Source organism: Lathyrus oleraceus, chromosome 6, assembly GCF_024323335.1.
Source record: "Lathyrus oleraceus cultivar Zhongwan6 chromosome 6, CAAS_Psat_ZW6_1.0, whole genome shotgun sequence".
In the NCBI taxonomy this organism is placed as follows: domain Eukaryota; kingdom Viridiplantae; phylum Streptophyta; class Magnoliopsida; order Fabales; family Fabaceae; genus Lathyrus; species Lathyrus oleraceus.
This window is the reverse complement of record NC_066584.1, coordinates 176,692,918-176,765,006: the sequence shown is the minus strand read 5'-3', so window position 1 is coordinate 176,765,006 and position 72,089 is coordinate 176,692,918. Positions and strand designations below refer to the sequence as shown.

Below are 72,089 nucleotides of genomic sequence, written 5' to 3'. Positions count from 1 at the left end.
TGGTTTGACTTAGGCTTGTTTCACATATGTCATATTTTGATACCTTGTACCATTTTGATTGTGAAATGCACATGCTTATAAATAAATTCTTGGAAATTTTTGTGATGATTCTTGACTGATTGATGTTCATTTCCATGTAAACTTTATGAATTTTTGATGCCTGGCCATTGAGTTATGAATTTTGGAACTTAGGTGTGACAATTTGTGTCACACCTCATTATGTCAATTTGCTGGATTTTTTTGAGTGACCTATACTTGTTGGATTAATGTGAAATTTTGCATGATGTTTCATTAACATGTTAAGATGCTATGTGATTTTTTGTGGAATTTTATGTGGCATTTTCAAATTGATTTCCATTTTTCATCTCTGTTGGTCAATTGTGCAAGCTCATGTGATACATTTTGGTAGATTTAATGTGAAATGCTCATATGGTATTGAATGATCATGAAATTTGATATGCTTGTAATAGACACATGATAGGACATCCCTGTTTTGGTCTCACTCATTTCTTTACTGTTTTCATTGAGTTATGAATTTTTGAAGTGGAAGCATGTGTTGATGTTGTGATTTGGAGCATGTAATTGTGTCTGTTTTTGTTGATTTTTATTGACATGGTTCCCTTTGCCCAATTAAGCTGAAATTTGGTGTGCCATACCTGGATTAGGTCCTGTTTAGGTGTAATTTATTTGAGAATTTTTGAAGTTGTTTTGATGTGGATTTGAATGCAATAGTTCTGTTTGCATGTTTGGTGCTTCGTTTGAACTAGTTTGGATTGTTTTGTGCTTAAAATGAACATGATGAATGATATGGATATGAGACTAATTGTGTTGGCTTTTGTTTGACATTAATTTGAGTTTGGTTAGAGATACCTTGCTGTTTAGGAATTTTTCTTGCCTTTGGACCCTAGGCTTAGCCTAGTGGTCTTGTTGCTAATATTTGCTTGATTTTTCAGGATCAAAAGCATAATGCACATGGAGAATGAATCAAGTTAAATGCAATTGATGTTGTTTGATGTTTGTACACTAACATAACATTGTTTTGTAGGTTGTGAAGTTTGGGTTTGAGCTTTGAACTTGCTTTGTAGTGCATTGATCTGTATAGATTAACTGATTAAACTTTTGCTGTTTAGTTTTGTCTGTCTGAGTACTAACTGTGTTTGACTGTTTCCAGGTACTTTTAGTTGCTCAGTTCCTTGTGAACTTTTGCTTTGCTTTGCTTAAGCAACTTGCATTGAGGTAGGTCCTCTTGACTTCATGTAGTCTGGGAGACCCGGCTGTTACCGGGCCGGGCAAATGTCTGAAGTCCTCCTTAAGAGGCAATGATTGTGGTTGTTTATTTTTCGTGCCAAGCAGGTGAAAGTCCTTTAAATAAGGCAATTGGTGGAAGGTAGGGGTATGCAGTCTACCCCCCACTATTCTGTGAGTCTTCTCCTTGCTCCCATTACATGGTTGTAGCATTGAGATCACAAGCCCAAGATCCGTGCAGTGCACATTGTGTCAGTGTCTCTGAGTATAGAAGGGTTCCCCCATTCTGGACCCATGCTCATTTGTCAGAAGCTCTCCCTGGTCAGGGATAAGAGCTGTGAGGTCTGATCCTCACTTCACCTTTCATCTGCTTCACCTTAGCCTCGTAATGGCAAGGTTAAGAGCAAACACAGCCCGTACATACGACTCGCTTCGGCAGTCAAACCTATTGTGTGAGCCACTTGTTTGGTTATAGTGCGTGCTATATGGACATGTTTGTTTGAGATGCTTGTTCTCATTTGATGTATGCTTGAATTATTCTATATGCTTGTGTGCTTGCTTCTTTCCTGGATAGGAGTAGTTTGCTTATGCAAGTAGGATAGAAAACTGAACTTAGGGTAAACGATGCATGACAACACTAGGCTCGAGTCCAGCTCCCTAGTAGTGTGTCTTTCCCTGGTTTCTGGTTAGCAATGCAGTCCCTTTCAGGGGAACTACATCGCCCTGATCCTCGTTCCAGACGAGGTATGTAGGCAGGTGGTCGTGCGAGACCACTCCGGGCAACCTTTTTCTTATTTTGCGTGTGTTTACTTGTTATCTGATTGTGTGTTTGGTTCGGATGCCGACGTAAGTCCAGTGATTGGCTGTCGGGCTCCACGTTTGCCGTTTGGAGTGTGTTTTGGTTCGGATGCTGAAGAGTAATGTTTCTTGTTTTCAGTTTATATGCATGGAAGCCATATGTGTTGCCCGACACGTAATGGTTCATTGTAAGGGCCACCTCATGTTCATAAATTTGCATTTTCTGCATCATTAATAAATGGATGTTTTTCAGTCAAAAAGCGGTGTTCCCTGTTTTTCATTTATTTTTGCAGTTTTAAAAACAAATAAAAATGGCAATGTTTATTTTCATTTTTATCTTTTTTTGATTTGTCTCGTCCCAAAGTCGAAAAATAATTCTCCGGATCTCGTTGATAACAATTTGGTTACACCTCATATGACTTCGACAAACCGATCTATCTTGCTGAAGAAGAAGGCGAAGAAGATTGTGATCTGCTGGAAATTAGCCAGGTTGTCAAGACAAGAGGAGAAGGTGATTCAGCCGCACGAGGAGCGGGTTGAGGTTGTTATTCCAAGCACTGCTGAGGTCAGGAAAGAATGAAAATTGGAGCCGCTTCAGAGGCAAGTCGAGAGCAGAATGGTAGCCTTGTTGAAAGAGCATGTGGATGCCTTCACCTGGTCATGTCAGGATATGCCAGGGTTGAACACCGATATCGTTGTGCACAAGCTACCATGGAGAGAAGACTGTCCTCTAAAGAAGCAGAACGCCAGTGCCTGTATCAGAAAGCTATGGTGACTTTGTTTCATGAGATGATTCATCGTGGAATCGAATGCTATGCTATGACATGATAGCAAAGTCCCAGACAGAAGAGGGGCATCTGGTGGCTCTGGCCAAGTTGGTTAACTGGTTGAGACAATTCAAACTGAGGTTGAATTCAGACAAGCGCACTATCAGAGTGCGGTCCGGTAAGACGCTGGGGTTCATTATAAGAGAGGAATCGAGGTTGATCCTGCTAAAAAAAAAAAAAAACATGCCTGAACCGAGAACATAAAGGAGAGGTTCGTGGTTTCATAGATAGATTGAACTACCTGTCATGGTTCACATCTCATCTAACAGCCACGTGCGAACCTATACTCAAGCTGTTGAAAAAAAAAAGATCAAACGGTCAGGTGAAATAATGATTGCCAAGGGGCATCGAAAAGATAAAAGAAAGTTGCAGGAACCTCTGATTCCGATGTCTCCTGTGGAAGGAGCGATTGTTAATCTGGTACTTGACGGCCTTCGAGGGGTCTATGAGGTGCATTGGGTCAGCATGACAAGTCTTGTCGAAAAGAGCATGCAATTTACCTAAGCAAAAAGTTTACCGACTGTGAAACAATACATTCACTGCTTGGGAAACTTGATGTACTTTGGCATAGGCTGCTCGCCGACTGAGACAGTATATGCTGGTTCATACCACTTTGTGGATTTCCAAGATGGATACGATCAAGCATGGGTTTGAGAATCCAACATTGACCGGACGGGTTGCGAGAAGAGCGAAAGAATGTTGACTGATTTGGGATACTCTCAGAAAGCAATCAAGGGGTGTATTACCTGATTACATCTCTCAACAACCCGTGGAGGATTATCAACTGATGAAGTTTGAGTTCCCTGATGAGGACATCTCGAGGTGCTCCAATCGAAAGATTGAGAGTAACCGATCCCGGAGGAGGGGCCTGACCCCGAATCCGAACGGATTCTGATGTCTGATGGGGAGGTTAAGGTGAATAAGCTTTTATTTCCCGGCTAACGTTTGAGTGTACCCACAGTGGTGGCTGAGTACGAAGCTTGTATCCTGGGTGTCGAACGTCGGTACGTACATCTACTGGGGCAACTCCTTTCTCATTGGTATATGGAATGGGGGCGGTATTACCGGTTGAGGTTCAGATTCCCTCCTTGAGAGTCCTGATGGACGCGAAATTGCAAGAGGCTGAATGGGTAAGGACCCGGTACGAAGAGTTAAGCCTGATAGAGGAAAAGAGGCTAGCAGCCATCTGTCATGGGCAGTTATACCAGCAAAGGATGAAGCGTGCTTTTGACAGAAAGGTACGACCTCGGGTATATCACGTGGGTGATATGGTGCTGAAAAGGATCCTTCCTCCTCAAAACGATCGAAGGGGCAAACGGACACTCAGTCATGAATCCCCAGCATGGTCAAGAAGGTTTTCTCTGGTGGAGCCTTGTTGATAACGACCATGGATGGCGAGGATTTTCCATCCCCTGTGAATGCGGACGCAGTTAAAAAATACTTCGTGTAAAGAGACCCGCTGGACGAAAAGAACAAAATAGTCCAGGCAAAAATGGGCATCCTGGCGAACCAAAAACAGAAAGAAAGGTTCGGGCAAAAATTAGGGATAAAATGAGAAAATGTACACCCGGCAAGTCGAAAACCTGAACAGGCGACTTGGGCAAAAAGGGGTATCCCGATGGACTGAAACCCGAAAGGGCGGTCCAGGCAAAAGAGGGATTGAAACGAACAACTGCGTCTAGCATGATCGTTTGCGCTTTAGTTAAGGCATCATGGATAATACCCGGTAGGGATCAATCAGAAACGTCTTGTTCAGAAGGCAGAAAGCATGGAGAGTCTGAGGACATATGGGGTGTAACCGAGTTGGAACTCGATGAGATCACGGGTTTCACATTGCCATTAGGATAGATTTTTCCTTTTGCGCAATTACCTCTTTTCAGGAATTGCTTCCTTTGTATTGCTCATTTGAGCCACACATTTTTCAGTCAATAAAATGCAAATTCAGTCAAATAATTTTGTTTTTGTTTTTCATAACCACTTTGATTGCAAAAACATCCAGATATTTTTGATAAAGAATCTTGCATTTTTAATACATACAGGTCCCTTCCAATGCATGTTTATAAGATTGAAAGCTTGAAATCTTATTTGGAAGGTTGAGTGACCCAAGTGTTGAAATCTTGACACGCCTGGGGCACGGTTTTATCTAACGATCTGTTTTGCAGGAACTGTTAGATATTCTTCACTCACTTGCAGGTTGTGATGTGGAAGCTTGGTAACAAATCCCCAGAGAGTTCGCTCAGGAACGAGTGTATGAAAGAATGACGAAGACGTTGAGACGTACGACGATCCTTGATGGTAATCAAGAAGACTCTTCAAAGTCGGAAGATTGGAAAGTCTGTAGAAATTTCCCGCAGAGTTTGACCAGAAACGAATGGATGGGTAGAGAAGCAGTGAGAGACGTCGAGACGTCCGACGACCTTTGGAATTAATCAAGAAGACTCTTCAAAGTCGGAAAATTGAAAAATCTGTATAAAACCCAGGAGTTCGCTCTCCGTCGAGCGCGGAGCGGTTGGGAATACAAGATGATGGAGCAGAAAAGGTCCAGACGAGTCTGGGAATTCTCAAGAGTGGAAAGTCGGTACGAGATTAGGAGGTGGATACCATGGTTCGACGAGTCGACGGGTGTTCTGTACCAACTTTTCTCATTTCCCAGCGAGGTCCCCAAGCAGGAGTAAAGGACCAACTCCCTAGCAGATCCGAGGTCTGTGACTTCTCCAGCCGAGTCAAGATGGTTATCCCCGGCAGGTTTACAACGGAGTTCCTCAGCAGCCAGGTCAGAAGGTTGCTACTCCCCGAGTGGAGCGGGTTTCAAAGAAATATATCTCCAGCAGTTCCCCGAGTGGAGCGGGTTCAAAGAAATATATCTCCAGCAGTTCCCCGAGTGGAGCGGGTTCAAAGAAATATATCTCCAGCAGTTCCCCGAGCGGAGCGGGTTTCAATGAAATATATCTCCAGCAGTGTTCATCCTACCAGTGGATTGAACAAGTTCCCGTAGCGGACGAATTTTGCATCCTCAGCTGAGTTGATTCTACCTATGGGTTGGATGGGTCTTCCCCAGTGGAGTAGCATTCGTTTCCCTAAGCAGGGTCAGGATGGTCATCCCCAGCAGGTGTCAAATTGATGCTTTCCCCAGTTGCCAGACCTGGAGGTTGCTGTTTTCCCAGCAGAGTATCTGTGAGCATTTTCCCAGTAAAGTCGTCGGGTATTTGTGATGGTTTCTCCGAAGCAGAGTCGGGATTGGTATCCCCAGCAAGTCAAAGACCGATGTATCCCCACAGAGTGTTGGTGGTGCTTATCCCCAGCATTTCCTCGAGCGGATTGGGCGCAAAGGAGGTGTTTCCCCAGCAAGGGTTACCTTTTCCCAGCAGCAGTGGTATTCCCCAACGGGGTGGAGATTGGAGTAATGACGAGTTCCTCAACGGAGTGTCTCGTGCTCCCCAGCAGAATCCCTTGAGGGGGACGTTTTTATGCATTCATCATGTAGCGTAAACATGGCATATTGCATAGAAAAATAATAATCGCGTAGCATTTCCATAATTTTGGAGCATTACGCAGAAAAAGACCATGCATCATTGTTGCAAGCATAGAGCTAGTCTCAAGCCGTGGTTACCGTTTGAGAAGTGGTTGTGTCAGACAGTGAAGGTGTTACTCCGAAGAGTTTAGCCTCATGATTGGATCAGAGATGTACCCCAGTAGTGCGATACTGGAGGAAATTTTTCCGTCGAGCAGAGATGGAAATAAAATCAGAGAATGTTACGCGATCAACGCGATTCAAGCCGTGGTTACCGCTTGAGGATTGGTTTTTCCGGATAGTGAAGACGATACTCCGAGGAGTTCAGCATTGTGAGCAGCAGTATTTCCCAGTCATCAGTAAGTGTCTGGTCGAGCTTTCTTTGGTGTCAGTAAACATCATCATTCGATGTCCAGTAAACGTCGAGTTATTTCCCAGTCATTGTTTAATGTCTGGTCGGTCATTGTTTGATGTCCTGTCAACATCCTTGTTTGATGTCCTGTCAACATCATTGTTTGATGTCCTGTCAACATCCTTGTTTGATGTCCTGTCAACATCCTTGTTTGATGTCCTGTCAACATCCTTGTTTGATGTCCTGTCAACATCATTGTTCGATGTCCTGTCAACATCATTGTTTGATGTCTTGTCAACATCCTTGTTTGATGTCCTGTCAACATCATTGTTCGATGTCCTGTCAACATCATTGTTCGATGTCCTGTAAACATCATTGTGCGATGTCCTGTCAACATCATTGTTCGATGTCCAGTAAACGTCGAGTTTTCTCCCAGTCATCAGTCAGTGTCTGGTTGAAAATGTTACTCTGAGGAGTGTGGTACCATGACGTCAGATCAGCAGTGTTCCCCAGTAGTGCGATATTGGAGGAAATGTTTCCGTCGGACAGAGATGGGAATGATATCAGAAGACGTTACGCGATCAGCGCGATTCCAGGGTTCAAATGAAGAAAGGGAAGTGTTGCGACATTTTCTGGAGATCGGGGTTCAATCAGAGAAGAGTATATGCTGAGGCATTTTCTGGGGTTCAAATGGAGATGGAGTTGAAGATTATATCCAGGATGAGGTCCGCAGGATTATCTTCTATTCATGTGTTACCTTAGACTCTGGCCGAGGCCAATGGAGGTCGTTAAAGGTGTCTTCTGAGGAAGAGTTACACATGTTACCTTCTTTATGAAGGTGTACCCTCTGACATGTCGCCCTCAGAGTGGTTTGGTGTTATTTCCGACGTTGCCAGCGGAATTATCACGAGAGATTGGAGAAAAGGATATGCTGAGGCATGTTCTGGGGTTCAAATGGAGAAAAGAAATGCTGAGGCATGTTCTGGGGTTCAAATGGAGAAAAGAAATGCTGAGGCATGTTCTGGGGTTCAAATGGAGAAAAGGAGATGTTGCGGCATTTTCTGGGGAACGGGGTTTATATTGACGATTGCGAGTCATCGTCAGGCGACTGGGGTTCAAATCGGAGAATGGGGTTCATTATTTGGCAAACAGGAGAGCGGGGTTCAAATGCAGAGATCCGAGGGTCGTTTGCGCAGAGAAAATTTCGGGGTTCAAGAAAATGAAAAAAAGAGCAGAGAAAAATTGCGGGGTTCAAGAAAAGCATAAAAAGAAGAGAGAGTGATAATCCCGAGCGGATGTGGTTTTTAGGCCATGGTTATCCCTGTGTTACCATCTATTTTGGTATCCAGGTCGACGTTTTTCGAGATTGTTTCTTCGCCGATGCTGACGGGCGTTGTTAATTATATCCCGATCGGAGTGCAAATTGTTCGTCTGTTCTTAGTATTCAATCACTCTTCATCCTGATCATCCGAAAGCCGAGGCTATTTCGTATCGACAGGTTCATAGTGGATTGAATAGGGGCAGTTGTAACACCTCAAAATTTGCCCTCCTCTCTTGGGACTAGCATCTATTGCATTACATTTTTAGGTCATTAGGCATTGCATATTGCATATCATGTGGTTACATTGTGCAAGTCATCCTCTCAAGTCTTTGTTGGAAGATGAGAAAGTCAAAGTGCAAGCCTAGGGTTTATTGACTGATCATGGCCATCTGAGGATTGGGCTGTGAATTAGGGTTTTATGATTTTCAATGGATGTTGGTCTTCATCTTGATTGCAATGATACATCATCATCATCATGGTTGGTTATCATCAGAAGAATCAAGTGTTGAAGCAGATTCCTTGAGATTAGGGTTTTGACCACTGGTCAACCCTAATCAGTAGTTGCATTGGGCCAGTCAGGGCATAATCAGGAGATGGGGTCTATGATGGATATGGGGTTCATTATGTGATTATATTGTGTTACTTGAGGCTAGGGTTTCACCCTTGAGCCATTTCAGTTGAAGATTGAAGCTCAGATTGATCTATGCATTGCCTGATTCATCTGTCAAATGAAAAAGTCAACTGTGGTCAACTGTACATGATCTGATGAATTTGGAGGTGGAAATGAGTTGGATACACTTCATTCATGTTGGAACAAGTGTTATTTGACATCTCAAAGCTTAAGAATGAAGAAAATCAAGTCAGAACAAAAACTGCCAAAAATAGAAAGTGACTTGCAATTGAAGTTTCCAAAAATGGAAAGTTTTGACCTCAAGACCACGTGTCCAAGGAAGCTTCAAATTAAAATTTGTTCAACATGAAAGTTGTAGATCTTGTTCTCACCTTTCCAAAATGTCCAAGAACTTGAAAATCCCATGTATGGTTGGAAAGTTATGGCTCAGTGGAATTCAAAAATGACCCATAATCAGGAGGCCATAACTTCCACATGGTTTGTCCAAATTGCAAGTTCTTTATATGCACAAACTCCATTTGACAAGTACTTTCATGGTGCATAATTGGATTTTTCCAAAAGTGGTCAATGCAAAAAGTCAATTTTCAACTGGACAGTTAAATTGGACCAAGGGCAAAATTGTCCAACTTTCAAAATAATTGGAATTTTTGAGTGGGGATTTTTGCAACACCTCATGAATGGTATTTAAAATTTGTTGGAATCATCATTTCATGGCTAAGGCTTGTAATTTGAGATTTGGCTTGAAAAATGAAATGGCAAAAATGGACAAAGTGGCATTCACATGTGATTTTGCAAATTACACAACCAATGAGAGTGAGACAAGTTTCAACAGCTCACACATGGCATTTGGAAGTTGTGTGAGCTGTCAAACAGGTGGCAATGAGCTGGCATTGGAAATTCCCATTTTGCCCTCACTTGAAAAATTACCATTTCACTAATCAAATGCATTTGGCTAATTAGATGGATTAAGTGGTAATTAAGCTTGAGTATATAATCCTAATCTCATTCTAAGCATAACAGAATTTCACATTCACCAAAACCAGATCTGAAAACTCATCAAATTCTCTCAAAATCTCAAGAACACAAAAAACCTTCAAACTCATCAATCTTCCTCAATCTTGGATCAAACTTCGAATTTCTTTTTGCATTCAACTCCTCTCATCATCTTCTCAAACTGTTTGTGGAATTTGGAGTGGAAAAGGCTTGGATTCGTGACTGTCCAACATTGCATCTTCAATGGTGAATTCGAATTGCAAGCATTAGGGACCACTACAATTGAACCTGGGCGCATTAATCAACTTCCTCGAGGTCAGGCTGCATCTGTTTGGAGCTAACACGCGCCAATTCGTCCAATTTCCTCGCTGCCATAACAGGTACTTCGAATTTCGATCGTCGCGATTCTCTGAATACTTATAGGAGTTTTGTAGTCCATTGTTTGTAGATTACAATGATGCTTGTGGTTTAGCAAATGGTTAACTATAGGAGAAGAAATCTGGATTCGAATTTTCGTGACAAAACCCTAACCTCTTCGATTCGCATGATATAGGAATAATTAGGTTGAAATAAGCTGATATTTGGATTGTAGATGATCATACGGTTCGAACGGTTATAGGCTTGCTCATTTCCATGAAGATTTTGTGTTCTTCGATTTTTTGAGTTCTGGAAAATTGTTGAATGAAAACGATGAAGTTAAGGTGTTTGATCTGAAAAACCGTTTGAAAATTTAAACACGCTGTTTCCCGCTCCCGCCATCTTTATTTACCATTATGCCATTGTGTAATTCCAATTATTTTAATTAATTCATAAAATTCATTAATATGTTAGAAAATCAATAAAAAATTATAGAAAATTCAGAAAAATGTGGAAATTTTTGTGTTGACTTTGTTGTTGAGTGTAGAATTTGTTTGACCTATTGGTCAAAGTTGTGCATGGTAGAATATTGGTTTGACTTAGGCTTGTTTCACATATGTCATATTTTGATACCTTGTACCATTTTGATTGTGAAATGCACATGCTTATAAATAAATTCTTGGAAATTTTTGTGATGATTCTTGACTGATTGATGTTCATTTCCATGTAAACTTTATGAATTTTTGATGCCTGGCCATTGAGTTATGAATTTTGGAACTTAGGTGTGACAATTTGTGTCACACCTCATTATGTCAATTTGCTGGATTTTTTTGAGTGACCTATACTTGTTGGATTAATGTGAAATTTTGCATGATGTTTCATTAACATGTTAAGATGCTATGTGATTTTTTGTGGAATTTTATGTGGCATTTTCAAATTGATTTCCATTTTCCATCTCTGTTGGTCAATTGTGCAAGCTCATGTGATACATTTTGGTAGATTTAATGTGAAATGCTCATATGGTATTGAATGATCATGAAATTTGATATGCTTGTAATAGACACATGATAGGACATCCCTGTTTTGGTCTCACTCATTTCTTTACTGTTTTCATTGAGTTATGAATTTTTGAAGTGGAAGCATGTGTTGATGTTGTGATTTGGAGCATGTAATTGTGTCTGTTTTTGTTGATTTTTATTGACATGGTTCCCTTTGCCCAATTAAGCTGAAATTTGGTGTGCCATACCTGGATTAGGTCCTGTTTAGGTGTAATTTATTTGAGAATTTTTGAAGTTGTTTTGATGTGGATTTGAATGCAATAGTTCTGTTTGCATGTTTGGTGCTTCGTTTGAACTAGTTTGGATTGTTTTGTGCTTAAAATGAACATGATGAATGATATGGATATGAGACTAATTGTGTTGGCTTTTGTTTGACATTAATTTGAGTTTGGTTAGAGATACCTTGCTGTTTAGGAATTTTTCTTGCCTTTGGACCCTAGGCTTAGCCTAGTGGTCTTGTTGCTAATATTTGCTTGATTTTTCAGGATCAAAAGCATAATGCACATGGAGAATGAATCAAGTTAAATGCAATTGATGTTGTTTGATGTTTGTACACTAACATAACATTGTTTTGTAGGTTGTGAAGTTTGGGTTTGAGCTTTGAACTTGCTTTGTAGTGCATTGATCTGTATAGATTAACTGATTAAACTTTTGCTGTTTAGTTTTGTCTGTCTGAGTACTAACTGTGTTTGACTGTTTCCAGGTACTTTTAGTTGCTCAGTTCCTTGTGAACTTTTGCTTTGCTTTGCTTAAGCAACTTGCATTGAGGTAGGTCCTCTTGACTTCATGTAGTCTGGGAGACCCGGCTGTTACCGGGCCGGGCAAATGTCTGAAGTCCTCCTTAAGAGGCAATGATTGTGGTTGTTTATTTTTCGTGCCAAGCAGGTGAAAGTCCTTTAAATAAGGCAATTGGTGGAAGGTAGGGGTATGCAGTCTACCCCCCACTATTCTGTGAGTCTTCTCCTTGCTCCCATTACATGGTTGTAGCATTGAGATCACAAGCCCAAGATCCGTGCAGTGCACATTGTGTCAGTGTCTCTGAGTATAGAAGGGTTCCCCCATTCTGGACCCATGCTCATTTGTCAGAAGCTCTCCCTGGTCAGGGATAAGAGCTGTGAGGTCTGATCCTCACTTCACCTTTCATCTGCTTCACCTTAGCCTCGTAATGGCAAGGTTAAGAGCAAACACAGCCCGTACATACGACTCGCTTCGGCAGTCAAACCTATTGTGTGAGCCACTTGTTTGGTTATAGTGCGTGCTATATGGACATGTTTGTTTGAGATGCTTGTTCTCATTTGATGTATGCTTGAATTATTCTATATGCTTGTGTGCTTGCTTCTTTCCTGGATAGGAGTAGTTTGCTTATGCAAGTAGGATAGAAAACTGAACTTAGGGTAAACGATGCATGACAACACTAGGCTCGAGTCCAGCTCCCTAGTAGTGTGTCTTTCCCTGGTTTCTGGTTAGCAATGCAGTCCCTTTCAGGGGAACTACATCGCCCTGATCCTCGTTCCAGACGAGGTATGTAGGCAGGTGGTCGTGCGAGACCACTCCGGGCAACCTTTTTCTTATTTTGCGTGTGTTTACTTGTTATCTGATTGTGTGTTTGGTTCGGATGCCGACGTAAGTCCAGTGATTGGCTGTCGGGCTCCACGTTTGCCGTTTGGAGTGTGTTTTGGTTCGGATGCTGATGTAATTCCATCCAGGGGTTGTCGGGCTCCATGTTTGCCACCCTTGCTTGTTTGTATGTTTCGTGTTGTTTGGCGTGCGTAAGCCGAACTACAGTGGCTCTGATTCTTGTTCCAGACAAGATATGTAGGCATAAGACGCGACGTCTTATCGAGCTCCCTTCTCTTAACCCCACCTGCGTTCCCCGTGTGTGTGTGTGATGTTTAGCAACCTATTCTTTATTCTAGGACGTGGATCCCGTCGAGTACGACGGACGTGAGGGGTGCTAATACCTTCCCCTTGCGTAACCGACTCCCTTACCCTTTCTCTCTGGTCGCGAGACCATTTCCTTTCCAGGTTTCTCTGAGCGTTTCCTTTCCCTATCTTGGGATAAATAACGCGCAGTGGCGGCTCTGTGTGTGTTATGTTTTTATTCGAGCTTCGCCGGTTGATTTTTCGCAGGATGCGACAGCTGGCGACTCTGCTGGGGGAACTGAGATGTAGACCTATGCTGGTCCATCGTCCCTAAGCGAGTCCTTCCTAGCGTTTTAGGATAGTTTAGGTTGCTTGTTTTGTGTTATTTATTGCGTTTATTATTCTAACCATTGTATATATTTGCATTAATGTCTGCATGCATCATACTATCATGTTGTTGCCGTCCTCTGTGCAGGTGGTTCCTCTGTTTGGGGTGGGTGTTCTGAGTGGGGCTAAAACCCAGGCCCGAGTATACACCTAGGACTAGTGTGGTCTCATGTTCCTCATTTGCTGGATCAGCATATTGTTGCAACGTGACATACCACAAGCCAGACGAGGTTCATTTGATAGTGCTTTCCTCTGTGGGGTACTCCACTTTGGTTGAGTTGCTTCATCTGAACTATTGACTCTGGTGACCGATCATTTCCCGGATCTTTGGTTTAGACGATCTCAGGAGAGCTGCAATGGCACACCCGAAAGGGCAAACCCATTGAGTATCTCTGCCCGATTGTCGTGACTATTATCCGCCTTAGGATGACCTGTTTAGAATTTACCTGTGAGGGGAGGGTGATTCTTTCAGATGCATGTTCAGATGTATGCTCAGATGGTGACTTTTTGTTCCGTGGATCAGAGTCCTATTTATAAGTCGGATTTATGGCCGTTTATTTCAGAGACGCCAGAGTGCTGTCCGTGATTTATCAGTGGGGATCCATTTATTTCAGGATTCCCCGGGCCGAGATATTTATCAGTGGGGATCCGTTTATTTCAGGATTCCCCGGGCCGATTCAGATGAAGGTGGTGTGTCTGCTCAGAGATTGTCAGATGATGATGATGATGTATCTGTCTTCCGTTTATTTAGGAACCCGTGGGCCAGATTGGTGGTTACATATTCCCTCAGATGGTTATGATCAGTTCAGAAATCAAGGCTGTGACTCAGAGCAACAAATGATCAGATGACTTGGAGGATGGCCCAGTGCACTGCATTCATTCATCTGCATCATTCTCATTTTGCATTCATCTGCACCTAAACTACGTCTGGCCATATGGGGAGCATTATGGATTGAGAATCTGGTTGAGAGACATCTGGATGTCAAAATGTTATTGTCAAAATACTATCTGTCTCGATGAAACCAGAATCAAAGGGCAGAATCTTCCTCATATGGATAGATGTTGCATTCATGCATATTAACCCATTTGCTGTTTTGTAGGTGTCAACCGGTGCGCATAGCTTGTTTGCTCAGATATCCTGCTGGGGGCAACAAATCCAATCTGATGGGTCCGTCCAACGCTGACATTCTCGAGCCGAAAGAGAAGATGGGAGAGCTGATCAGTGTCATGCAAGAGTTTGCCTTGGGGGAGAAAGTAATTGCCGAAAAGGTGAGGAGGATTGAAGACTGGCTGAAGATGGGGAACATGCAAGGAAACGCTTCGTCGTCTGGACCGAAGAAATCTTTTGGTAATGACCGGCACAAGGATGAGGGTGAATCGAGTGCTGTGTACGCCCAGAGAGGACACGGTAGGGGTCGTTACTACCAGCACACTGCTGCAATAACCATCCCTGCTGGTAAACAGTCAGTCCGACAGCAACCTCAGACAACTCCACAGAAGATACAGGGAGCTGGGAGTCAAGTGAAAGGAAAGGGGGTTGATCTTCATTTTGACAAGCCACCCATGACGTATGCTCTTCTGTTTAAAAAGTTGATGGATCTGGGGATGGTTCAGCCAAGGATGTTAGCTCCATTGAGATCAGATCAGAGGCCACCTAACTATAATGAGAACGCCAGGTGTGAATTTCATTCTGGTACACCGGGGCATAATATCGAGGGCTGTAGAGCATTCAAGAATGTTGTCCAGGATCTGGTAGACTCCAAGGCTATCAACTTTGCACCATCTCCGAATGTTAATGCCAATCCCATGCCGGCACATGGTCAAGCAATGGTGAGTGCAATTGCTGAAGATTCAGGTCACGCCTATACAGTGGGTGAAGAGACTGATGGTAACTGCAGGTTTGATGGTTGGATAAAAGCGTGCGTACCAGGAAACTGGAAGGCCTAAGAAGATCAGCACTGTTACTCAGCCTGAAGAGTAATGTTTCTTGTTTTCAGTTTATATGCATGGAAGCCATATGTGTTGCCCGACACGTAATGGTTCATTGTAAGGGCCACCTCATGTTCATAAATTTGCATTTTCTGCATCATTAATAAATGGATGTTTTTCAGTCAAAAAGCGGTGTTCCCTGTTTTTCATTTATTTTTGCAGTTTTAAAAACAAATAAAAATGGCAATGTTTATTTTCATTTTTATCTTTTTTTGATTTGTCTCGTCCCAAAGTCGAAAAATAATTCTCCGGATCTCGTTGATAACAATTTGGTTACACCTCATATGACTTCGACAAACCGATCTATCTTGCTGAAGAAGAAGGCGAAGAAGATTGTGATCTGCTGGAAATTAGCCAGGTTGTCAAGACAAGAGGAGAAGGTGATTCAGCCGCACGAGGAGCGGGTTGAGGTTGTTATTCCAAGCACTGCTGAGGTCAGGAAAGAATGAAAATTGGAGCCGCTTCAGAGGCAAGTCGAGAGCAGAATGGTAGCCTTGTTGAAAGAGCATGTGGATGCCTTCACCTGGTCATGTCAGGATATGCCAGGGTTGAACACCGATATCGTTGTGCACAAGCTACCATGGAGAGAAGGCTGTCCTCTAAAGAAGCAGAACGCCAGTGCCTGTATCAGAAAGCTATGGTGACTTTGTTTCATGAGATGATTCATCGTGGAATCGAATGCTATGCTATGACATGATAGCAAAGTCCCAGACAGAAGAGGGGCATCTGGTGGCTCTGGCCAAGTTGGTTAACTGGTTGAGACAATTCAAACTGAGGTTGAATTCAGACAAGCGCACTATCAGAGTGCGGTCCGGTAAGACGCTGGGGTTCATTATAAGAGAGGAATCGAGGTTGATCCTGCTAAAAAAAAAAAATGCCTGAACCGAGAACATAAAGGAGAGGTTCGTGGTTTCATAGATAGATTGAACTACCTGTCATGGTTCACATCTCATCTAACAGCCACGTGCGAACCTATACTCAAGCTGTTGAAAAAAAAAAGATCAAACGGTCAGGTGAAATAATGATTGCCAAGGGGCATCGAAAAGATAAAAGAAAGTTGCAGGAACCTCTGATTCCGATGTCTCCTGTGGAAGGAGCGATTGTTAATCTGGTACTTGACGGCCTTCGAGGGGTCTATGAGGTGCATTGGGTCAGCATGACAAGTCTTGTCGAAAAGAGCATGCAATTTACCTAAGCAAAAAGTTTACCGACTGTGAAACAATACATTCACTGCTTGGGAAACTTGATGTACTTTGGCATAGGCTGCTCGCCGACTGAGACAGTATATGCTGGTTCATACCACTTTGTGGATTTCCAAGATGGATACGATCAAGCATGGGTTTGAGAATCCAACATTGACCGGACGGGTTGCGAGAAGAGCGAAAGAATGTTGACTGATTTGGGATACTCTCAGAAAGCAATCAAGGGGTGTATTACCTGATTACATCTCTCAACAACCCGTGGAGGATTATCAACTGATGAAGTTTGAGTTCCCTGATGAGGACATCTCGAGGTGCTCCAATCGAAAGATTGAGAGTAACCGATCCCGGAGGAGGGGCCTGACCCCGAATCCGAACGGATTCTGATGTCTGATGGGGAGGTTAAGGTGAATAAGCTTTTATTTCCCGGCTAACGTTTGAGTGTACCCACAGTGGTGGCTGAGTACGAAGCTTGTATCCTGGGTGTCGAACGTCGGTACGTACATCTACTGGGGCAACTCCTTTCTCATTGGTATATGGAATGGGGGCGGTATTACCGGTTGAGGTTCAGATTCCCTCCTTGAGAGTCCTGATGGACGCGAAATTGCAAGAGGCTGAATGGGTAAGGACCCGGTACGAAGAGTTAAGCCTGATAGAGGAAAAGAGGCTAGCAGCCATCTGTCATGGGCAGTTATACCAGCAAAGGATGAAGCGTGCTTTTGACAGAAAGGTACGACCTCGGGTATATCACGTGGGTGATATGGTGCTGAAAAGGATCCTTCCTCCTCAAAACGATCGAAGGGGCAAACGGACACTCAGTCATGAATCCCCAGCATGGTCAAGAAGGTTTTCTCTGGTGGAGCCTTGTTGATAACGACCATGGATGGTGAGGATTTTCCATCCCCTGTGAATGCAGACGCAGTTAAAAAATACTTCGTGTAAAGAGACCCGCTGGACGAAAAGAACAAAATAGTCCAGGCAAAAATGGGCATCCTGGCGAACCAAAAACAGAAAGAAAGGTTCGGGCAAAAATTAGGGATAAAATGAGAAAATGTACACCCGGCAAGTCGAAAACCTGAACAGGCGACTTGGGCAAAAAGGGGTATCCCGATGGACTGAAACCCGAAAGGGCGGTCCAGGCAAAAGAGGGATTGAAACGAACAACTGCGTCTAGCATGATCGTTTGCGCTTTAGTTAAGGCATCATGGATAATACCCGGTAGGGATCAATCAGAAACGTCTTGTTCAGAAGGCAGAAAGCATGGAGAGTCTGAGGACATATGGGGTGTAACCGAGTTGGAACTCGATGAGATCACGGGTTTCACATTGCCATTAGGATAGATTTTTCCTTTTGCGCAATTACCTCTTTTCAGGAATTGCTTCCTTTGTATTGCTCATTTGAGCCACACATTTTTCAGTCAATAAAATGCAAATTCAGTCAAATAATTTTGTTTTTGTTTTTCATAACCACTTTGATTGCAAAAACATCCAGATATTTTTGATAAAGAATCTTGCATTTTTAATACATACAGGTCCCTTCCAATGCATGTTTATAAGATTGAAAGCTTGAAATCTTATTTGGAAGGTTGAGTGACCCAAGTGTTGAAATCTTGACACGCCTGGGGCACGGTTTTATCTAACGATCTGTTTTGCAGGAACTGTTAGATATTCTTCACTCACTTGCAGGTTGTGATGTGGAAGCTTGGTAACAAATCCCCAGAGAGTTCGCTCAGGAACGAGTGTATGAAAGAATGACGAAGACGTTGAGACGTACGACGATCCTTGATGGTAATCAAGAAGACTCTTCAAAGTCGGAAGATTGGAAAGTCTGTAGAAATTTCCCGCAGAGTTTGACCAGAAACGAATGGATGGGTAGAGAAGCAGTGAGAGACGTCGAGACGTTCGACGACCTTTGGAATTAATCAAGAAGACTCTTCAAAGTCGGAAAATTGAAAAATCTGTATAAAACCCAGGAGTTCGCTCTCCGTCGAGCGCGGAGCGGTTGGGAATACAAGATGATGGAGCAGAAAAGGTCCAGACGAGTCTGGGAATTCTCAAGAGTGGAAAGTCGGTACGAGATTAGGAGGTGGATACCATGGTTCGACGAGTCGACGAGTGTTCTGTACCAACTTTTCTCATTTCCCAGCGAGGTCCCCAAGCAGGAGTAAAAGACCAACTCCCTAGCAGATCCGAGGTCTGTGACTTCTCCAGCCGAGTCAAGATGGTTATCCCCGGCAGGTTTACAACGGAGTTCCTCAGCAGCCAGGTCAGAAGGTTGCTACTCCCCGAGTGGAGCGGGTTTCAAAGAAATATATCTCCAGCAGTTCCCCGAGTGGAGCGGGTTCAAAGAAATATATCTCCAGCAGTTCCCCGAGTGGAGCGGGTTCAAAGAAATATATCTCCAGCAGTTCCCCGAGCGGAGCGGGTTTCAATGAAATATATCTCCAGCAGTGTTCATCCTACCAGTGGATTGAACAAGTTCCCGTAGCGGACGGATTTTGCATCCTCAGCTGAGTTGATTCTACCTATGGGTTGGATGGGTCTTCCCCAGCGGAGTAGCATTCGTTTCCCTAAGCAGGGTCAGGATGGTCATCCCCAGCGGGTGTCAAATTGATGCTTTCCCCAGTTGCCAGACCTGGAGGTTGCTGTTTTCCCAGCAGAGTATCTGTGAGCATTTTCTCAGTAAAGTCGTCGGGTATTTGTGATGGTTTCTCCGAAGCAGAGTCGGGATTGGTATCCCCAGCAAGTCAAAGACCGATGTATCCCCACAGAGTGTTGGTGGTGCTTATCCCCAGCATTTCCTCGAGCGGATTGGGCGCAAAGGAGGTGTTTCCCCAGCAAGGGTTACCTTTTCCCAGCAGCAGTGGTATTCCCCAGCGGGGTGGAGATTGGAGTAATGACGAGTTCCTCAACGGAGTGTCTCGTGCTCCCCAGCAGAATCCCTTGAGGGGGACGTTTTTATGCATTCATCATGTAGCGTAAACATGGCATATTGCATAGAAAAATAATAATCGCGTAGCATTTCCATAATTATGGAGCATTACGCAGAAAAAGACCATGCATCATTGTTGCAAGCATAGAGCTAGTCTCAAGCCGTGGTTACCGTTTGAGAAGTGGTTGTGTCAGACAGTGAAGGTGTTACTCCGAAGAGTTTAGCCTCATGATTGGATCAGAGATGTACCCCAGTAGTGCGATACTGGAGGAAATTTTTCCGTCGAGCAGAGATGGAAATAAAATCAGAGAATGTTACGCGATCAACGCGATTCAAGCCGTGGTTACCGCTTGAGGATTGGTTTTTCCGGATAGTGAAGACGATACTCCGAGGAGTTCAGCATTGTGAGCAGCAGTATTTCCCAGTCATCAGTAAGTGTCTGGTCGAGCTTTCTTTGGTGTCAGTAAACATCATCATTCGATGTCCAGTAAACGTCGAGTTATTTCCCAGTCATTGTTTAATGTCTGGTCGGTCATTGTTTGATGTCCTGTCAACATCCTTGTTTGATGTCCTGTCAACATCATTGTTTGATGTCCTGTCAACATCCTTGTTTGATGTCCTGTCAACATCCTTGTTTGATGTCCTGTCAACATCCTTGTTTGATGTCCTGTCAACATCATTGTTTGATGTCCTGTCAACATCATTGTTTGATGTCCTGTCAACATCCTTGTTTGATGTCCTGTCAACATCATTGTTCGATGTCCTGTCAACATCATTGTTCGATGTCCTGTAAACATCATTGTTCGATGTCCTGTAAACATCATTGTGCGATGTCCTGTCAACATCATTGTTCGATGTCCAGTAAACGTCGAGTTTTCTCCCAGTCATCAGTCAGTGTCTGGTTGAAAATGTTACTCTGAGGAGTGTGGTACCATGACGTCAGATCAGCAGTGTTCCCCAGTAGTGCGATATTGGAGGAAATGTTTCCGTCGGACAGAGATGGGAATGATATCAGAAGACGTTACGCGATCAGCGCGATTCCAGGGTTCAAATGAAGAAAGAGAAGTGTTGCGACATTTTCTGGAGATCGGGGTTCAATCAGAGAAGAGTATATGCTGAGGCATTTTCTGGGGTTCAAATGGAGATGGAGTTGAAGATTATATCCAGGATGAGGTCCGCAGGATTATCTTCTGTTCATGTGTTACCTTAGACTCTGGCCGAGGCCAATGGAGGTCGTTAAAGGTGTCTTCTGAGGAAGAGTTACACATGTTACCTTCTTTATGAAGGTGTACCCTCTGACATGTCGCCCTCAGAGTGGTTTGGTGTTATTTCCGACGTTGCCAGCGGAATTATCACGAGAGATTGGAGAAAAGGATATGCTGAGGCATGTTCTGGGGTTCAAATGGAGAAAAGAAATGCTGAGGCATGTTCTGGGGTTCAAATGGAGAAAAGAAATGCTGAGGCATGTTCTGGGGTTCAAATGGAGAAAAGGAGATGTTGCGGCATTTTCTGGGGAACGGGGTTTATATTGACGATTGCGAGTCATCGTCAGGCGACTGGGGTTCAAATCGGAGAATGGGGTTCATTATTTGGCAAACAGGAGAGCGGGGTTCAAATGCAGAGATCCGAGGGTCGTTTGCGCAGAGAAAATTTCGGGGTTCAAGAAAATGAAAAAAAGAGCAGAGAAAAATTGCGGGGTTCAAGAAAAGCATAAAAAGAAGAGAGAGTGATAATCCCGAGCGGATGTGGTTTTTAGGCCATGGTTATCCCTGTGTTACCATCTATTTTGGTATCCAGGTCGACGTTTTTCGAGATTGTTTCTTCGCCGATGCTGACGGGCGTTGTTAATTATATCCCGATCGGAGTGCAAATTGTTCGTCTGTTCTTAGTATTCAATCACTCTTCATCCTGATCATCCGAAAGCCGAGGCTATTTCGTATCGACAGGTTCACAGTGGATTGAATAGGGGCAGCTGTAACACCTCAAAATTTGCCCTCCTCTCTTGGGACTAGCATCTATTGCATTACATTTTTAGGTCATTAGGCATTGCATATTGCATATCATGTGGTTACATTGTGCAAGTCATCCTCTCAAGTCTTTGTTGGAAGATGAGAAAGTCAAAGTGCAAGCCTAGGGTTTATTGACTGATCATGGCCATCTGAGGATTGGGCTGTGAATTAGGGTTTTATGATTTTCAATGGATGTTGGTCTTCATCTTGATTGCAATGATACATCATCATCATCATGGTTGGTTATCATCAGAAGAATCAAGTGTTGAAGCAGATTCCTTGAGATTAGGGTTTTGACCACTGGTCAACCCTAATCAGTTGCATTGGGCCAGTCAGGGCATAATCAGGAGATGGGGTCTATGATGGATATGGGGTTCATTATGTGATTATATTGTGTTACTTGAGGCTAGGGTTTCACCCTTGAGCCATTTTAGTTGAAGATTGAAGCTCAGATTGATCTATGCATTGCCTGATTCATCTGTCAGATGAAAAAGTCAACTGTGGTCAACTGTACATGATCTGATGAATTTGGAGGTGGAAATGAGTTGGATACACTTCATTCATGTTGGAACAAGTGTTATTTGACATCTCAAAGCTTAAGAATGAAGAAAATCAAGTCAGAACAAAAACTGCCAAAAATAGAAAGTGACTTGCAATTGAAGTTTCCAAAAATGGAAAGTTTTGACCTCAAGACCACGTGTCCAAGGAAGCTTCAAATGAAAATTTGTTCAACATGAAAGTTGTAGATCTTGTTCTCACCTTTCCAAAATGTCCAAGAACTTGAAAATCCCATGTATGGTTGGAAAGTTATGGCTCAGTGGAATTCAAAAATGACCCATAATCAGGAGGCCATAACTTCCACATGGTTTGTCCAAATTGCAAGTTCTTTATATGCACAAACTCCATTTGACAAGTACTTTCATGGTGCATAATTGGATTTTTCCAAAAGTGGTCAATGCAAAAAGTCAATTTTCAATTGGACAGTTAAATTGGACCAAGGGCAAAATTGTCCAACTTTCAAAATAATTGGAATTTTTGAGTGGGGATTTTTGCAACACCTCATGAATGGCATTTAAAATTTGTTGGAATCATCATTTCATGGCTAAGGCTTGTAATTTGAGATTTGGCTTGAAAAATGAAATGGCAAAAATGGACAAAGTGGCATTCACATGTGATTTTGCAAATTACACAACCAATGAGAGTGAGACAAGTTTCAACAGCTCACACATGGCATTTGGAAGTTGTGTGAGCTGTCAAACAAGTGGCAATGAGCTGGCATTGGAAATTCCCATTTTGCCCTCACTTGAAAAATTACCATTTCACTAATCAAATGCATTTGGCTAATTAGATGGATTAAGTGGTAATTAAGCTTGAGTATATAATCCTAATCTCATTCTAAGCATAACAGAATTTCACATTCACCAAAACCAGATCTGAAAACTCATCAAATTCTCTCAAAATCTCAAGAACACAAAAAACCTTCAAACTCATCAATCTTCCTCAATCTTGGATCAAACTTCGAATTTCTTTTTGCATTCAACTCCTCTCATCATCTTCTCAAACTGTTTGTGGAATTTGGAGTGGAAAAGGCTTGGATTCGTGACTGTCCAACATTGCATCTTCAATGGTGAATTCGAATTGCAAGCATTAGGGACCACTACAATTGAACCTGGGCGCATTAATCAACTTCCTCGAGGTCAGGCTGCATCTGTTTGGAGCTAACACGCGCCAATTCGTCCAATTTCCTCGCTGCCATAACAGGTACTTCGAATTTCGATCGTCGCGATTCTCTGAATACTTATAGGAGTTTTGTAGTCCATTGTTTGTGTAGATTACAATGATGCTTGTGGTTTAGCAAATGGTTAACTATAGGAGAAGAAATCTGGATTCGAATTTTCGTGACAAAACCCTAACCTCTTCGATTCGCATGATATAGGAATAATTAGGTTGAAATAAGCTGATATTTGGATTGTAGATGATCATACGGTTCGAACGGTTATAGGCTTGCTCATTTCCATGAAGATTTTGTGTTCTTCGATTTTTTGAGTTCTGGAAAATTGTTGAATGAAAACGATGAAGTTAAGGTGTTTGATCTGAAAAACCGTTTGAAAATTTAAACACGCTGTTTCCCGCTCCCGCCATCTTTATTTACCATTATGCCATTGTGTAATTCCAATTATTTTAATTAATTCATAAAATTCATTAATATGTTAGAAAATCAATAAAAAATTATAGAAAATTCAGAAAAATGTGGAAATTTTTGTGTTGACTTTGTTGTTGAGTGTAGAATTTGTTTGACCTATTGGTCAAAGTTGTGCATGGTAGAATATTGGTTTGACTTAGGCTTGTTTCACATATGTCATATTTTGATACCTTGTACCATTTTGATTGTGAAATGCACATGCTTATAAATAAATTCTTGGAAATTTTTGTGATGATTCTTGACTGATTGATGTTCATTTCCATGTAAACTTTATGAATTTTTGATGCCTGGCCATTGAGTTATGAATTTTGGAACTTAGGTGTGACAATTTGTGTCACACCTCATTATGTCAATTTGCTGGATTTTTTTGAGTGACCTATACTTGTTGGATTAATGTGAAATTTTGCATGATGTTTCATTAACATGTTAAGATGCTATGTGATTTTTTGTGGAATTTTATGTGGCATTTTCAAATTGATTTCCATTTTTCATCTCTGTTGGTCAATTGTGCAAGCTCATGTGATACATTTTGGTAGATTTAATGTGAAATGCTCATATGGTATTGAATGATCATGAAATTTGATATGCTTGTAATAGACACATGATAGGACATCCCTGTTTTGGTCTCACTCATTTCTTTACTGTTTTCATTGAGTTATGAATTTTTGAAGTGGAAGCATGTGTTGATGTTGTGATTTGGAGCATGTAATTGTGTCTGTTTTTGTTGATTTTTATTGACATGGTTCCCTTTGCCCAATTAAGCTGAAATTTGGTGTGCCATACCTGGATTAGGTCCTGTTTAGGTGTAATTTATTTGAGAATTTTTGAAGTTGTTTTGATGTGGATTTGAATGCAATAGTTCTGTTTGCATGTTTGGTGCTTCGTTTGAACTAGTTTGGATTGTTTTGTGCTTAAAATGAACATGATGAATGATATGGATATGAGACTAATTGTGTTGGCTTTTGTTTGACATTAATTTGAGTTTGGTTAGAGATACCTTGCTGTTTAGGAATTTTTCTTGCCTTTGGAACCTAGGCTTAGCCTAGTGGTCTTGTTGCTAATATTTGCTTGATTTTTCAGGATCAAAAGCATAATGCACATGGAGAATGAATCAAGTTAAATGCAAGTGATGTTGTTTGATGTTTGTACACTAACATAACATTGTTTTGTAGGTTGTGAAGTTTGGGTTTGAGCTTTGAACTTGCTTTGTAGTGCATTGATCTGTATAGATTAACTGATTAAACTTTTGCTGTTTAGTTTTGTCTGTCTGAGTACTAACTGTGTTTGACTGTTTCCAGGTACTTTTAGTTGCTCAGTTCCTTGTGAACTTTTGCTTTGCTTTGCTTAAGCAACTTGCATTGAGGTAGGTCCTCTTGACTTCATGTAGTCTGGGAGACCCGGCTGTTACCGGGCCGGGCAAATGTCTGAAGTCCTCCTTAAGAGGCAATGATTGTGGTTGTTTATTTTTCGTGCCAAGCAGGTGAAAGTCCTTTAAATAAGGCAATTGGTGGAAGGTAGGGGTATGCAGTCTACCCCCCACTATTCTGTGAGTCTTCTCCTTGCTCCCATTACATGGTTGTAGCATTGAGATCACAAGCCCAAGATCCGTGCAGTGCACATTGTGTCAGTGTCTCTGAGTATAGAAGGGTTCCCCCATTCTGGACCCATGCTCATTTGTCAGAAGCTCTCCCTGGTCAGGGATAAGAGCTGTGAGGTCTGATCCTCACTTCACCTTTCATCTGCTTCACCTTAGCCTCGTAATGGCAAGGTTAAGAGCAAACACAGCCCGTACATACGACTCGCTTCGGCAGTCAAACCTATTGTGTGAGCCACTTGTTTGGTTATAGTGCGTGCTATATGGACATGTTTGTTTGAGATGCTTGTTCTCATTTGATGTATGCTTGAATTATTCTATATGCTTGTGTGCTTGCTTCTTTCCTGGATAGGAGTAGTTTGCTTATGCAAGTAGGATAGAAAACTGAACTTAGGGTAAACGATGCATGACAACACTAGGCTCGAGTCCAGCTCCCTAGTAGTGTGTCTTTCCCTGGTTTCTGGTTAGCAATGCAGTCCCTTTCAGGGGAACTACATCGCCCTGATCCTCGTTCCAGACGAGGTATGTAGGCAGGTGGTCGTGCGAGACCACTCCGGGCAACCTTTTTCTTATTTTGCGTGTGTTTACTTGTTATCTGATTGTGTGTTTGGTTCGGATGCCGACGTAAGTCCAGTGATTGGCTGTCGGGCTCCACGTTTGCCGTTTGGAGTGTGTTTTGGTTCGGATGCTGACGTAATTCCATCCAGGGGTTGTCGGGCTCCATGTTTGCCACCCTTGCTTGTTTGTATGTTTCGTGTTGTTTGGCGTGCGTAAGCCGAACTACAGTGGCTCTGATTCTTGTTCCAGACAAGATATGTAGGCATAAGACGCGACGTCTTATCGAGCTCCCTTCTCTTAACCCCACCTGCGTTCCCCGTGTGTGTGTGTGATGTTTAGCAACCTATTCTTTATTCTAGGACGTGGATCCCGTCGAGTACGACGGACGTGAGGGGTGCTAATACCTTCCCCTTGCGTAACCGACTCCCTTACCCTTTCTCTCTGGTCGCGAGACCATTTCCTTTCCAGGTTTCTCTGAGCGTTTCCTTTCCCTATCTTGGGATAAATAACGCGCAGTGGCGGCTCTGTGTGTGTTGTGTTTTTATTCGAGCTTCGCCGGTTGATTTTTCGCAGGATGCGACATATACAAAGTATTTTTTAACTGCGTCCGCATTCACAGGGGATGGAAAATCTTCGCCATCCATGGTCGTTAACAACAAGGCTCCACCAGAGAAAACCTTCTTGACCACGAATGGACCTTCATAATTCGGTGTCCATTTGCCCCTTCGATCGTTTTGAGGAGGAAGGATCCTTTTCAGCACCATATCACCCACGTGATATACCCGAGGTCGTACCTTTCTGTCAAAAGCACGCTTCATCCTCTGCTGGTACAACTGCCCATGACAGATAGCCGCCAGCCTCTTTTCTTCAATCAGGCTCAGCTCCTCATACCGGGTCCTTACCCATTCAGCCTCTTGCAATTTCACGTCCATCAGGACTCTCAAAGAGGGAATCTAAACCTCAACCGGTAGCACAGCTTCCATTCCATATACCAATGAGAAAGGAGTTGCCCCAGTAGATGTGCGCACCGACGTTCGATACCCATGCAATGCAAACGGCAACATCTCATGCCAGTCATTATAGGTTACCACCATCTTTTGCACAATCTTCTTTATATTCTTGTTGGCTGCCTCAACCGCCCCATTCATCTTCGGACGATAGGGAGAAGAATTGTGATGTTCAATCTTGAATTCCCGGCACAGTTCTGCCATCATCTTATTATTCAAATTAGAACCATTATCAGTAATGATTCTCTCGGGAACCCCATATCGGCAAATGATGTCTCTCTTGAGAAATCTGGCAACGACCTGCTTCGTCACGTTCGTATAAGAGGCCGCCTCAACCCACTTGGTGAAGTAATCGATAGCCACTAATATGAATCGGTGCCCATTCGAAGCCGTAGGCTCTATCTTTCCAATCATATCAATGCCCCACATAGCAAACGGCCATGGAGACGACATTAAGCTCAACGGATTTGGAGGCACGTGCACCTTGTCAGCATAAATCTGGCATTTATGACACTTCCACACGAAATTGAAACATTGGGCCTCCATTGTCATCCAATAATAGCCTGCCCTCAGCAGCTTCTTCACCATCGCATTCCCACTGGCATGGGTACCGAACGATCCTTCGTGAACCTCTTTCATCAATTGGCTTGCTTCTCTATCATCGACACATCTGAGCAAGACCCAATCGAAATTCCGCTTGTACAAAACCCCATCCTTATTCAAATAGAACACCATGGCCAACCTCCGCAGAGTCTTTCGGTCCTTTTTAGATGCTCCCTCAGGATACTCTTGAGTCTCCAGATAGCGCTTGATATCGTAATACCACGGCTTCTCATCATCAGGTGTTGTATCAACAGCAAACACATAAGCCGGTCTATCCAGACGTCCAACTTCAACACTGGGGAACTGATTCCACCATTGTACTTTAATCAAGGCAGCCAGAGTAGCCAAAGCATCTGCCAAAGGATTCTCTTCTCTGGGCACATGATGCAACTTCACCCTGGTGAAAAACGTCAACAATCTCCTCGTATAATCCCGATACGGAACTAAATGAGATTGATGCGTATACCATTTTCCGTTAACTTGATTTACAACCAGAGCTGAATCTCCATATATGACGAGGTTCTTGATCCTCAAATCAATCGCCTCTTCAATCCCCAATATACAAGCTTCATATTCAGCCACGTTATTGGTGCACTCAAATGTTAGCCGGGCAGCAAAAGGAATGTGGGATCCTTTCGGCGTAACCAAAACAGCACCAACACCGCTTCCATTCACGTTAACGGCCCCATCAAACATCAGAATCCATTTGGATTCAGGGTCAGGCCCCTCTTCCGGGATTGGTTCCTCACAATATTTCGATTCGAGAAACATGATGTCCTCATCAGGGAATTCAAACTTCATCGGTTGATAATCATCAATGGGTTGCTGGGCGAGGTAATCAGACAATACACTCCCCTTGATTGCTTTCTGAGAGGTATACTGTATATCATATTCCGTCAAAATCATCTGCCACCTCGCAACCCGTCCGGTCAATGCTGGCTTCTCAAAAATGTACTTGATTGGATCCATCTTGGAAATCAATAAAGTGGTATGAACCAACATATACTGCCTCAGTCGGCGAGCAGCCCAGACCAAAGCACAACAAGTTTTCTCGAGCAGTGAATATCTGGTTTCACAGTCGGTAAACTTTTTGCTAAGGTAGTATATGGCATGCTCTTTTCGACCAGACTCGTCATGCTGCCCCAATACACACCCCATAGGCCCCTCGAGGACTGTCAGGTACAGAATTAACGGTCGTCCCTCCACAGGAGGCATCAGAATCAGAGGCTCCTGCAAATACTCTTTTATCTTTTCAAATGCCGCTTGGCAATCATTATTCAACCTGACCGTTTGATCTTTTCTTAACAACTTGAAAATCGGTTCACACGTGGCTGTTAGATGAGATATGAACCGTGAAATGTAGTTCAATCTACCTAAGAAACCACGAACCTCTTTCTCCGTTCTCGGTTCAGGCATTTCTCTTATTGCTTTTACTTTTGCAGGATCAACCTCGATTCCTTTCTCACTTACAATGAACCCTAGCAATTTACCGGACCGCACCCCGAAAGTGCACTTGTTCGGATTCAACCTCAGTCTGAACTGTCTCAACCGGTCAAACAACTTGGCCAGATCTACCAAATGCCCCTCTTCTGTCTGGGACTTTGCTATCATGTCATCAACATAGCATTCAATTTCATGATGAATCATATCATGAAACAAAGTCACCATGGCCCTCTGATAAGTAGCACCGGCGTTCTTGAGACCAAATGGCATCACCTTGTAACAAAAAGTGCCCCATGGTGTGATGAACGTTGTTTTCTCCATATCATCTGGCGACATTTTGATTTGATTATAGCCAGAAAAGCCATCCATGAAGGAAAACACCGAGAATTGAGCTGTATTGTCTACCAACACATCAATGTGAGGTAGCGGAAAATCATCCTTCGGGCTAGCTCTATTCAGATCTCGTTAGTCCACACACATTCTCACCTTCCCATCTTTCTTCGGGACTGGCACGATGTTCGCGACCCATGGCGGATAATTAGTGACAGCAAGGAAACCAGCATCCCACTGCTTCTGTACTTCCTCTTTAATTTTCATTGCCATATCAGGTCGAGTTCTGCGCAATTTCTGCTTCACTGGAGGACAATCTGCTCGCAACGGTAGCTTGTGCACAACGATATCGGTATCCAACCCTGGCATATCTTGATAAGACCAGGCAAAGATGTCGACATACTCTCTCAACAGCACCACCATTCTGCTCTTGACACTTTCCTCCAAAGCAGCCCCGATTTTCACTTCTTTCTTGACCTCGTCGGTACCCAGATTCACAACCTCGATCTGCTCTTCATGCGGCTGAATCACCTTCTCCTCTTGTTTCAACAACCTGGCTAACTCCCCTGGCAGTTCACAATCTTCTTCGTCTTCTTCAGCATGATAGATCGGATTGTCGAAGTCATACAAGGGTGTAACAGGATTGTTATAAATGAGATCCGGAGAATAATCGCATCTGCATGAATGTTGATTCATGCATTGCTTAGAACCGGTGTGAGACAAATTAAAAGGAAAAAAACATTGCCATTTTTATTTTGTTTATATTTTTAAACTGCAAAAATAGATGAAAAACAGGGAACACCACTTTTAACTGAAAAACATTCTTTTATTGATGATGCAAAACTTGCAAAATTAAACATGAGGTGGCCCTTACAATGAACCATTACGTGTCGGGCAACACGTATGGCTTTCATGCATATAAAATCAAAACAGGAAAAATATTACTCTTCCAGCAGAGTGACCCGGATGATCTTTTCAGCCTTCCAGTTCTGGATTCCCATCCCTGGTGCGCACAGCTTTATCCATCGGTCAATTTCACAGTCACTATCAGCTTCATCACTCATCATGCAGATGTGATCCGGATCCAGCATTCCGGCACTAGTGAAGGTGACCGACGTACGGCGTCCTCTGCCTTGTCCTGATGAGCCTCTGCCAGGCTGATACCCCACTCCGAAGCGGTCTTTCTTTGCGGAGATATCCATCATCCTGCCCCAACCAAGAGCCTCTCCATTCTTCACCACCTCAGCGGCCTGCTTGTACGAAGCAATGGACGGTTTCTCCTCCTCTTTGGCAAATAGGGCATTCTCCACCTTAACGGTTTCGAAAGCTTGACTCGGCGTCTCCCATATTTCGCCGTCCATTTCAACGTATTTGAATGAGGACAGGTGGCTGACAAAGATGTCCTCTTCTCCGCACACGGTGACAACCTGTCCTTCCCAGATATATTTCAACTTCTGGTGCAAAGTCGAGGTCACTGCCCCAGCAGCATGGATCCATGGTCTACCCAACAAGCAACTGTATGCCGGCTGAATATCCATGACATAGAAAGTCGACTTAAACACCTCCGGGCCTATCTTCACTGGCAGCTCAACCTCTCCGAATACGGCCCGCTTCGACCCGTCAAATGCCCTCACTATCAGATCGGTGGGAGTCAGAATCAACCCGTCACAATTCAGCTTTGCCAGAGCCTTCTTCGGCAACACATTCAATGAGGAGCCGGTATCAACCAGCACATGCGAAAGCACAACTCCTTTGCATTCCATTGCTATGTGTAACGCCCGGTTGTGATTTCTCCCATCCACAGTCATGTCCATGTCTGTAAAACCCAACCCATGACTGGCATGCACGTTAGACACGACCGTCTCCAACTGGTTTATCGTTATCTCCTGAGGAACATAGGCCTTCTTCAAAATTTTCAATAGAGCCTCTCTATGCCCCTCAGAGCTTAACAGCAAAGATAGGATCGAGATTTTGGAGGGAGTCTGCTGCAGATGGTCCACTAACTTGTACTCAGACTTCTTGATGATCCTTAAGAATTCTTCTGCATCATCATCAAGTTTCTCTCCCGACCCCACAGGCGCCGGTGTCACATCAGGAGTACCATTATTCACTACTGCTTTCCCCTTTGCCCTGGATAAAGCCTCGGCCTTTTCTTTTTTCTCTTTCTCTCCTTCTCCTCCCCTCAAGGCATCAGGAGCAAACAATCTGCCACTACGAGTGAAACCGCTGGGACCGGCATTATCCACCTTTGAAACGGTGGTTTCATCCGCAGTCTGCTCTTCCACTTTCTCCCCATTGCAATATACCTCCCCACCATAATGCCATGGCATGACATCATCTTTGTCATATGGAATTGGTCCAGGTACCGTGATGGTAACTGGAGCCGCCTCAGCTAGATTTGACAAATCCACCGGATCAAAATAAATTGTTATGGTGGAGACCTCTTCTTTTCCCATATCAGCCCTCTCAATCAGAATACACCCGTTGTCCATCAGACCCTGAACAGTCCTCCTCAATAATTCACACCCATTCTGAACAACAGTGCACTCAGCATAATCAATACCACAGCCCGGGTGAACCCCATTCAGCAACAACTGCCGTTTAACCTCAGCCAACGGAGTCTTCAACTGATCAACAGTAGACAACCCAACCCTACTCTCCTCAGAAATAGCATTCACCCCCCTTTGACCATGCACGGGCATGGGATTAGCATTGACATTGGGAGATGGTGCGAAGTTGATTGCCTTCGAATCCACCAGGTCTTGAACTGTGTGCTTAAAAGCTTTGCAGTTCTCTATATTGTGTCCGGGCGCACCTGAGTGAAATTCGCATTTTGCATTCTCATCATAATTGGCTGGCCTCTGATCAGGTCTCAAAGGTGCCAGAGTCCTTAGCTGTACTAACCCCAGATCCATCAACTTTTTAAACAGAAAAGAATAAGTCACAGGCGGCCTGTCAAACTGCCTATCATTCATTCTTCCCCTCACCTGATAACCAGCCCTCTGAGGCCTCTGCTGAAACGGTTGTCTTTGTTGTTGAGGTTGTTGCTGTTGCTGCTGTGCAGGCTGATTATCAGCAGGAATGGTTACCGCAGTAGTGTGCTGAAAGTAACGATCCCTACTGGGTCCTCTCTGAGCATAAACCGCACTGGTATCGCCCTCCTTCTTCCTCTGGCCATTACTGAAGGGCTTCTTTGACCCTGACGAAGAAGCATTACCCCCCTGAATCTTTCCGAGCTTCAGCCAGCTCTCTATTCTCTCCCCTGCTACAATAATATCTGAAAAGTTCGTCACCGGACAACCAACCATCCTCTCGGCGAATGCCCCCTGCAAGGTCCCCATGAAGAGATCAGACATCTCTCTATCCACAAGTGGAGGTTGCACTCTGGCAGCCAATTCCCTCCATCTCTGAGCGTATTCTTTAAACCCCTCATTATTCTTCTGAGACATACCCTGCAGCTGGGTACGACTCGGAGCCATATCAACATTAAACTGATACTGTTTAAAGAATGCGTCCCCAAGATCCTGCCAGTTCTTGACATCTGAGGACTTGAGCTTGGTGTACCACTCAAGTGAGCCTCCGGACAGACTGTCCTGGAAGAAGTACATCCACAGCTTTTGGTCCATGGTGTATGCAGAGATCTTACGGACAAATGCTTGCAGATGAGTCTCGGGGCAGGAGCTCCCATTATATCTATCAAATGTGGGCGCTTTGAATTTCTGCGGAATCACAATCCCCTCCACTAGCCCCATATTCGACATGTTGACCACCCCAGGAGTGGCATAACTCTCCAAAGCTCGGATCTTTTCAGCCAGCAGCTGGATCTCTTTGTTCTGTGGTGGGGCACCGTACTGTCCGAACGGTTCGTTGTGCATAGAGAACTGATCAGCCTCTCGGTCTTCCTCTCTGTCGTCCTCAACCCCGAAGAAAGGCGGGAACAGAATGTCCTTCATATTCTGACCCGGTTGACCACCCGCAGCACCAAAACCAGCGGCATTATTCACTATACCCACTGTCGTTCTCTTGCCACCATCTCGAGAACCACCCAGCCCCTGGTTGGAGACACCATCCAGGTTCACACCACTGTTTGCCGCTGAAGCCCGCTCGAGCTTCTCGACTTTGTCAGCTAGAGCTTTCTGACCAACTGCAAACCCTTGCATGATGTTGATCAATTCGCTCATCTTGTCTTTCAGCTCGAGGATATCTGTATTCGGGAGATCCATTAGTCTGGGAGTATTGCGTCGCGTGAAGTATCTGTGAGGACGTGTTGAGTGCAAAGGTACAACTCTGCGAGCACGAGCAATGATTCCTGAAACAATCAAGCACGTTAGAACGGATACCTGCAAAATAAAACACAAGTTATTATGATCATGCATGAATGCAGTGTTTATCCACATGAGGAACACTTTGTCTCTCGATCCTGGCTTCATCGAGACATAATCTGGCAGCAATATTCTGATATTCATCATTCGATTTCATCATACAGATCAGAGATATATGATTTAGCAAAATACCCCCAACCATGTGTGTGTGCTGTGTGAGTGCATACAGTAAAGCAAATAAAGCTTGGAGATCAACCACTGAATGAAAACAATCATCACATAGCAAAATGCACAATAAGTTCCATAGTCATACATCACAACTGATACAAATCAGATATAAATCCAATACAATCTTCCAGAATCGGGAAAGAAATACAAGCAAAATGAATTCCGTCAACAAGCCTGACGGTAATGCACACAAATGATAAAGATCTATCCTGATGAGGGTCCCCCAGACGGCCCTATCTCATCAACCATCTTCGCGAACTCTGCGGAGAACCTGAGCTCGGTGTTCTCCTGCTGTAATCTCCCCACCTCCTTCTGGTGAATCTTCATCTGCCTGAAGTAATAATCTCTCTCAGCCATGTAATGATCCCTCTCGGCGATGTAATGATCTCTCTTAGCGATGGTCTTCACATTCTCCGCTTCCTTGATCTTCAGCTTTGCCTCCCACTCAGCAATGAGAACTCTGACTCTGTCATCCCTCTGATCCCTCACGAGGATTTGCCTCCTCTTCTCATCTTCAATGACCTTTGAAGCCCTAGCCAATCTCTCTTTGGTGATGTCGTGCTCCTTTGTTGAAGATGCCAAAGCCTGACTGACCTTCCCATAGTAGGCAGTATCCATCTCAAAGCGCTTTACCTCCAATGCATGTCGCTTATCTTGATCTTCCATCCTCACTCTGATCTCCTGGTTGGCCGTCTGAATCCGAGCAACACTCATCTCCAATTCAGCTTTCTCCGCAAGCAACTGATCTCTGGCTCTCTTCATCTCGAGGAATTCTTCCATACTGACAGAAGAACACGGACCCTCAATCATAGGACACCAAGGATCACCTCCCGGAAATGGTAGATGTGTGATCTCAATCCTCTTCCGAAGCCAATCATCGAATAGAGGAAAATACCGGCTGTTGACCTTGCCAAACGGAACCTTGCCCTTTCTTTGAATGTTACGCCATGACCCAGACACCTGCATCAGCTTGGCCTGATTACCCTCAACTGGGAAGTAAAAGGACTCCTGAGTCTCACACTCAAGGGGAGGAACTTCCATAGCGAACCCCATCTGTCTCCTAAGAAGCGTTGGGTTGTAATTAATGCAACCCTGAACTCCTATAAGAGGCGCATTGGGAAAATCCCCGCAGCTATATATAAAATTCCGTCCAGCCAAACCATTATGAGTCCATGCTATATCAGTAGCCCGCAAACCCATCAATCTGACCGACCACTTGACCGTAGGATCGAGATGAGCAAAAGCACCTCGGGAAGGCAAATACCCCATAAACCACCTGAATAGCATCTGAGCACAACATCGGATCAGACCACCGCGCCGCTTCTCATTCCTGTTATGAACCGAATAATAGACGTCTCCGATCAGAGTAGGAATAGGGTTCCTCTATATGAACAATCTGATAGCATTATGGTCGACAAAGCTCTTCTGATTAGGAAACAGAATGATCCCATAAACGCTCACAGCAATCAAAGCACAGACCGTCTTCCAATTACCCATAGCAGCATGTTCCTTGGCCTTAGCCTCCAAGAAACTCAAATGAAATCCAGGTAATTTTCCTTTCTCCTTCAAACCCTCCTTGGTCATCTCCGGACTCAAATAAAGAGCACGAGAAATCCCAAGGACATCAGGCTCTCCCCTAATAGCACAGAAAGGAATCTGATCTCGGATCGGAATACCCAAGATACTAGCATAATCCTCCATCAGAGGCCCCAACAAGTAGTCCGGGAACACAAAACATCTCAAACCCGGGTCATAGAACTGGAGAAGAGTATGAATGGTGCTTCTGTCACTGTCAGTGAGTCTGAAAACCATCTTCAGAATACCACCGTATGCCTCTCTGAACATCCCCACATGGTCGGGTGTAATCAATGTTATCATATCTCTCAACTCGTCGATCTCTGGGTTGAAGAAACTGTAGGCAACATCATCTTTCAAACCGGGCCTCATATCTGAGCAGAAAGTCTCTCAACCAGGATCTCGATCAAAATGTCCCTGCATATGGATAAACATGTGTTAGATGCAGGTAAATGCAAATGTTAATGATGCTGATGAATGAATGCAATGCATTGCCATCCTCCAAGTCATCTGATCAACTGTTGCTCTGAGTCACAGCCCTGATCTCTGAACCGATCATAACCATCTGAAGGAATATGTAACCACAAATCCCACTCAAGGGTTCCGAAATAAACGGAACTGAAAGATATATCATCATCATCACCAGACAATCTCTGAGCAGATAACCTCAATCCTCTGAATCGGCCCGGGGAATCCTGAAATAAACGAATCCCCACTGATAAATAACACGGACAGCACTCCGGCGTCTCGGCAATAAATGACCATAAATCCGACTTATAAATATGACTCTGATCAACGTAACCAATAGTCACCATCAAAGTCACCATCTGAACATGCATCTGTAAGAATCACCCTCCCCTCACAGGTAAACTCTAATCAGGTCATCCTAAGGCGGATAATAGTCTCGACAATCGGGCAGAGATACTCAATGGGTTTGCCCTTTCGGGTGTGCCATTGTAGCTCTCCTGAGATCGTCTAAACCAAAGATCCGGGAAATGATCGGTCACCGAAGTCAATAGTTCAGATGAAGTGACACAACCAAAGTGGATACTCCACAGAGGAAGGGCACTATCAAATGAACCTCGTCCGGCTTGTGGTATGTCACGTTGCAACAATATGATGATAAAGCAAATGAGGAACGTGAGACCACACTAATCCTAGGTGTACACTCGGGCCTGGGTTTTAGCCCCACTCAGAACACCCAACCCAAACAGAGGAACCACCTGTACAGAGGACAGCAACATGATAGTATGATGCATGCAAACATTTATGAAAATATATACACAGTCAGAATAATAAATGCAATAAATAACAGCACAAGCAACCTAAACTATCCTAGAACGCTAGGAGAGACTCGCTTAGGGAAGATGGACCAGCACAGGTCAACATCTTGTAAAATTCCCCAGCAAAGTCGCCAGCTGTCGCATCCACGAAAAACAACCGGCGGGCTGAAACAAAAACAACACATAGCCGCCACCGTGCGTTATTTATCCCAAAAGAGGGAAAGGAAACGCTCGAAGTAAACCTGGGAAAAAGCATGGTCTCGCGACCAAAGAGAAAGGGATCGGGAGTCGGTTACGCAAGGGGAAGGTATTAGCACCCCTCACGTTCGTCGTACTCGACGGGATCCACGCTCTAAAAGAAAGAAAAGGTTGCTAAACAAACATCACACACACACACATCGAAGATAACACAGGTGGGGGAAAGGAGGAGAGAGCTCGCTAGGACATCGCATCCTATGCCTACGTATCTCGTCTGGAACGAGAATCAGAGCTGTCGTAGTTCGGCTCACGCACGCCAAACAAGACACACACAAACACAGGCAAACATGGAACCCGAACGCCAATCGCTGGACTTACATCGGCTTCCGAACGAAACAAACACACTCAGGATACGGACAGCCAATCGCTGGTCTTACATCCATATCCTGGCACACAAGAGGGCTAACAAGCAAACACACACAAACAGAAAAAAAAGTGCCCGGAGAGACCTCGCACGGTCTCCTGCCTACGTACCTCATCTGGTATGAGGATCAGGGCGACGTAGTTCCCCTGAACGGGAAAGAAATTCTAACCAGATACAAAGGGAGACACACTACTAGGGAGCTGTACTCGAGCCTAGGTGTTATCATGCATCATTGCCCTATGTTATGGTTTCTATCCTAACTTGCTCAACAACAAGCTAATCCTAACCAGGAAACACAAAACACACATGCTCAATAAAAATAAAGCAAACATTTCATATCCTACACACTATATCCAGTCAAGTGAGGCTCAAACAAAGGTGAGACTGCCAAGGCAAGTCAACTGTACAGGGTAGTGTTCGCTCTTAACCCTGACATTGAGAGTCAGGGTGAAGCAGATGAAAGGTGAGTGAAGATGAGACTTCACAGCTCTTATCCCTGGCCAGGGAGAGCTTCAGACAAAGGAGCGTGGGTCCAGAAAGCGGGAACCCTTCTACACTCAAGACTCTGACTCAACTGTACAACAGTACAAGATCTTGGGTTAATGTCCCAATGCATCAACACAGTGGTGTGAGCAGAGGGACGACTCAATAGAATAGCGGGAGATAGATTGCATATCTCTTTGATCCGCCAATTGCCTCATAGAGGTCTTTACCTGCTTGGGGACAAAGTTAAACAATCACAAACATCGCCTCTTAAGGAGGACTTCAGACAGTTGCCTGGCTAAATAACAAGCCAGGTCTTCCAGACTACATGGAGACAAGAGAGTCTACCTCAACTGGTTTATACAACCAAGCAGCAGCACAGCAAGTTCTTAAACAACTAAAGCGACTATGGTACCTGAAATCAATCAAGTACAGTCAGTATACCAATCACACAGTCAAAACAGACAAGTTAAGAATCAACAGTCAATACAATCAACCAATGCAATGTGCAAAGCACAATCAACTCAAGTGAGCCAAGCATCCTACAAAATACCGAGTTAGTTCACAACAATTAGCCAAATCAAACTCAATTAACTTGCATCATTCTCCTTTAAGGCATTTGCATCTCAACCTGTAACACAATTCAAAAGTGAGAAACAAGACCACTAGGACAAGCCTAGGGTCCAAAGGAGATGAAAAATTCAAAACAGCAAGTGAAAATTAACCAAAACCAAAATTTATCAAGCAAAAAGAGAATCCAATTGGTCTCACACCAAAACTATGCACCAAATCCATTTCATACACAAAACATGCCAAACTATGCATTTTGGAAACATATTAGAGAAAACAGAATGATCACAATCAAATCAATATCAAAACAGCTCAATAAATTCCACAAAAATTCAAGCTTAAACAGAACACATTCAATGAGTAGGATATAAAATTTCATGCCATTTGGACCAGAGGAAGTATGGAAATTAAATTCATAAAGTTCAGACAAGTTCAAGCAAGCCAACACAAGTCATCAAAACAATCATCAACTTCCATCAATCATAAAACAGTGACAACATATGATAAATGAATGGGATCAAAGCCAAAATGACCTATAATGTGTCTAGAATTCACATGTCAAATTTCACATTCCTCCAATCAATAACCAGAATTTCACAAATCAAATGCCAACATGTGTCACAAAAAATCAACAAATGACCAAACAGGGGAGAAAATTCCAACCAAATAGGAAATGCCATCAATAAATCCAGAAAAATTCACCTGTATTCTCAACATCCATATGCTCAATCATGCAAAAATTTAGCTCAATCCAATGTCCACAAGCATGGAAAATAAAATCATGAAATTCACCAAGCATGGTGTGACACAAATTGTCACACCTCTAATCAAAAATTCATATCTCATCAACCAGGGATCCAAAAATTGAAACCTATACATCAAAATCACCAGCAAAGAGTCCAGAACATGCACAAAAAATTTCAAGCATTTCTATGGAAGCATCATCATTTTATGAATGAAATGGCATGGCATACACAAATTGGACACATTCAATCAAACCCTAGGCAATTTATTTTTTCACACGTGCACAAAAATAATAAAAACCATCATAAAAAACTACACATCACAAGGAGAATAATGCAAAAAGTCTCATCAAATTTGGACAAAAAATGAATCACTTATGAATTTTTGAAGTTATGAATCAAAATGAAATGAAAAATGAAAAAGAAAATGAAATGAAATGAAATAATGTGGAATAATGGCATAATTGTAATTCTGGCAACGAAATCCAAAACGCGGTCATTTAACTAAATGCAATGGCAGCACGCGATTGGTCAATGGTGGCAGTAAACATAAAATTCAAACACAGCCAAGGCAGCGAAGATCAAACTGATTCTGAAACGCGTTCTTGCTCAAGAACAACAACAAAATTCCAGAAATCACATATAAACAAATCTTCACCAAATGCAACAAATCATATATCACTGTATTCGTCTTTCAACCTAGATCATGGATATGGCAAGCATTTGACCTAACTCTAAACATATCAACCGGATCGAGCAAAAGAAGTTTCCTAGGTCAAAGTTCAAATCATGATATCTCATTCAAAACCTAACGAAAATCAATGATACAAGTTGCATCGTGTTCTACATCACAAGATCTACCTAAACCACATCAAGATTTTGAGAATCATTGAAATCGAGTTCTAACCTCTTGATGGAGCAGCTGTTGGAATCGCGAGCTTCAAGGTCTCTAATGCCAAAACAGTCGTGGATTGATGTTCTAGGAAGTGAATGAAGCAAGTCGTTCAGCTCAAAGGTGCTTCAGATCCAAGAACGAGCAAAAAGCCATGGATGAACTTGAATGCAACAGTTCCAATTCTTCACTCCTTTGCCACGATTTGGATGAAACAGTTGTGCACCAACACTTGTAGAGTGTGGATCAAACAAAAACAAGCATAATTGATGAAGAATTTGATGAGAAATGATGAAAAATGTGTGGAAAAAGTTTGGAGAATTGAGAGGTTTTTGGAGGGAAAATTGGTTAGATATGAAATTGTGAAGTGTGATTATGATTTTCTGTTATAATTATCCTTTTATACCATGCCTTAATCCATTTACTAATCACAATTAGCAAAATCAAAATGAATTAGTGAAATGCATTTCCAAGTGTAATGTCCAAAATGTCCTTTTGCAAAACCAGTCAATGTAACAGTACCAAGCCAATGCAAACAAGTTCTAAATGACATTTGTGATGTGTAGCAATTGGCCTTGTATGCAAAATCCATGTATTTCACAAAATCACCTATTTTCCCACCAATTTTCAAATAATCCACTTGAAAAATGACTTTTTGCCATGATGATTTTTGATGAAATGTGATGATGCATCATGAAAGTACATGTAAAATGTGGTTTTCTCAAAGAAAGATCACCCAATTTTGGCCATTCCATGTGAATGTTATGCCACTTTGAAAATCAACATTTTTGGAAAATGATTTGATCATAACTTGCCAACCACACATGAGAAATTCATGTTCTTGGACTTTTTGGAAAGGTGAGAGCAAGATCTACAACTTTCATGTTGGACAAAATTTCATTTGAAGCATTTTTGGACACGTAATTTTGAGGAGAAAAACTTTCCATTTTTGGCAGTTTTCAATTACAGGTCACCTGCCATTTTTGGAAACTTTTCATCTGACTTTATTTTCTTCATTCTTAATCTTCGAAATGCCAAATGAAACTTGTTCAGACATGAATGAAGTGTATCTAACTCTCTCCCACCTCCAAATCCATCATTTTAGGCACAGTTGACCACAGTTGACTTTTCTAACTGATAGACGAATTTGGCTATGCACTGATCAAGTTGAGCTTCAAACTCCTGATGAGATAGCTCAATGATGAAACCCTAGCTTCCATAAGCTCACTACAATCATGAAATGATCCCCATATCCATTGTAGACCCCATCTCCTTGCCAAGCCCTGACTGGCCCAATGCAGATGATTCAACTGATTAGGGTTGACCAGTGGTCAAAACCCTAATCCCAAGATATCTGATCAATCTCTTGGTGATGACAAAACCATGATGATGATGTATCATTTCAACCAAGATCAAGCTCAATCCCCTTGAAAGTCAAAAACCCTAATTTGAATCACCAACCCTCAGATGATTAGTGATCAGTTCAATGAAACCTTAGCTTGCATCTTAACCTCTGTATCTTTTGATCAAGACTTAGGAAGATGACTTGCTTGTTGTTACCACATGATATGCAAATATGCAAATGCCTAATGACCTAAAAAATGAAATGCAATATGTTAAGCTAGTCCCAAGAGAGGAGGGCAAATTTTGAGGTGTTACACTACTACATTAATCCACTTACCATTGCTTAACATAGCGCTAAATTGTCTCATGACAAGCTAACATAACTATACTAACTACTAACTTTAATTTGAGCATTTAGTTTCTTGCACTTTACTTTAATGCAATTTACTTTCTTGCTCATTTATTCATATTGCTTTTCATTTTGCTCACTTGAGCACATATTGTATGTTTATGTCATTTTCCTTTTGCTCATTTGAGCTTATTATTGTATATAAATATATTGTTGTCTTGTGTTGGTTCTGTGTTTGTTTGTGTGAACCCAATGCAAAAAGGAGAAAGGATTTAGAATTAAGATATACCTATGCTTAAAGGAGTTCAAGAGCAACTAGGCCTCATGCCTTTAGAATGCTAAATTTGTTGAAGAGCAACTAGGCCTCATGCCTTTAGAATGTTAAGATCTCAAAGTTGACTTCAAAGGACTTCCTTTCCAAACTCATTCTTTGTCCATTCCTCTTATTGTGTTGTGAACTTTTGATGTTTGCTCTTGTGTGATAGGGATTCCATCTTGAGATAGTAAAGAGGACAATTGTCATGAGTAGCCAAGTTAAGAGAGACAAGCCAAATGGAGATCCTAGGAGCTTGAATCTAAATTTGTTTGATTGCTTGATTGTGTGCTAAGTCCAAAGGAAAGGAGCATCTTGAATCATCTCTATGATTTCAAGAAGAGGAACTCCAAGGGTTTTATCTTCTCTCTTATCTTTGTATGCTTTAGGACTAGCCCTTCTCTTCTTCTCCTCACTCTAACCCAAGCCAAACTCTTTTTGTGCAAACTTTGGCATTGTTTCAAACTGGAAACCTAGGCCTTATGCCTCTGACTCTTCAAAATCTTTTCATTAATACTCATTGTGAATAAATCTTAACCATACTTTGACCTCATTTTATAAATACACTTAACTTGTAAATACAACTCACTTCAAGTTGTTTTTATGGTTCCAATGGCCACCTTTGTTAAACCTTTTCATAAACATTAGTCATAGGTTTGAGTTATCATAGTGGTTGATGTAAATCTCACCTCATCCTTAGTGATTGGATTGTAAGTCTTCCATACTTATTATAGGGTTAACCCTTCACTAGTATGTTGAAGCCCTCCTCACATGGTAGATTGTTGGTTTAGGTTGAGTTTTCTCCCTTTGATAACAAAAGACCTTTAGGCTTTTGATCAAATCAATTCACCAATCTTTGTGATTTTTTACCCCGAACTACGAGGTTTTGATCCTACCTTTGTGATGGTACGTAGGCAATGGGTTCATCCATTCAAACAACAAAATTTGTAAATACAATCTATTCTCTTCTCATCCCCCCCAATCTTTTGCACATATTTTCACAAATACCAACCTACAACACACACTTTGCAAAAAGAGATTCCCTTAGAGTACTAAGGATGTTTTGGGTGCGTAAAACCTTCCCATTTCATAACCAACCCCCTTACCTAGATCTCTGACATTTTTATTAGTTTTTGATTTGATAAAACTTCTTACTTGGTTTTGTTCGCTTTTTAACCTTTCCTTTGGATAAATAAAAGTGCGGTGGCGACTCGAATTGTATGTTTACTTTTGGTTTAGTCAATAAACCTAAAGGTAACAAAAACCCCGCTACACCAGGGAATTGTCCTCCACGTGTAGTTTGTGGGGCTTGGTTTTGTGCTACCTATGAGATCTGGGTTTCAAGCATCTTGTTGTGAGTGATTATCTGATCAACCTTGGTCCCTAATTGCGTTATCAGTTCATTTACGTGAATGTTCTGGTTTAGGAATTCTTTGTTTTGTTGAGTCTGGCCTGATATAAAGTTCTCCATGATCTTCTCAAGGTTAGACTTCTGGGGCACAACTTGCATAGGTTGATTTGGTTTTTTGGCTTGATAACCTTGTGGTCTTTGAGGTGCATAATTTTAGATAGGGTTCTGGTTTTTATAGGAAAAATTCAGGTGATTCTTCCATCTAGGATTGTAGGTGTTTGAACATGGGTTACCTTGGGCGTAATTCACTTGGTCAGTGTTCAGGTCGTTCAAAAGGTTACATTCCGCCGATTCGTGTCCTTTAGATCCACAAAGTTCACACTCTGTGTGGATTACCGCTGCGGTGTTAGTGTTTATAGAAATATGTTCGACCTTAAGGGCTAAAGTGTCCATTTTCTCATGCATCATGTCCATAGAGCTTATCTCATGTATTCCACCTTGGGTCTCCTTTTTCTCTACTGATGCTCGTTCAGTTCCCCATTGGTAATGGTTTTGGGCCATATCCTCAATTAGGTCACAAGCTTCAGGGTAAGGTTTGTTCATCAACGCGCCACCAACGGCAGCGTCGATGCTCATATTTGTGTTATAATGGAGTCCACTATAGAAGGTATGAACGATCAGCCATTGTTCTAGGCCATGGTGTGGACAGACTCTTAATATCTCTTTGTATCTCTCCCAAGCTTCAAAAAGTGTTTCTCCTTGGTTTTGAGTAAATCTAGTTATTTGGTTTCGAAGAACAACAATCTTACTAGGGGGAAAATATCTAGCAAGGAATACTCTTCTAAGGTCTTCCCAGGTAGTTATTGAGTTAGCTGGAAGTGAATCAACCCATGAACATGCTCTATGTCTGACGGAGAAAGGAAATAATCTTAAACGAATCGCATCAGGTGAAGCACCGTTGGATTTAAAGGTGTCGGCTAGTTGGATAAATACTTTTAAATGTTGATTTGGGTTCTCATTAGCGAGACCCGCGAATTGGCTCTGTTGCACTAATTGCAGTAAAAATGGTTTTAGTTCGAAATTGTTGGCAGGAATGAGGGGGTTTACTATACTAGAACTAGGTTCCTTGTCAGAGGGTTGGGAAAATTCCTTAAGAGGTCTCTGATCGCGATTCATGGCCATAGCTTTCTTAATTCGGATGAGTAAGAGGCGTGTACGAGTGTAACGTTCGGGTTCCACTAAGGGATCTACTAAATTTCCGGTACTACGGGTTCTTCACATTTACCGACTAATAATGCCTTAGTCTAGACAGTGTAACGACAGGGTATGAAATTTGACGAAGTTGGTCCCCGACAACGGCGCCAAAAACTTGATCGCTATATTCGCAAGTGCACGAATCACGTCAGAGTAATATAAAAGAATATCGATCCCACAGAGAGCAAATCGTCAATTTATTGATTACTATTATTACGATGTTTATCTAAGGCGGTACAAAAGAGATATTGATGTCGTAAAATAAAAGTAAATAAAGGAAATGATAAATACAGTGCAGATAAAGATAGGCTTGAATGTAATTCACGTCAATTAAACGATGCTTCGATTGTCTAAATAGAACTACTTATGGGGCAATATTTTCTACTCTTGAAAATAATCCATTTAACAGGAACTGTCGCTTTCGCATATTCAGAACCGAGTTTACCCTTAAATTAAGGCCTTTTATTGTCACTTTATAAAAGGTGCGTAGAACGCTAAAGTAGTAAACTTATTTTTAAGAAATAAGACTCTTAAACTTAGTTGAAAAGTGATTTTGATTTGGAAAGTTTTACCTAAGGAGTTTTGATCACACTAAAATTTACGTATTTTCGACTCCGATTTCACATGCATTCTAGTTATTTTATTGTCATTTTGTTGTGTTATTACTGTGTTTTCCTTTGTTTTCAGGTTTTTACTTTAATCGGAGCCCCGATCGAGAAAAGGAGTGAAAAAGGGCTAAAAAACCTAAAATTCAGCATTTTGTGCTTATGGCTTACCCCATGGAGGGCGCCACAGACCAAGCCATGACGTGTCCAAGTCCAACTTCCTCAACTCCCACGTTTACCCACTTCATCCACTAAGGCGCCCCACTTTGTGCTTGTGGCGGGCGCCATAGCCTTGTGGCGGGCGCCACAAGAAGGAAACGGTTTCCTCTATTTTCAAGTTGAAGGGCATCCAAGTCAATTCCACCTTTTTTATTTTCCTATAAATAGAAACGCGAATTCAGTTTTACAACCATCCAAACTTAGAACAGAGATGCAAACTCATAAGCAAATTTGTTTCACTTAGGCATATATTCAGTATTTTATAGTGGTAGTCGCTTCGCATTGGAGTGTTACCACAATTGTGTCATCAAGTCTGTGATAGAGTCTGTAATCGAGTTTGGAGCACTTTGGAAGGAAGTTAATCCTGCCGCCATTTTCTTTTTCGCATTGCAATTTACTCAGCCTCCGATTGGAGCAGGTTTTTATTACTCGCCTTTACTTTATTTATTTCCCGCACTCGCTTTACTTTATTTATTTCCCGCACTCGCTTTTACTTTATTTATTTCCTCGCACTCGCTTTTACTTTATTTATTTCCTCGCACTCGCTTTTACTTTATTTATTTCCTCGCACTCGCTTTTACTTTATTTATTTCCCGCACTCGCTTTAAATTATTTACTTTCCGCACTCGCACTACTTTTATTTACTTTTCGCACTCGCACTGCTTTTATTTAAATTAATGCACTTTTACTTTACCATGTCTAACTAAATCTAAAAGGTTAGAATGTAAGGACCGTAATTAAACCAGTAATCCATACAATTGTTCGTAGAAACACTTAAGGGTTATTTTAACTTTCAACTTAAGTTTTCCCGCACTTCAATTCCGTTGGGTAAGATCGAAAGCCGTCCAACGTCTTTATAAACTTAATTGTTTTTAACTATTTCAAAAACAGCGAAAGCGCTTTGTCTAGTTCATTAGGAGTTTTTAACATCAAGAAGAAAAGAGATTTTAAAACTATTTTCGGACGCGTTTATAAGTTTAGAGTATGGTTCGTAAGAACCTCTTTTGGTTAAGAAATCCAGGTTATAATACTTTTCAACTTAGTTAAGATACTATATTTCTTAAAAATAGGGTTACTACTCTAACGCAATGCGCGCCTTTTTATAAGTGACAATAAGAGGGTTTGATTAGGGAGTACAACTCGGTTCTGAATACGCGAAAGCGACAGTTCCTGTTAAATTAGTTCTTTTCAAAGTAGGAAACATTGCCCATAAGTAGTTCTATTAGCAAGTACTTGGATTATCAGCTGATTATGTGAATTACATTCGACCCTGTCTTTATAAATTATATTCTATTTTCAATACTTTACTTTTCATTGCACACTACAAAAACACCTATTTTGACTGCCTTTGATAAACACCATAACAACAGATAACGATAGATTGACACTTGGTCTCTGTGGTTCGATAATCTTTTATATTACTCTGACGCGTTCGTACACTTGCGAACACCAAGTTTAACAACGCACCAAGTTTTTGGCGCCGTTGCCGGGGATTTGTTTCGTCAAATTTCATTTTTCTGTTGTTATATCGTTTAGACTTAGGTTATTTCCCGCCGGTCAATGCGAAGAACTCGCAGTACCGAAAGTTTAAGTTTAGTAAATCCTCTGGCGGAACCTGAATGTTACGCTCGCGCACATTTATTCTTTCATAGAATTAAGAGAGCTATGGCCGAAGATCAAAACCAAAGACCTCTTAAAGATTTCGCTCAACCATCTAACGAAGAACCTAGTTCTAGTATAGTAAACCCAATCATCCCAGCCAATAATTTTGAACTTAAACCATCCTTGTTGCAATTAGTGCAACAGAGACAATTCACGGGTCTCGCTACCGAGAATCCTAACCAACATTTAAAAATATTTCTTCAATTATCAGATACTTTTAAAACCAATGGAGCTTCTCCTGAGGCAATACGTTTAAGATTATTTCCTTTTTCCCTCAGAGATAAAGCCCTATCATGGTTAGATTCCCTTCCACCCAATTCCATTACGACTTGGGATAACCTTAGAAGAGTTTTTCTTGCTAGATATTTTCCCCCGAGTAAGACCGCCGTTCTTCGAAACCATATAACTAGATTTACCCAAAACCAAGGAGAATCGTTGTTCGAAGCTTGGGAGAGATATAAAGAGTTATTACGAGCATGCCCACATCATGGTTTAGAAAATTGGTTAATCATTCAAACCTTCTATAATGGAATTCATTATAACACAAAGATGACCATCGACGCTGCCGCAGGCGGTGCTCTGATGAACAAACCTTACCCTGAAGCTAGTGCCCTCATCAAAGACATGGCTCAAAACCATCAATCATGGGGAGTCGAACGAGCGACAGTGGAGAAGAAGGAAGCCCAAGGAGGAATGCATGAACTAAGCTCTATAGACATGATGCAAGCTAAAATGGACGCATTAGCTCTCAAAGTCGAGCATATGTACACGAACCCGAATACTGTAGCCGTAGTTTCGTCGGATTGTGAGATATGTGGAACCCAAGGACACCAATCCGCTGAATGCAGTCTATTAAACGAAACCCACTCCGAGCAAGTGAACTACACCCAAGGGAACCCATATTCAAATACCTATAACCCTGGATGGAGGAATCACCCTAACTTCTCTTATAGAAACAATAACCCAATTCAAAACAATGCACCTCCGAGACCTAGTTATCAAGCCCCTAGATCAAATCAACCTATGCAACCTGTACCACCAAAGCCGAGCCTTGAGAAAATTATGGAAAATTTTATCACCGCTCAAACCCAACAAAACAAGGAGTTCACGAACCAAAACATTCATGTTAATGAATTGATTACTCAGTTAGGAACCAAGGTTGACCAAATAGTTACTCATACCAAGATGATTGAAACACAGATCTCTCAGGTAGCTTTAAACCAAGCCCCTCAGACTACACCTGGAGGACAATTCCCTGGACAACCTCAACAAAATCCGAGAGGACAAGCCAATGCCATTACCCTAAGAAGTGGGAACGCTTATGATGAGCCACCAAACCCAAGACTGAGTGAACCCGAAACTTCTAAGGAATGTACCAAACCCCCGGACGAAGTAAAGGAACCAGAAGAATCTGAAAACCAGGATGGTCGAGAGAAAGGAGAAGAACCTAAAGATAAAATTTACGTACCGCCCCCGCCATATAAACCACCTATACCATATCCGCAAAGACTCAAACAAACCCAGATCAATAAACAGTACCAAAAATTTATTAAAGTTATAGAAAAACTTCATGTAGAAATCCCTTTCACAGAAGCCATCACCCAAATACCTTATTATGCAAAGTTTCTGAAAGACATCCTTACCAACAAATGTAGACTTGACGATCCGAAGCCTTTGGGATGTAATGCTATTTCCGAGGACAAATTAGCAAAGAAAGATAAAGATCCTGGAAATTTCTCCATTCCTTGCCTTTTGGGTAATCATGTCATCGATAAAGCTTTTCTAGACTTATGAGCTAGTGTGAGCTTAATGCCTCTAGCAATTTGTGAGAGGTTAAACTTAGGAGAATTACAACCCACTAAGATGTCACTTCAGTTAGCTGATAGATCTGTCAAATATCCGATAGGCATTTTAGAAGATGTCCATGTTAGGATATGTCAACTATTTATCCCTACTGATTTTGTCGTCATGGACATCAAAGAGGACAATGATATACCAATTCTTCTAGGTAGACCATTCTTATCGACTGCAGGAGCCATAATAGATGTCAAGAAAGGAAAGTTGACATTTGAGGTAGGTGACGAGAAAATAGAATTTATACTTTCGAAATTTCTTATGGCACCTGTGATGGGAGACTCGTCTTATGCCTTAGATATCATTGATGAATGTGTTAGAGAATTAGAACAAAAAGAAATTATCAAGTTACCATCAACCCCCATAAAGGAAGATGATGACTTTAAAGAACCTTACATCGATGATAACCTTTACGAATGTTTATCCCTTACCCCAGATCCTATGCCATGGCCTAAGAAACCAACCTTAGAACTTAAGGAACTGCCTAAGAACCTGAGATATGAGTTCCTCGATGAAAAGATGAACCGTCCAGTTATAGTCAGTGCTACCTTGAGCCAAGAGGAAACGAACCAACTTTTAGACGTTTTGCGAAGACATCCCTCAACCTTAGGATATAATATCTCTGACCTGAAAGGTATAAGCCCGTCCGTATGCATGCATCGGATTTCGTTAGAAGAAGATTCAAAACCCTCTAGGGAGCATCAGAGAAGAATAAATCCTATAATGAGTGATGTTGTTAAGAAGGAAGTTCTTAAGTTGCTTGAGGCATGTATAATCTACCAGATCTCGGATAGTAAGTGGGTGAGCCCTGTGCATGTAGTACCTAAAAAGGGAGGCATCACAGTCGTGCAAAACGATAAAGGCGAACATGTAGCAAAACGTTTAGAAGGAGGATGGCGGATGTGTATAGATTATAGAAAATTAAATAAAGCAACTAGGAAGGATCATTTCCCTTTACCATTTATAGACCAGATGTTGGAGCGTCTAGCCAGACACTCTTACTTCTGTTATTTAGATGGGTACTCTGGATTCTTCCAAATACCTATTCACCCCGAAGATCAAGAAAAAACTACTTTTACATGCCCCTATGGAACCTTTGCCTACAGAAGAATGCCTTTCGGCCTCTGTAACGCCCCAACTACTTTCCAACGCTGCATGATGTCAATCTTCGCAGATTACCTTGATGGTATCATGGAAGTGTTTATGGAAGATTTCTCGGTTTGCGGATTCGATTTCCACAATTGCCTTGCTAACCTTGAGAAAATCCTGGAGAGATGTGTGGAGGTAAACCTCGTGCTAAATTGGGAAAAATGTCATTTCATGGTGACCGAAGGAATAGTTTTAGGACATATAGTTTCCGAAAAAGGTATAGAGGTAGATAAAGCTAAAATAGAAGTTATAGAGAACCTAAAACCACAAAAAACAATCAGAGAAATCCGAAGCTTTCTTGGACATGCTGGATTCTACCGGCGTTTTATTAAGGACTTCTCCAAAATAACTAAACTGTTAACCGGACTTTTAATGAAAGATGCTGAATTCATTTTCGACGAAAAATGTAATGATGCATTTAATCTCTTAAAGCAAGCATTAATCTCTGCACCTATTATGAAACCGCCCGATTGGTCGGAACCTTTTGAGATAATGTGCGATGCTAGTGATTATGCAGTTGGAGCCATTCTAGGACAAAGGAAAGATAAAAAATTACATGCCATTTATTATGCCAGTAGAACCCTAGATGCTGCCCAACTTAACTACGCAACAACTGAAAAAGAATTACTCGTTGTAGTTTTCGCTATAGACAAATTTAGATCTTATCTAGTAGGAGCAAAAATTATTGTTTACATCGATCATGCTGCCATTCGTTACCTATTAAGTAAAAAAGATGCCAAGCCCAGGTTACTCCGATGGATTCTATTACTACAAGAGTTTGATTTAGACATAAGAGATAAAAAAAGGCACTGAAAATGTAGTAGCCGATCACCTTTCTAGGCTAGAACATCTAAAACCTGAACTAGTTCCCATAAACGATGATTTTGCCTATGATAGACTGATCGCTAGAGTAGAAACCATTGAAGATAATAACCTAGACCTTTATGAGCACTCCCAAAATTCCTTAGCAATAAGTAACGTTCCATGGTATGCAGATTTCGTTAATTCCCTAGCTGCAGATATAGTACCCCCTGATCTTGACTACCACCGCAAGAAGAAATTCTTCCACGATGTGAGAAACTTCTACTGGGACGAACCACTCCTTTTCAAAAGGGGTAAAGATGGCATTTTTCGCCGTTGCGTTCCAGAAGAAGAGGTAAATAATATTATCGAGCATTGTCATTCTGCACCTTATGGTGGACATGCGAGCACCTCTAAGACATACGCCAAGATTCTTCAAGCTGGTCTATTCTGGCCTACCATGTGGCGTGATGTCTATGCTTTCATTGTCAAATGTGATAGATGCCAACGCACTGGAAACATTTCAAGACGTGATGAGATGCCTCTAAGAAACATTCAGAAAGTAGAACTCTTTGAGGTATGGGGTATAGATTTCATGGGACCTTTCCCACCATCCTTAGGGAACAGGTATATCTTAGTAGCTGTAGACTATGTGTCTAAGTGGATTGAAGCTATAGCCGCACCCACAAACGACACTAGGGTAGTAATCAAATTATTTAAAAACTATATATTCCCTAGATTTGGAACACCATGTTTGGTCATAAGCGATGGAGGATCACACTTTATATCGAGAATATTTGACAAACTTTTAAGAAAATATGGAGTTAGGCATAGAGTAGCAACACCATACCACCCACAAACTAGTGGCCAAGTAGAAGTATCTAATAGGGAGATAAAACAAATCCTAGAGAAAAATGTTTCTATTTCTAGGAGAGACTGGTCTCAGAAGCTTCAAGAAGCATTATGGGCCTATAGAACCGCTTTCAAAACCCCTATAGGAACTACTCCTTACCAACTAGTTTATGGAAAATCTTGTCACTTACCATTCGAGTTAGAGCATAAGGCCTATTGGGCCATTAAAACTTTGAATTTAGACTACTTAGCCGCTGGAGAAAAGCGTATCCTGGACATTCATAAATTAGAAGAACTTAGGCAATCTGCCTACGAAAATGCAAAAATATATAAAGAGAGGACAAAAGCCTATCATGACAAAACAATAGTAAAGAAAAACTTCAATGTAGGCGATTCTGTTCTCCTTTTCAACACTAGGTTACGACTTTTCCCTGGAAAGCTACGTTCAAGATGGACTGGCCCCTTCGAAGTATCCAAGATTCTGAGATCCGGAGCCGTAGAAATCAAGAACGATACCTGTAGTCCATTCATTGTAAATGGACAAAGACTGAAGCTCTATGAAGGAGGAGACATTCCATCATACTACTCAAGCCACACCCTGATTGATCCACCGATTCATACTATTACAGGTGTATAAGTTCTAACCGTCAAGCTAATGACGTTAAACAAGTGTTGCATGGGAGGCAACCCATGGTTTTTCTTTTAATTTTATTTTATTTATTTTTTTCGCATTTATTTACATTTATTTTTATCTTTATTTTATTTTATCTTATTTTGCATTGAGACTAAAGTTTGAATGGTTTGTATTTTCAGGATCACTTTCCTAACTTTTACAGGATGCAGGGTTTTGATGACATGCATGTTGCCTATAGAGACAATGCTCAGAGGGAGCGCTACATTGCTTTATACCAGCGCCCTATGGCACCCACACGTTACCCTGATCAGCATTGTATGGAGGCACTGGGTATCGAGCCTAGTATCAGATTCCTTAGCCACCAGCTCCACTGGGACGAATTTGCTGATGACTTGAATAACACATATAGGAACCTGACTTTGAAGTTCCTGAGTTCATTCGACTACGACCCATATTCTGGACCAGATGGGTATGCTGCTTTCAGACTTTTTGGAGTTGAGTACTCCTTCAGTCAGAAAGAGTTCGGCGACTTATTGGGTTTCCAGACCACTCCTGATGCTATCCCGGAGACACCTTTGGGATGTTTTCTGGGTAAGGAGGTGGAGAAGTTTTGGAGTGATATATCAGGTGGCGGAAGCCAGGATCCATCTACACAGTTATCTTATGTCATACATAACCCGACCTTCAGATATTTTCAGATGATATTAGCACATTCCTTCTTGGGAAGACAGGATGCAGAGACTCTACTAAGTGAAGAGGATATCTTCCTACTATTTTGCGCATCCCAGTCTCGCCCAGTAGCATGTGGGAACTTTTTATTGAATAATCTCAGCGGTATCTCTAGATCCACCGAAGGAGTCATCCATGTTGGTGGAATCATCACACAGATTGTTGTCGCTTTGGGTTTGTCTCGCAAGCTGTCACATCTTCGGATCTACTGTGGACACACTACCATGGACATCGATTTCTGTTTGACTAGAGGATTGATGAGGAGAGCCTCTTTCCACCCATGTCAGTTCCGATTGCTAGTCGACAGTGAGGCCATCCATTACTTCACATTGCCAGACCCTATGATGACCAGTGTGCATGATCCAGCGAATTTGAGTTATGCTCTAGAGGGCCAGGGAGAGACCGTTGAGGAGCCGAGATCGCCCCCAGTTGCTGAATACACACCTGCACCACCATCTCCTAGAATCACTGTTCTCTCTAATAATCATTTATTGCAGACACCCAACATACGCACCCAGATTGCTGAGTGCCGTAGAGAGATTGCAGCGCTTAGACAGGAAGTGGCGGACCTAACACTACAGATTAGAGTGTCTGATCTCACCCATGCTACTGAAGCCGACTGTCTATATCAGGAGATCGCAGAGCTCAGGCAGGAGATAGCCGTGCTCCGTGGATCCACTCAGGCAGACGACTCCCCTGATACCTGATCTCACCATTTCATTTCACTTTAGTTTTCTTTCATATATTTATTGTATTTGCATTACTCAATTTTTTTATCACATTTGGATATTATATAAACTACTACTATACATTAGTATTTCTATTTATATATATATATATATATATATATATATATATATATATATTATATTTTATTTGCATTTTAGTTATTTATTTATTTATATTTAATTTCTATTTTTGTTTTTGTTTCGGTTTCACTTTTTATTTTCGCTTTTATTTTTATACAATTAATGCAAGTCGAAGAAACTAGGAGAATCACAAGACAAATGCTATCCAGACCCCTCAAAGCCAAAAGACAAGCGAAGCCCAAACCAAAGGACCAAAATCTGGCTCAGCCAGATTTTGCCTTGTGGCGCCCGCCATAGGACCTGTGGCGCCCGCCATAGGACCTGTGGCGCCCGCCATAGCGTCTATAAATGGTCGGGGCAGACCACTTCTTCACCATTTTTGTAACTTACAACCTCCAAAACCCATTTTTTCACCTTGGAAAAAAAGCCCTTGAACCCATAAAAAGCTCATACTTTCCTAACCATCATACCACACAAATCACAAATCCACTTTCCATTTTCGATTTCATCCGCCGGATTTTGTAAAAATCCAACCTTTTCACCAACCACTTCATCTTCTTCATCCACATTTCAAGAGCATTCAAATGGAGTTCAACGGATTCATTCTTCGAGGAGGGAAACCGGGGGAGAGACAAAGAAAAATCATTGAACGGTTGCAAAATCGGGAAATCCTCCCGACAAGGTATGTTGATGAAGATTGTCTCTACACTTTAGGTATCTACCATAGTGATTTTCATTTATTAGACATCTTAGGTTTGCATAATTTCTTTACCATCAAAGAACCCACCTATGAGCGGTTGACAATCGAGTTTTTAAGTTCCTTAATTTATATTGTCATCCCTAACACTGCTAGCACAGTCGGTACTGTCAAATTTAGAATGTTTACTGTTGAGTACCAATTCAGTACCGATGAACTAGCCAGCCTGTTAGGGATCCCTCATGGGGAATGTGCTATTTGTGAGGCCCCTTTGGATTCTGAATGGTCTGTTGAGGTATTTTCCTTCTGGGAGCGTTTATCAAACGTTTCCATAAACTCTTTTGAAGGAGTTCTTGCCTCAACTATCCATAACCCGACCATCAGAGTTTTTAGATATCTGTTGGCATGCACTATTTTTGGCCGGGAGAATCCAAATAAGGTTAATGCTAAAGAGCTTCTATATTTGCAAGGAAGCCTCACAAATAGGAGAATTAATTCGGTTCCGTTTATGCTCGCCCATATGATTTTAACTCTGAATAACGCGGGACCGATTTCTTTTGGTGGATTGATTACGTCTATTGCTCGGGCACTTAACCTGAACAATGAGATGGCTACCCTAAACCCCTTACCTCCTCGCACAATTAACTTAAAATTTCTGAGAGACATGAAATTGTGTCGCTCAAGGAGAGAAGGAGGTTATACACTTATGGTTCATGGTGTAGCCATCCCATCTGTTATTCTACCTTGCACTAGACGTACCAATATACGTGACGAGAGGAATTGGACCTACGATTTAGATGCTCCACCTGTTTTGGGTCCTCTCCCTCCTAACATTCCTTATGAGGCGGGACCAGACACTGATGATGAATATGATCGGAGAGAGAGATCTCCCGTACCACATGTGTCCCCCCATCATCCTCCACCACCACACACCGCACCACCTTCTTCTTCTGCAGGTACCACTCCTGGCTTCTATATTACAGAGGAGATGTGGCGAGACCACATGGCTAGAGAGCAGAGGCGCGATGACCTACTCTCTACCATCCAACAACAAATGGCGGTCAACATGAGCTTTATGCAAGAGTCGCAGCGGAGGACAGACAGGTCCTACGACACTGTTCTACAGTCCCTGCAAGTGATTACAAATACGCAAGCCTGTCAGCAACAATACAACCAGCGACACCAGGCACTCATCGAAGCTACTCAAGGTTCCATTCTAGGTAACCTTCGAGATGTGAGGACCGCTCAGGATGCCCTGCAGGCGAGGATGGGTCAGAGAGACTGTCGTCGTTCCCGATCCCGTCGTCCACCTCAGGATGGCGAGGGCACTAGTGGTCAGCAATAGGGTTGCCAGGTAACCCCTCCTTATCTTATTTCGAAACATTGAGGACAATGTTCGATTTAAGTGTGGGAGGAGCATTTATCGTTTTCCTTTTATCTTCGATTTTATTTGCTGTTTTTAGATTATTTATTTCCTTTTAGTTGTTTAATTTCCCTCTTAGTTGTTTAATTTCCTTTTTAGTATAATGCATGAGTCTGACGAGTCACCGAATACAGTAAATCTTTAGTACAATCTAGTCTCCCCATACCTTTAGCCCCACAAAATTTTTTTTGCAAAAGAAAATAGTGTTATTCCGAAAGTTTTCAGGTTTTTAAGACATGTTCTGAGTACGGATGCGGTGACTTGGGAGAACTTTGCGAAACATCAGTATTATTTTAGCACCATAGACTTCGTAAATATAGGAATCATTCCCGAAACCCCATATACCATGGCCTTAATCATCATTTCCGTATAAGCCCTTAGTAGTTTATCTCAGCAATCAGCTCCGACCTACGCATCCTCTACGTAGGGGACCGATGCAAATAAGTGAATGATCCAGAAAAACAAAAAAATAAAAGAAAGCAAAAAGGCAACTCCGGTATAGGTGACCCTCACAAATTCATTTAAACCAAAGGATTGTCACAAAAAAAATTGCTAGAAAAAGAAAAAGAAAAAGAAAGAAACTCACCCACTGTTGGTTGGTTCAGAGGTATCTGGCACTGAACTCGGTAGGGCGGATTACGATCCGATCCCCCATAACTACAGTTGGGTCCAACAAAAGGGTTTACACATATTTATGTGCCAGGAAACCCATGCTCAGATCATAATCACTAACAGGCCACTCTACTATGAAGCATGTATGGATAACGGGCTTAATGTGATTGCGCCTGAATGAAAAGGACATAAAAGGAGATGAAGAGGCAGGCCTAGGTGTTGTGGGATAATATGGGTTGGTTAATATAGGAATGAAGTTTATGTCCGTATTTGCGGATTAGTGTCATCATGATACCCTTAGTTCACTCAGTTAGTACCTATCACTGCATCCCGACTTGAACTTAGAATTTTCACCTGAAGCACTCGTTTACACCAGTCTTTCTTTTATGAGCTTTTCAATGTTTTGCTTGAGGACAAGCAAAGGTTTAAGTGTGGGAGAGTTTGATCACACTAACATTTACGTATTTTTGACTCCGATTTCACATGCATTCTAGTTATTTTATTGTCATTTTGTTGTGTTATTACTGTGTTTTCCTTTGTTTTCAGGTTTTTACTTTAATCGGAGCCTCGATCGAGAAAAGGAGTGAAAAAGGGCTAAAAACCCTAAAATTCAGCATTTTGTGCTTATGGCTTACCCCATGGCGGGCGCCACAGACCAAGCCATGACGTGTCCAAATCCAACTTCCTCAACTCCCACGTTTCCCCATTTCATCCACTAAGGTGCCCCACTTTGTGCTTGTGGCGGGCGCCATAGCCTTGTGGCGGGCGCCACATGAAGGAAACGTTTTCCTCTATTTTCAAGTTGAAGGGCATCCAAGTCAATTCCACCTTTTTTATTTTCCTATAAATAGAAACGCGAATTCAGTTTTACAACCATCCAAACTTAGAACAGAGGCAAACTCAGAAGCAAATTTGTTTCACTTAGGCATATATTCAGTATTTTATAGTGGTAGTCGCTTCGCATTGGAGTGTTACCACAATTGTGTCATCAAGTCTGTGATAGAGTCTGTAATCGAGTTTGGAGCACTTTGGAAGGAAGTTAATCCTGCCGCCATTTTCTTTTTCGCATTGCAATTTACTCAGCCCTCCGATTGGAGCAGGTTTTTATTACTCGCCTTTACTTTATTTATTTCCCGCACTCGCTTTACTTTATTTATTTCCCGCACTCGCTTTTACTTTATTTATTTCCTCGCACTCGCTTTTACTTTATTTATTTCCTCGCACTCGCTTTTACTTTATTTATTTCCCGCACTCGCTTTAAATTATTTACTTTCCGCACTCGCACTACTTTTATTTACTTTCCGCACTCGCACTACTTTTATTTAAATTAATGCACTTTTAAATTACCATGTCTAACTAAATCTAAAAGGTTAGAATGTAAGGACCGTAATTAAACCAGTAATCCGTACAATTGTTCGTAGAAACACTTAAGGGCTATTTTAACTTTCAACTTAAGTTTTCCCGCACTTCAATTTTGTTGGGTAAGATCGAAAGCCGTCCAACGTCTTTATAAACTTAATTGTTTTTAACTATTTCAAAAACAGCGAAAGCGCTTTGTCTAGTTCATTAGGAGTTTTTAACATCAAGGAGAAAAGAGATTTTAAAACTATTTTCGGACGCGTTTATAAGTTTAGAGTCTGGTTCGTAAGAACCTCTTTTGGTTAAGAAATCTAGGTTATAATACTTTTCAACTTAGTTAAGATACTATATTTCTTAAAAATAGGTTTACTACTCTAACACAATGCGCGCCTTTTTATAAGTGACAATAAGAGGGTTTGATTAGGTAGTACAACTCGGTTCTGAATACGCGAAAGCGACAGTTCCTGTTAAATTAGTTCTTTTCAAAGTAGGAAACATTGCCCATAAGTAGTTCTATTAGCAAGTACTTGGATTATCAGCTGATTATGTGAATTACATTCGACCCTGTCTTTATAAATTATATTCTATTTTCAATACTTTACTTTTCATTGCACACTATAAAAACACCTATTTTGACTGCCTTTGATAAACACCATAACAACAGATAACGATAGATTGACACTTGGTCTCTCTGGTTCGATAATCTTTTATATTACTCTGACGCGTTCGTACACTTGCGAACACCAAGTTTAACAACGCATCAAGTTTCCTGATTTTAAATCTATCAACGCGTCCGAAAACAGTTTCAAAAATCGTTTTTCCTTAAAGTGATAAAAATTACTAGTTAACTAAGCCAGGGTGCTTTTGCACTCCTTGAGTAGTTAAAATTAACCAAGTTTGTTTTAGAAAACTCAAATTAAGAATCAAAACAACCCCTAAAGAGTTTCTACAGATGCAATATGTGAAACCTCTCTTTAACTGCAATCCTTACATTCTAACCTTTGAAAGATTTAGCCAGACATGGTAATACAAACAATTTCAACGATATTGAACATGATGAAAAGAAGTTTAGAATGTAAGGTGTGAAGAACAAGTAAAGCGTGTAAAACAATTAAAACGAGCAATAAAGATAATGGTGAGAAAATTAAATAAAGTAAAGACAATTGCAAGGAATTAAATAAAGTAAAGCGTGACAAGAAATTAAATAAACTAAAGCGTGGCAAGAAATTAAATAAAGTAAAGCATGACAAGTAAAATAAATAAAAGCGATTAAATTAGAACCTGCTCCAAACGGAGGCTTTAAATCTGGTACAAGGAAAATAAACCTTTGACTTTGAAGATAAAGACGACATCAAAATCAAAGTGCTCCAACTCAATTACACTACGGTGCGATAACCCCTCGATGTGACGGATTACCGCTTTTACAGATGATAATATAGTCTTAGTGTTGTAAACTAAGTTGGATGCTTTGGAAATGAACTAGAACAACCTATTTATAGAGGAACTCAACAACATGCAAAGACCATGATGCCCTTCAAGTTCTCCTTAGTGGGAATGTGAAATGCAAAGGTGGCGCCCGCCACCCCTTCATGGCGCCCGCCATGTGTGTGAATTGGAAAGTTCATGGGATCGTGGCGATTTCCTCCTGGTTGAGGGCTGATGTGTCATGGCTTCTCCTATAGCGGCCGCCATGCATAACGCAATGTGTATAATATTTGCCGAAAAACCCTAATTTTTGGTCTTTTTGCTTCGTTTCTTCTAAAAAGGTCCCGAAAGAGTTAAATACCCAAAAACAACATAAAAGAGAGCATAACACAAGCAAAATGATAATAAAGACCTAATAAACATGTGAAATCCGAGTCAAAAACGCGATGTGATTCAGTGTGATCAACTTTCAGCATCATTCATGATCATTTTTTGACTTGATTACATCATCTCATGATCCTATCACACGTCCATGCAAGCATGCACTTCATATTTCTATTTTTGGCCAAAGTTTGGAAGTGTGTGAAAAGCAATGAACATGGCTATAAATACATGACCTTGGTGATCAAAATAAGGATCCTCTTGCCCAAGCTTCGACCCCCTTCTTCCCCAAACCTCATTGAAAGGATAACCTTGAAGATTTCTTGAGAAATCGAGTTTCAATTCTCATTCTGTTTTGGAATTGAAACTCCAAGAGTCCAAGCTTTTTAATCATCAATATTATCTCCTGCAAGCTTCTAGAGTCAAGTCAAGCCAAATTGGAAGCAAGATCAAGCTGATTTGAAGCTCCCCGAAAGTGAGATTTCAGAAACTTTTTTTCTCCAATTCTCCCTCATTTCTCATCCATTTTGATTGATTGTTGGTTTACTGAAGTCCTACCAATGTAGGCAACAAGGTTGAGTTGCTTTGAGATCAAATCGAAGAAACTAAGTTCATGATCCTCACAATACAAATCCCTGTATCTTTCAATATACTTGGAATTGGAGAAAATTGAGGCCAAATTCGAGCTCCTTAGCATTTTTTCTTTAAAATCATGTTCTTGTTTTTCATTTTGGTGAAAGTTAGTGGTGGACCAGTTAAGTGAGGTCCATCGGAGAAGATGACCGGAGCCCTAGCTCCGGTGGTGTGGTGGCAAGGTCCTATCCATCAGATCATCTCTTCACATTTTAATCTCGTCCTTTGGTTTTGATTACCACTCTTGTAGCGCGTTTGACTTGGTCTTTGGTAGACTGCATACACGTGGCCATCAAATCTGCCACCTCAATTAATGAGGAGATCTGATGGCCCCTGATTTTCCATATTTTATGATTTTTCATTTAATTGTGTTATTTTGTTTAAATCATAATAAATCCATTTTTAATCCAAAAAATATGAGACTTTCACCAAAAAAATTAAATCTTTTTCTCTTCCATATTCTGAATTAAAATTATTTTTTGGATTGATTTTGGTATTTTTTATGAATTAAGTGTTTTTGTGTATATTTTTAATTGTTTAAAAATACTCCTGGCCTTTTAAAAATAGTGAAATTTTTTGTCTAAGGTCCTTTGACCTTGTTTGACCTAAGATAAATCCCTTGGCCATTTATTTGGTGTTTTGAAGGGATTTTAGGTTTTGACCAAATTAAAATGTATTTTTATTCATTTTTAATGTGATTTTTAATTGATTAATTGTTTAAAAATATTGTTGAGCCATTTTTATGGTCTTGTGATGTTTGACTTTTCTGTTTGGGCCTTGGTCATTGTTGATTTGACTTTTGTTGGATCAAAACCATTGGATTTAGGGGATTGATGAAATGTACATTTCATCTCCCAAAATGAATGGATGGTTTTGATTTGATGAAATTCCTCTCATTATCAATTTGTGTTTCTATCTTCCCCTCCCTCTTCATCTTCAGTCCTATTCTTTCCAATTCCCTCATTTGACCAATGGAATCTCTAATGTCTAAAGGCTAATTGATTCATCAATGCCCTTGTGTCAGATGAATCAATACAAGTATGACTGAGATAGGTCTCTCCCATTTTTCTTTTAGTGTGTGGTATGTTTTAGGAGTTTGGTTCTTTGTACCAAAGCTCTAACATGCATTAACACCTATAGTTTATTGACCGACCTCCGATAGTTGTGACTTCTACATAAGTCCAATTACGATTGCTTAACATAAAGCTAAATTTGACCCTCAAGGCATAGTATTCTAGTAAGTGAGATTGTAAGTCTCCCATTATTCATGGCATTGTGTGGAGACTTGACCTTTTTTCCTTTCATGGGAGCTAGTGGTATACTTGTTGAATTATCTAAGTTGGAGCCCTTCTCATGAAAGATGTCTTGGTTTAAGGATCCATACTTGTGAATGACTGGTTGAGTGTTCTCCAAAGAATGACTTAATCAATTAAAACTCAATACTGACATTTGACTAACCATTGACTAACTTTTATTCATTATGATTTTACTTTCAATTCATTTACTTTATGCAATTTAAATTTCAGTCATTTATCGTCCATTTCCATTTCCATTTCATATAACTTGTTTATGTTTCAAGTTATTTTCACTTTGCTCATTTGAGCCATATCTTGTGATTTCATATATTGGTTGCTTGCTTTTAATTTTGTTTCTGGTCTTAGGACCTTAAAACATTTAATAACAAGAAAAACCCTAAAAAACATTTGATGGACTGTTGAACTTGATCTGAACTTTTGGACTTAGGATTAGGAAACATTCCATATGCTAAAGGACTTGGCCAATGCCAACATTTTCAGACTGAGTTATCTTGAATTGTTCCTTCATCTAATGCAAGACTTTGAGGGGCCTTGATTTCATCTGTTACCCTATCTTTGTGTTCAATTGTTATTTTGTTCCTATTGTCTATGTCTGATGTTTTGTTCTGAGTTTGATCAAAGAATACTACATCTTATACATTGGAAGACAATAAAGACTGCTAGCTATTGGAGTGCTTGCTTGGATATGGCTATCTTTCTTTGATTCCCTGATCTTTATGACATCTGGATTTTGCTCATTGCTTATTTATTATTTCTTGATTAAAGTCCAAAGGAAAATGGGTTTCTATATGACATTCTTGTCTGTTGGATTGCATCCCACTGGTCAGATCTTTTCAACTCTTAAATTTTAATTTGTGCTTAGGATAGCCTCTTCATCTCTTCCCACGTCTTAAATTTCAAAATCTCTCCCTCTTTTCAAAAACCTTTCTTTGCTTGTGATTTCAAACTTAGACATTGTTTAAAGATTAGAAACTTTTTCCTTATGCCATTGAATTTTCAAACTTTTTCTTAAATCAAACTTGTAAATAAAATTAACCATATTGACTCAAATTTCAAAAGACAAAAAGAACCAACAACTCCATTCAAACTTTGGCCTTTTGTGTTCTCTTCTTAAATTTTTGTTAAAATTAACTCACTAACTCATTTGAAATTTTTACCATGAACTACGAGGTTTTGATCCCTCATTTTTTTATGTTGGTACATAGGCACAAGATCGAAGGTCTTGTCAAACACAAAAATATAATCAATAAGTTTTTTCCTCATCCCCACACTCTATTTCATCAAACATATTTTATACCAAAAACACATGCACAGATAAAAAGGGCTCCCTAGGAGTACCTATGACACTTTGGGTGCTAACACATTCCCTCTATGTAACCAACCTCCTTACCTGGAATCTCTGACATTTTATTAGTTTTGATTTGTAAACTTCTTATCTTTAGGTTTTGTTCGTACTTTTCCCTTTTCCATTGGAAACAATAAAAGCGCGATGGTGACTCCGGTTTTATTGACGTTAAGCTTATCCATAGCTAGATGGTCATGAATTTACCGTTGCAGAAATTAAGTGGTGATTCTGCTGGGGAGTAGTCTTCAAAGGGTCTAGCCTACTTTTTTATGTGTATATATTTGTATATTGGATATTGTCTGTGTATATTGTTTGTGTGATACAATTTGTCTGTTGTGCTTGGTGATCTCTGTGGGGTGAGATAAGTTCTAACCCGAACTTGAGTGCAATTAAGGTAGGAGGATGGTATAATCATGTTCAACTTGTGTGGAGTAGTCCTTAACAAGTTGGGGTCTGAGAAGCTAAGGACCGTAGAACATTTAACCCAACTTGGCCTTTTTAGGACGTAGTGCAGAGACCGTTTAGGTGTAGACTTGATAACAGTTGTTACACGATACTACACTCAGACGAGTTTCTCTTGAGAATATTATGGGTTGATGAGTCTATCATCCTAACCTATAATATCCGATAGATGGGATTAAGACTCTGGGCACTTTTATAGAACATGATCTACAGATTTTTATCCTTAGTACACTCCTTTGGGATGGTTCCTAACCCGACTCCATGCTTGTGACTCGCAACAAACCCTTTGATTCTTGGTTGATCCGATCAAGTCTCATCAATATCAATGGGACTTGGGTGTTGATAAGGTGAAAACCATAATCACCAAGATGGATGATTGATCTTGATGATGACTTGATCGATCCCTTGACCTTTGTTTGTGTTTTCCTTGTGTGTGATCATTTGTTTGTGACTTTTGCATTCATGGAAACTAAGGACTTATTTGCAAATATTTTCAGACCATGGATTATAGACGAAGGAACACTAAGAAGTACAACTTCATATGTACTGATTTGAAAGAGTTAAGAAAGTTTTCATCCTTTGTATTAGATCCCTTGGACTTCAAGCAACGTCATGGGAAGCTCTTGTCTGTATTATCTGCTGATGTGGTTGAAGGACTTCTGAGTGTTTTGGTTGAGTTCTATGATCCTCTCTACCCGTGCTTCACTTTTCCTGATTATCAGCTTATGGCTACATTAGAGTAGTATGCTCATCTCTTGGGAATACCCGTATCTGACAAGGTACCTTTTAGTGGATTGGAGGAGATTCCTAGATCTCATGTCATAGCTGAAGCTCTTTATCTGAAGAAATCTGAGATTGATGCTCATTTGGTGAAGAAAGGAGGTATTCTTGGGTTGACTTCTGAGTTCCTTGTTGGTAGAGCTACTGTTTTTGCTCAAGCCGGTAGTATGGGTGCTTTTGAAGTCATTTTTGTATTGCTCATCTATAGTTTAGCTTTGTTCCCTAACATTGACAGTTTTGTTGATGTTAACTTCATTAGAATCTTCTTGATTGGGAATCATGTTCCTACTCTATTGGGTGACATGTATTTCTATTTGCATTTGAGGAATTCTAAGGGTCGTGAGACTATTGTGTGTTGTGTTCCTCTTCTGAACAAGTGGTTTATTTCACACTTGCCTTAGACGCCTGCTTTTTTAGAGACAAGCAATGTCTACGGTGGTCCTAGAGACTTGTGTCTCTCACTAATGATGATATTGTTTGGTATGATTCTGCACTGAGTAGCGTGGACACTATTGATAGTGGTGGTAATTTATCTAATGTGCCTCTAATTGGTACACAAGGAGGAATCAACTACAACCCTGCTTTGGCTCGTCGTCAACTTGGATTCCCCTTGAGAGATAAACCTAATAACACTCAGTTAGAAGGTTTATTTTATCAAGAGGGTAAAGATCCCCAACTTTTTAATAAAAGGATGATACATGCTTGGCATAATGTGCATATGAAAGGAAGATCCGAGCTGGGTCCATACAACTGTGTAGCTTTGGAAGCTTACACTATTTGGGTGAAGAAGAGAGCTTTGGAGCTCAAGATGTCATACACTTGTGAAAGACCTATGTCTGTGGTTGTGGCTGAGCCATCAACTCTCCCTAACCAAGATGCAGAGGAGTTGGAAGACGCACTTGCCAAGATGAATCAAGAGGGAGATATGTGGGAAGAGGGGTTCCATGCTTTGGTTCGAAAGCATGAAGAGTTGCAGCTTGAGTCTAAGGACAAGGATGCACTTATTGAGATTCTTGAAGACCGTGCAGTGAAGAGATAGAGAGAGTCATACAGTTTATCATCCTCTAGCATGCCTCAACCTTCCGGTGCTTGGAAGAAGATTGTTGATCAGCTAGTCCTCGAGAAGGCTCAGATGAAGACATCCTTTGAGTCCGAGATTCAACGCATCCAAGGGAAGTATGTCCCTATAGCCAGATCATTTGATGTAGTTGCTAAGGGATCCTTAGGATGATAGTTTTCTTTTATCTTGTATTTGTATTTTGGTTTCTAAAATTGTACTCTGTGTAATCCTTCCAGTTTTCTATTATTTGAATACATATATTTGCAAATAAGACTTCATATATTCCTTGAAGTTAAAAACAATCAAAGCATTGCATTTCATACATCATTTGCATTACAGGTTTTCTTCCGCCAGATGTCTTATTAGTTCTTCTTTTGTGCATCAACCAAGCTGACTCACCGCTATAATACTCGCGCTAATCAACTGAAGAGAATGGAGCACTTACGACACTAATGGAGTCTGTCATTGCTGCCCAGAATCAGTCATCACCAACTCCTGCAACTCCTCCTCCTCATAGGACCGTCATTTTTGAGATTGCTTCCTCAACTATTCCTGTTGTTGCTGCCAGTTAACCCATTCCTGCTATGCCTACTGGATTCCCTTGGGAAATGCCACCAAATTTTATGCCAGAAGGGTATGCACGCATATTTGTTTCTATGTCGGCATCCAACCCGGTCATGTCAGTGCCATCTCCTGTTGTTCACATTCTTCCTCGTGTTGAGGACACTATCTACCACTCTTAGCCGTCTGAAGGTCCATATATGTATGAGAAGATGGATGAGATGAAATATCAATTCCTTGAGCTGCGCAAAGAATTGAAAGCTTTGAGAGGGAAGGATTTGTTTGGGAAGAGTGTTGATGAACTCTACTTAGTCCCTAATGTCAAGATCTCGGTGAATTTCAAGGTCCCGGACTTTGAAAAGTACAAAGGGATTACTTTCCCACTGAGCCATCTCCTTATGTATGCCAAGAAAATGTTTACTCAAACTGATAATGATCAGTTGTTGATTCACTATTTACAAGATAATTTAACTGGAGCTTCCTTGAGGTGGTATATGGGTCTGGATAGTACAAGCATTCGTACTTTCAAGGACTTGGGTGAAGCATTCGTCAAGTCGTAAAAGTACAACGTGGATATGGTGCCTGATAGATATCAGTTGAGGTCGATGTCTCAGAAGGACAAAGAGACATTTAAAGAATATGCCCAAAGATGGAGAGAATTGGTCACTCAGATAAGTCCGCCTCTTGAAGAGAAGGAGATGACTAAGATTTTCTTGAAGACGCTGAGTTCGTTTTACTACGAATGTATGATTGCAAGTGTCCCCAATGATTTTACCGAAATGGTAAACATGGGGATGAGGCTAGAAGAAGGAGTCCGTGAAAGACGGTTGTCTAAAGAAAGAGGCGTCAGCTAGCTAGAAGTATCGTGGTAACTTCTCCAAGAAGAAAGAAGGAGAAGCTAATTCAGTATCAGTGGGGAGGCAGAGGAGGCCTCATGTTAGAAAAAGTTCTCAACCCCGTCAACATCAACACCAAGTTTCTTCAATAATTCTGATTTTTTCCAACAATCCCAGCAATCAATCAGTTCCAATTCAACAACAACATCAGCAACAACCGCAACAAAGAACTAACTACAACAACAACAATAATCACCAACAAAATTTCGAGAGGAAGAAGGTCTCCTTTGACCTTATTCCTATGACTTATGTAGAGCTGTACCCGTCTTTGGTACTCAAGAATCTCATTCAGCCAAGAAACCCTCATTCAGCCAAGAAACCCTCCGCAAATCCATGAGCCATTACCATGGTGGTTCAAGTCTGATCTTCGTTGTGCTTTTCACCAGGGAGCCCCTGGTCATGATATAAAAAACTGTTATCCACTGAAGTACAAAGTTCTAAAACTTATGAAAAGTGGTATGGTGTCCTTTGAGGATAGAGCGCCTAATGTTAAAGCCAATCTGTTGCCTGCTCATGGTAGCGCTTCTCTCAACATGGTGGACGACTGTCCAGGGAATTTCAGAGTTTTTGATGTGAGACGTATATGAAGATCTCTGGTAGAAATGCATAAAACTTTATGTTTGATTAGTGATTGTAAACATGACCATGATGGTTATGTTATTTGCAGCGTGAACCCCCATGGGTGTACGATTGTCAAGAGAGATATCCAGAAGTTGATGGATGAGAATGTAATCCAAATTCAATATTCGAGGGATATGGGAGATGATATGAATGTCATTGTGCCGGTGTTCAAGACCCCTGAGCGGGTAGTCATTCAATTTGATAGTAGCAGAAACAATAATGTTAATAGATCGGTATCACCGTTGGTCATACGGTTAGTGAGCCCTGTCCCTTATGCATGTGATAAAGTTGTGCCATACCAATATAATGCCACTATGATTAAAATGGTCAAGAGGTTCCTTTACCAGTTGCAGATTCAGTGGTGAATATTGCAGATATTGTGAATGTGACCCGTAGTGGTCGTGTGTTCAATCCAGTTTTCCCTAAAGTGGTAGAAGATGTCTCAGTAAGTAAGAAGGCATAGATTCCAGTGGTGAATTCGGTTAGTGCTCCAATGTATCAGTCTGGTGAATCCAACAAATTGAAGACTAACGATGATTATGAGGTGTTAAGGTTAATCAAGAGAAGTGAATTCAATGTTGTAAAGCAGTTGCTCCATACTCTGTCAAAGATCTCAGTGCTATCATTTCTAATGAATTCTGAAGCGCACAGAGAAGTATTGCAGAAAGTGTTGGAACAGGCTTATATTGAGCATGATGTTATTGTGGATCAGTTTGACCACATTGTTGCCAACATCACTTGTTGTAACGATCTGAGATTTTGTGACGAAGAACTTCCTGAGGAAGGCAGAAATCACAATTTCGCGCTGCACATTTTGATGAATTGTAAGGAGGACACTTTGTCCAATGTGTTGGTTGATACTAGATTATCGTTGAATGTGTTACCAAAATCAACTTTGTCAAGACTCTCTTATCAAGGTGCCCCAATGAGGTATAGCAGCGTAATTGTCAAAGCGTTTGACGGTTCTCGTAAAACTGTCATTGGAGAAGTGGATCTTCCAGTGAAGATAGGTCCGAGTGATTTCCAAGTTACTTTCCAGGTAATGGATATCCATCCGGCCTATAGTTGTTTATTGGGGAGGCCATGGATTCATGAAGCTGGAGATGTGACATCTACTTTACACCAGAAGCTGAAATTTGTGAAGAATAGAAAGCTTATCGTTGTTGGTGGAGAGAAGGCATTATTGGTGAGCCATTTGTCATCTTTCATGTATGTTGATATTGATGAGGAGGTTGGAACTCCGTTCCAAGCCTTATTTATCGCAAATGAATTAAAGAAAACTAGGGCACCCATGTCTTCTTTGAAAGATGCACAAGAGGCTATTCAGGCTGGCAGTATTGACAAGTTGGGTTGTGTTGTGGAGATCGCCGAGAATAAGGATAGAGCCGGGCTAGGAGTTCAACCATGGCCATTCAGCGCCAAAGCCAAATTTATGCAACCAATCTTCCGCAGTGGAGGGTTCATTCATGGGAATGATCAACACTCAGTTGCCGTTATCGAAGACAGTGGTGATGAAGACGAAGCTTGCAGCAACTTTATGACGCATTGCAACAATTGGGTTGCTATTGATGTTCCAGTTGTCATTCACCATTCTAATTAATTTGTTTTTAAGGAAAAAATCCTTCTCCTATGCTTAAGGGAGAAGTGAACATTGTTGGGCATTTTCTTTATTATCATCAATGAAATACAATTTTATTCATCCACATCTATGATGTTTTATATTTACTTTTCGCCTCTTCCGAAAATGGTAATCAACAAAAAACACAAATAAACAATAATCTTTCCATCTGCATAATATTTATTTGCACTCCACTTCTCTAAAATCAAAATATCAAATTATTATGCAGGTTGGTTTTCAAACCCATTGAATACAATGATCCTACTCCCTCTTCAAACTTTGATTTCCTTATGTTTGAAGCTGAGGAAGAAAATGATGATGAAGAAGTATCTGATGAGTTATCCCGTTTACATGAGCATGAGGAAAAAGCCATTCAACCGTTTGAAGAGCAGATTGAATTAGTCAACTTGGGTTCTGATGATGCTGTGAAGGAAGTCAATATTAGGTCTCAACTGTGTCCAGAAGCTAAGAAATCGTTGATTGATCTTATTCAAGATTATTCTGATATGTTTGCCTGGTCCTATCAAGATATGCCTGGATTGGATTCTGAGATTGTGGAGCATAGATTGTCGTTGAAGCCAGAATGCCCGCCGGTCAAGCCGAAGTTAAGAAGAACTCATCCTGGTATGGTAGTGAAGATTAAAGAAGAAGTGCAGAAGCTAATTGATGCTGGTTTTCTTGTTACCTCAGAGTATTCGCAATGGGTGGCCAATATTGTGCTTGTTCCTAAGAAAGATGGAAAAGTCTGCATGTGTGTTTATTATAGATATTTGAACAAGGCTAATCCGAAAGATGATTTCCCTCTAATACACATTGATTTGTTAGTAGACAACACAACTAAATTCAAAGTCTTTTCATTTATAGACGGATTTTCCGATTACAATCAAATCAAGATGGCACCTGAAGATATGGAGAAGACCACATTCATTACACCCTGGGGAACATTCTGTTATAAAGTGATGCCTTTTGGTGTAAAGAATGCTGGTGCAACGTACCAGAGAGATATGACCACTCTTTTTCATGATATGATGCATAAAGAGATTGAAGTATATATTGATGATATGATTGCCAAATCAAGTGATGAAGAGGAACATGTTAAGCATTTTTTGAAATTATTCCAGCGATTGAGGAAGTATAAACTCCACTTGAATCCCAATAAGTGTACTTTTGGTGTTCGTTCTGGTAAGTTGTTGGGCTTTATTGTCAGTGAGAAAGGTATTAAAGTTGATCCTTCCATGGTCAAAGCAATACAAGAGTTGCATACGCCCAAAACTTAGAAGCAAGTCAGAGGTTTTCTCGGCCGCTTGAACTATATCTCAAGATTTATATCGCATATGACTTCCACATATGCGCCTATATTCAAGCTTTTTTCGGAAAGATCAGTCTTGTGATTGGACTGAGTATTGCCAGAAAGCTTTTGATAATATCAAGGAGTATCTGTTTGATCCCCCAATTTTGTCTCCGCCTGTTGAAGGAAGACCGCTGATCATGTATTTGGATGTGCTTTATGAAAATATGGGTTGTGTTCTTGGTCAACAAGATGAATCTGGGAAGAAAGAATATGCAATTTACTACCTCAGTAAGAAATTCACCGACTATGAGACTCGGTATTCTATGCTTGAGAAGACATGTTGCCCACTGTCTTTGGCTACTAAGCATCTGCGCCAGTATATGTTGAATCATACTACATGGTTGATATCCAAAATGGATCCAATCAAGTAGATTTTTGAGAAGCCTGCTTTAAGTGGGAGGATTGCCCATTGGCATATGTTGTTATCAGAGTATGACATTGATTACCGTTCTCAGAAAGCTATTAAAAGTAGTGTCTTGCCTGACCATTTGGCTCACCAACTGATTGAAGATTATTAGTCAGTGCAGTATGATTTTCCCGATGAAGAGATTTTGCACTTGAAGATGAAAGATTGTGATGGATCATTGCTTGAAGAAGGGCCAGAACCTGGTTCTCATTGGGGCATGGTATTTGATGGAGCTGTTAATTCGTATGGTAATGGCATTGGGGTAGTGGTTATTACTCCTCAAGGCACTCTTTTTCCGTTTACGGCTAGGTTGACCTTCAAGTGTACAAACAATATGGATGAGTATGAAGCTTGCATTATGGGGCTTGAAGAGGCCATTGATCTCAGAATTAAATATCTTGATGTCTATGGAGATTCTGCTTTGATTGTGAATCAGATTAAAGGTGAATGGGAGATGAATCAACCCGGTTTGATACCATATAGAAACTATGCGAGGAGGATTTCAACTTTATTTACAAAGGTTAAGGCTTATATTGAGCATGATGTTACTGTGGATCAGTTTGACCACATTGTTGCCAACATCACTTGTCGTAACAATCTGAGATTTTGTGACGAAGAACTTCCCGAGGAAGGTAGAAATCACAATTTGGCGCTGCACATTTCGATGAATTGTAAGGAGGATGCTTTGTCCAATGTGTTGGTTGATACTGGATCATCGTTGAATGTGTTACCAAAATCAACTTTGTCAAGACTCTTATATCAAGGCGCCCCAATGAGGTATAGCGGCGTAATTGTCAAAACGTTTGACGGTTCTCGTAAAACTATCATTAGAGAAGTGGATCTTCCAGTGAAGATAGGTCCGGGTGATTTCCAAGTTACTTTCCAGGTAATGGATATCCATCTGGCCTATAGTTGTTTATTGGGGAGGCCATGGATTCATGAAGCTGGAGATGTGACGTCTACTTTACACCAGAAGCTGAAATTTGTGAAGAACGGAAAGCTTATCGTTGTTGGTGGAGAGAAGGCATTATTGGTGAGCCATTTGTCATCTTTCATGTATGTTTATGCTGATGAGGAGGTTGGAACTCCGTTCCAAGCCTTATCTATCGCTAATGACTTAAAGAAAACTAGGGCACCCATGTCTTCTTTGAAAGATGCACAAGAGGCTATTCAGGCTGGCAGTATTGACAAGTGGGGTCGTGTTGTGGAGATCGCCGAGAACAAGGATAAAGCCGGGCTAGGATTTCAACCAGGGCCATTCAGCGCCAAAGCCAAATTTATGCAACCAATC

At 41.3% G+C, this 72,089-nt stretch overlaps 2 non-coding genes across 2 annotated transcripts; one reads left to right on the top strand and one right to left on the bottom strand.

Moving 5' to 3' along the window:
* The first annotated feature begins 43,975 nt into the window (after positions 1–43,975).
* LOC127099519 (small nucleolar RNA R71) lies at positions 43,976–44,082 on the top strand. Its single transcript, XR_007794012.1, has one exon. It is a non-coding gene; the product is annotated as a small nucleolar RNA R71 (small nucleolar RNA).
* A 3,329-nt stretch (positions 44,083–47,411) lies between these two features.
* Positions 47,412–47,518, bottom strand: LOC127099682 (small nucleolar RNA R71). Its single transcript, XR_007794159.1, has one exon. It is a non-coding gene; the product is annotated as a small nucleolar RNA R71 (small nucleolar RNA).
* Positions 47,519–72,089: the final 24,571 nt, after the last annotated feature.